The sequence below is a fragment of the Strongylocentrotus purpuratus genome, unplaced genomic scaffold (genome assembly GCF_000002235.5).
Source record: "Strongylocentrotus purpuratus isolate Spur 01 unplaced genomic scaffold, Spur_5.0 spur5_scaffold_4, whole genome shotgun sequence".
NCBI lineage: Eukaryota > Metazoa > Echinodermata > Echinoidea > Camarodonta > Strongylocentrotidae > Strongylocentrotus > Strongylocentrotus purpuratus.
In genome coordinates this window covers 18,547,000-18,619,088 of record NW_022145610.1, presented here as the reverse complement: position 1 = coordinate 18,619,088, position 72,089 = coordinate 18,547,000, and the positions used below count along the sequence as shown (strand labels likewise).

Below are 72,089 nucleotides of genomic sequence, written 5' to 3'. Positions count from 1 at the left end.
AAAAACGCGTCGAATGCGTCATATGACGCACGAAAACCAAGGTTTGTCGACAAACCTCCTTTGTGAATTCGGCCCTGTGAGTCCAGGGGGCGCCACACCGGTGCTGCGTATTCCAGAGCAGGGGGTGTTTCACGTACAAAACTTGTCATCAGTGACAAATGACATTTGTTGTTATTAGCTACTGAAATCCTTGCTTCTGATTGGTTATCAGCAGATTCGTCAGTGATAATTGTCATTTGTCATTGAAAAAAGGCTTTGTGAAACGGGTGCCTGGTCCGACGTAGTACTTGTAAACGGCTGTTCACACCGCAAAGAGATAGCGCGGTCGTTTCGGTCCGCCCAACAGCGAGCCAGGGCGAGCCAAAACGGCGTGCCACTGGAGCACCTCTTGGGGGTGGTCCACGAGAGATAGCGCGGTGTAGCGCGCGCTAGAAAAAAAGGGGTGCTACGATAGACCGCGCTATCTCATTGCGGTGTGAACAGCCTCTATGTCTTCTCGTGGGATTTGAAATTTCTTGAGTTCGCTCAATATGTGTACTCATTTCCTGCTTTTCAATGTCCCATTTCAGGTCATCTTGAACCCAGAGACCGGGGATTTTCGTTTCATTGACCACATCCGAAACTTTAGGGCCTAGAGATTTGTCAGGCGCGGATCTACGGGGGGGGGGGGGTTAGGGGGTTTAAACCCCCCCCCCCCCCTTGGGCGGGCCAAAAAAAAAAAAAAAAAAAAAAAAGGAAAAAAAAAGAAGAAAAAAAAAAAAAAGAACGCACGCTGGAGAGAAACCCTTTCAAGTGCAAATATTGTGAGAAGATATTCAACTCATCTGGTAACCTAACCAAACACATGATAACTCTGGATATAACTGTGTATTTAACTGTTACTTGATTTAAAAAGACGTTATCATGCACTGCTTTTTATGATCTCCATTGTGTTAATAGATGCCAGGAAAACATCACTTACGGGGTTCAAATAAACACCCCCCAAAAAATCGGCTCGCCGCTTCGCGGCTCGTGGACGATGCTCTGCATCGTCATTATTTTGGTCAAACCCCCCCTTAGCAAAAAGCTAGATCCGCCCCTGTTTGTCCGGTACGTGGTGCTGGTTTGGTTCTCTTGAAGCAAATCTGGAGTTGTTTACATTAAGCTGCATTTAGGTGAAAGTAGTCTTGGTCAGCCCATTGTACCAGGTCGTGATCGTTGACAGCTTCCTGCAGAACTGATGAGAAGGCTCATTAACGGTCTTTGTCTCCCCGATGCTAAGATCGTCCACGTATTTCAATGTATCATGTATGCACCTCTGTCGATTCCAGTACATGCGTCAATGATGACTGCTAGAAAAGCTAGGGGCCGATCTTTGTTCCCTGTGGAACGCCACAGGTTAGTTCATTCCAGGAGGAGATAGCGCTTTAGTACTTTACTCTCTGCTTGCCGGTTCGTTAGAAAATCGGCGATCCATGGGATGATTTCTGGACGGACTCCCATGAGCAGCTTATAGTTACAACGTCTACAACCACGGTATGGTCTACCGTGTCAAAGAACCTTGAGAAATCTGTGACCACAAGATTTCCTACAATACCCTGTTTGCCTGATTCCTTGTAGAATTTATGCATCATTTTAATCAAGCAGTGTGTGGTGGAGCCCTTGAAACTGACATACTGATGCCGTTCAACGCTTGGTCCCATGTCATGTTGGCAGGCAGCAAGTGAAAACGAATTCGTGTAATCAAATTATGGAAGTGCACGCATTACTTTGAAACAACAGAACCTTTTTCCGGATTGAGGTGTCATATAAAAGGGCAGGAAATGAACTCTCTAGAAATGTGATTTTCTCTTTGAAATTTAGATACCGCCCTAAAAATGACGTTTTAGTTTCCTCTCTTCAAATTGTTTTTAATCACTCATGCGTGAAATATGCATCATAATAACTTGCATCAAAATAATGGAAGAGAAGGATCCAAGCTTTACAAATATATGTCATTTATTAACTATAATTGTGATTAAGTTATGATAAAACATCGATAATTCTCTGTTTCGTTTTTTCTGGGACGCACTATATAGTAATAGACTAAATTTCCAGACTCTTCGATCTGGCGCTGCTCAGTGGCTGCCGGGCTCACGATCAATTGGGCAAAAAGAAGTTCCGTTTCGGTTTAATAAAATTTGGAGTGGACTATTAGGCTATTATTGCTTTGACTCTGTAGTATGTGATATTTTGTTGATGCCTGTGATATGATTGAATTGTTTGTGATGTGCTTGATATTTGTAATGTTTTGCGTGAACGCTTATTTTGTGGAACCGACGGAAAAAGGATGAACCATTTGCATGGGTACTAATGAATGAAAAGTTCCCGTTACATGTGTCGTGGGGTGGGTTGCATGGGATACCAGGGTTGGACCGTTTTAGGGAGCAGAGTGAACTCAATAGGAACTTTTAGATTGGCACGACGACATAGTGGATTGCTACGTGTGACGTCCTTATAAGGCACTGTAATGTCCTTTTAAAGCATTGTCAGTGCCTTATAAGGACGTCACGCGTAGCAGTCCACTATGTCGTCGTGCAAATTAAAAGTCCCTAATGAAAGCTCGGGGACACTGGGGCTCGTTCCTAGAAACCAACGACAAGACAGTCATAACTTTATCCGCCAACTACGGAGATATCTCTGATCTTTCGTTTCACGAAGAGCTTACTAGCTAGTATCTCGTGAGATCGATAATATCAGAGAGAAGAGGAGCCGAGACTTAGCCTTAGTCGCAATACCACCGGATTATTACAAAATTAATATTAGGGAAAATGCAATTATTTAAATGAATTAGTAATGAAAAAGATTGAAAATGATACCAAGAAATAAAAGATGCAATATACTACCAAATGCGTGTAGATTATACAAAAAAGGTACTTATAAAATATAATTATGAGTACATGACTGGTGAATCAGTTTTGTTCTTGAGATAGGTACCCCCCGGATATTTTCGTTTGATAGTTTATAAAAATACACCAATATATTATTCTTAGAAAAATACGATGTAATGAAGTTTGTGTCCAATGTTTTAGGTGTCAGTTCAATAATCAAATGACAAAACTTCAACATTCCAAACGTTAAAAAAACATGTTTTAAACTATTCATTTTACACATTTAAAGATAGAATTGATCTCGAAAGCAATGGGTCTGAAAACTAAAGAACACACTTCGAACTATGGCTTGCCTGCCGTGGCAAAATACATATCCCTTCGACGATTTTACAATGTGGAAATAAAGGCGTATAATCAGTGTATTTAAGTGGGAAAATCTTTAAATACAAAAAACGATTACTCACTGTTTAAAGGTAATACAAAGTTTTGGGAAACTTAGAAAATTGGGTGGATAGTGAATCTTTACAATTTTGATATATTTGGATGCCCCTGTGGATGTATTATAAGCACTAAAAAAATTAACCCCTAAAACACTTCTGTTTTCAAGAAAAATTGAATATATATATTTACCGGTGCTCCCGGTAAATTTTGATAAATTTCAAATAGCGCCTACGGCCGTACAATGGTAGCTGCGACCATGAAAATCTCAGAATATGTAGTTGTGATATATAATTTCCAAACGGGAATAGCTAATCGGTCGATTTTAGTCAAGAAACATTGTTTCATAGCTAAATTGGTATCTTGACCTTGAGAGGGAGCTATACAACATAAAGGGTTTATTATTTACAATTTCATAACTTTAGACTCGATTTCAACCGATACAACGATCAATGAATAATTAGGAACGCATATGCTTCCAATACGTTAATTTGAACCAAATTCATGACCCCATACCAAAACTTTATAATACCTTTAAATGAATGTGTAGAAAAATCATAGTTGAAGGATTTATTGTCCTTTTTTTGCCAGCCATAGTCTACCCAATAAATGACATGTGATGGCGCTGCCCATCGACTAAATAGTTATGACAGAGATACGAGGCGTCATTACTACTTAGTCAGGATGTTTTCGTTGATCTTGGCAAAGAGGGCTTGGTGAAACACATAGCGGACAAGTTGCTCACTAACGCTGATTTAGTCAAGAAGTTAGACTTATCAGGGATTTGTGATTATCCCTGGACTTATGACGTTTTCTAGGAACGGGCCCCTGATCCAGTTACTTCAAGTCTTTATTGAAGTTTGCATGTATAAAAACAACCCAAATTCAAAGGGCTACTGGTGCAGAAACCGCATATGAAACCAGGACATGACTTAAAGGGCCACTCTAACCAAAACGGGCTAAAAAGGGAAGAAGAAAAAAGCCATGTAGAACAAAAATTGACGGAGATTCCGAACATGAAAATGATCTTTCTTAGAAATGATCAATAATTCTGGAATCTAGCTTTAAAAAGGACGACCCAGAACGCTCAGAAAAAAAGCCCAGGTTCGGCGCTGTATGACGCAATAGCATATGGCGTCACTGCAGGAGCCTCTGAAAAGGAGGGTGATTTAGGCATTAAAATGTCTTTAAAAAAGCAAACTATGATATAAATTAGGGGTGAAAGACATTAATTGATCCGAAAAAATAATATGCACTCGATAATCCCAGTCCGTTTGTGGCAATTCCGTCATTCCTAATTATGAATTACAATGAGATTGTAATATCCTTACAAATCGGACATTCCCGCAATGACGCCAAAAGCGTCATCAAGCCACGTGACCGTATTACTTTTCTTTTTTCGAGGGGCGTAGCCCATCATACGTGAGATCTATGAAAAATGAATGATTATTTTCATTTATTGGTCAATTTAGATATTTTCTGAAAAAATCAGAGGCTGGCATATTAATAAGTAGAGGTGTATTCATGTTTTAAAAGGCTATAATTATTGGGTTAGAGTGGCCCTTTAAGGCTTCTTACACAGGTCAAGATGCAATTTTCTCTTGACCGTCTGTGATTACATGCCCGACTTCAACCAGATACTCACCACGCTGCCGAAATGCATTGACACCATGTCATCATCCTATTAAAAAATCACTTCGCCGTAGCAGAGCTACTACAACAAATTCAATTTCAAACTAACTTCTTTTAAGCTATGGTCACAAATCAGAGCAGCGACCCCAGGTCGAAATTCCATTAGGATCCGATCCTATTGGACCATCAGAAACCATTAGAGCTATTGGTGTCTAATGGTTTCAATAGGGAAAGTGAAATGATGGACCCACAGAAACCATTAGAAAATATCTCTTGGACCAACACAAACCCACAGAAAGAAATGCTGATGGACCAACAGAAAGCTTCTATTGGACCAGCATCCACCCATGTCTTCTATGGGTTTCTGTTGGTCCATTAGATATTTTCTTCTATGATCGGTTTCTGTTGGTCCATTAGATATTTTCTATGGGTTCCTGTTGGTCCATTAGAGATCTTTCTATGGGTTTCTAATGGTCCCATATTCTGAATTCCCTATTGAAACCAATAATCCAATGGCTTCTATTGGTAAATCAATAATGATAAATCAAAACCGACTTTAGCAACTGTCCACCAAAAAAAGTATATTCTAATCTCAATTGCATTAACTTCATCACATAGATCATTTGAAGTGAGTTTAAGAATATCTTTTATTTTAAATGAAGGCTTGTACTATTTTATATAATAAACATACATGAATTGTTTGTTGGTTAGTAATCATTATAATCAATATATCTATTGCTAAAACGTGAATGAAATTGTAACATGATTAAACATATAGATCTAGATCTAATCGATTGGTCATTAGTTGCCGAAAGAAACTAAAAATCACAAAATTGATGTACATTGTCACAAGTTGCTTAACAAATTATGATAAATGTAATTTTCTTTGAACACGTATAAAGTAATCATGAATATGCATGAGATAGATTTAGCTGTTGGTTTCTATTGGTTTCTATTGGTCCCATTGGGTTCTATTGGTCTCCTTGGTTTTCTATTGGTCCTATCGGTCCTATTGGTCCTATTGGTCCTATATTGGTCCTATCGGTTCTATTGGTTTCTATTGGTCTTATTGGTTTCTATTGGTCCTATTGGTTTCTATTGGTCCTATTGGTTTCTATTTCTATTGGTTTCTATGGGTGCTATTGGTTTCTATTGGTTTCTGATGGTTTGAATGGTCTCTATTGGATTCAATTCTATGGGTCCAACAGAAACCAATAGACTCCAACAGAAACCATTAGAGACCAATAGAATTTTTCTAATGGTCTCTATTGGTCTCTATGGGATTTTCGACCTGGGACCGACCGATCAGTAGCCTGCTCGGTCGCTGCTGAAATTAAGCATCGCCCAGCAATTAGGTCAGTGCCCGGGCGGCGACCGCCCAGGCACCGAGCGTATTTTGGGCGGAGAGTGAAAAATGAGCAGGCGCCGCCCAAATTTTAACTCCGCGCTAAAACTTCAGCGGCGACCGAGCGATGCCCAAAAAAAGAGCGTTGTCTGGGCCACCGAGCGGCGGCGCGCCGCCGCTCGGTGGCCGGGCAGCCGCCGGGCAGAATTGGTTAAAAACTCGCCGCTCGGCCGCCGAGCAGGCTACTTTTGGGTAATGTGACCATAGCATAACATGACGTAGAGACGTCAAACATCTAATATAAGTGAAAAAGTAATCAGGCCGATCATCTAAAAAATTCTGATCACCTGTCTACAAAGAAATCAGTCCCTCATGTTTGAAAGGAGCTGTCAGACCAGTTCACGGTTAGCACATGACCCCGGATATCCATAGATCTTCAAAACATGAAGAGGTACGTCACACTTTGTACATTTTGAAATAATCACCCTATATACAGCGATGGAGGTGCTGCAATTAATAGCATTTGTTTCCCCTTTTCAAATAATACTGGTCTGTGTATCATGGAGTGCACTGCCTGTGCATGCATGAAAAGTGATACAATTGAACTGGCTGAGTGTCGGTACTACACTTGGATGGGCAAGTTATATTGTTATATATATATATATATATATATTGGAGAAGCATCTATCGAAAGAGCTAACAAGTGGGCAGTGCATGGAGCCAGCCAGACGTTATCACAGCAGATCGGAACCGACCGACAATATGTATAACAGACTGACTCTTTCGGTGTACGGATCTAGCTGAGACCACTATCACAACATTTATTATAAAGTTTGTAAAGTTCAGTCATACACTTGAGAGACTATAATACTGTGGGGAAACTGTTCTCACCCTATTTAAGAAGACTGAATTAATTAAAATCCTCACTAGTTTTTAGCTTGTGCCATGGCATCGGAACGGGACATTTCTAAGCGCGTTGAGAGTTGTTCTTCTTTCGAATTTCAGTTGAGAGACATCAATACAGCGTATGGGAGGAACAAATTCGATGAAAATCACAACAAAGAGGTAAGCTGGTCGATACTCGTATTAGACTTTCATGCATGTGAGCATTAAAGGCCAAAATACAAAGTTTTGGTATGGGGTCATGAATCTGGTTCCCGGCCCCCCCACTCAGAGGTCGGAATGACCGCATGCGTGTTGCCAAAATGTCCGGTAAAGGGGTACTTTTCGTGCGACAAAGTCCGGCCCGAGAATTGTAAAAAAAGGGGTGTATTTGAATTTCACCCGGAGATTTCTTTAAAAAGGGGGTGTTTTTCTTTTTTTCTCTCATCTCTTTGGACTCCTGAGAAATTATTCCGAATTTAGGGGGGTACATTGAGCATTTTTCCTGATTTAGGGGGGTCTCCAAGGCAGGAAAAGCCCGCGAAAAGCCCGCGAAAGGGGGGTTCGGAAATGTTGGCAGTCCTCAGATAGGGGTGCTTTCAAAAAGAGGGTACGAGCATATGCGTACCCTAAATAACACTGAGTGGGGGGGGGGGGGGGGGCCGGGATCTGGTTCAAATGAACATATTGGAAGCATATACGATCCTACAATATTCAGTGATCGTTGTCGCGGTTGAAATCGAGCCTAAAGTCATGAAATTATAAATAATAAACTCTTTTTGTTGTATAGCTCCCTCTCAAGGTCAAGATATTAATTAAGCTATAAAACAATGTTTATTGACTAAAATCGACCGATTAGCTATTCTCGTTCGGTAACTATATACCACAACTACATACTCTGAGATTTTCATGGTCGCAGCTACCATTGTACGGCAGTAGGAGCTATTTGAAATTTATCAAAATTTACCGGATGCACCGGTAAATCTTTATCTATTCAATTTTTTTTCGAAAGCAGAAGTGTTTAAGGGGCTAAAATTTTGGTGTTAAGTTTTTTAATACATCCACAGGGGCATCCAAATATATCAAAATTGTAAAGAATCACTATCCACCCATTTTCAAAAAAAATCCCAAAACTAAATACTTTTAAATTAATGCTCACATGCCATTAACACTATCCGATCTAGCGTTTTATGCGTCGCCAGCAAGGATATGTGCTCTGGACATGAAAAGAGGAAATGAGGAAAATAAGACAAAATCATGATTATCGTTAATTATTGACACAAGAGTAATGCTTCCTTCTAACCCACTTTCCTTTTTTTCGTCAAGGGTATAATAAATCTTGCGACTGCATACAACGACGCAGTCCGAGATCTCATCACTGAAAAGGTAAAGCTATACATTCATTTTTCGGGATGCTCTCAAATCATAATAGATCGTTACGTCTGCTTAGAGCCAAAATGGCATTAAAGATGAAGTTGAGTTCTGGTCATGCGATTGCATTGTGAAAGAAACGGTGTGGAACCGACCAGAAAAGGTTGATCATCTAGCATATTAGAATTTGTGTGTATAGCAAGGTTCTGGAATCATCAAAATGATAAGAAATGTGGCCAAGTCTTGGTAAAGTTACAAACACTTGCACATGCAGAAAGATGTATATGGGACTACACGAACATGTGGCGTAAAAAGCCGGCCCCCCGATTTTTACGATGTTACATGCATATTTAGAATATGAAGGCATTTGAAGAGCCATGCTTTTCAGGGAACATCTCTTAACTGATGTTCTTCCACACTTGCATAATAAGAATGAGTAATGCTCACAAATTATTTTTCACCTCTTCCCAGAACTCAACCTTCTCTTTAAGTAATATTATTTCAGCACTATTAACGAATTTTAGCTCTCAACAGACGATATTTAGACACTATATGGAAAAAATATGACATGGTCTACATGAGCAAAGTCTTATTTGCAGAAAGAAAAATGATGAAATAATTTGACGTACGTTTAACAAAAAAGGGAAATTAACCCTTTGTTAAAATTTGGAAGCAAGAAAATCACAGTAGATCAAGCGTGTGACAGTTTTAGAAAAGGTGGTCACATGATTTTTGGTTTGTAAAGTAATAAATGAGTGAAAGTTGAGAAACAGTCGCGGTTTAGATAGAATAACAACAAGGGGCAGAGAGACGAGAGAGACGAGAGAGAGAGAGAGAGAGAAAGAGAGAATGAGAGTGCTCAGGTAGGGAAGACACGTATTAAAGGCGAAGATCAAAATAGTTTGTGCCGCTCATGGACAAAAAAAACATCAACATACATGATAAATATCCAGCTACTAGCCTACTACAAGCATGACAAGTTGCATAGTAAAAGCTATATGCTAAGCCCGCTCCATCCTTTATCTTAATTAACCTGTTTCGCTACTTATCGAAATCATTTATCATATTTTGACAAATTATTAGTTGAACCAGCCAGACTTCATGACGTGGGACTCAACGATGCTACCATATGGGGATCGCAATGGTAGTCTCCGCCTCCGGAAAGCCTTATCTGGGTTCTTATCCAGCTGCAGTGGTCAGAAAGCTCCAGAAACTCTCGATCCGGATAAGGTATACAATTATTCTTCTTCTTTTTATTTATTTGTTCATTTATTTATTTATTACTATTTTTTTTTTAATTATTATTTTTTATTTTTTTATTTATTTATTATTATTTTTTTTTTTATTTATTTATTTATTTATTATTATTATTTAGAAATTGCAGTTTCACTAAACTTGCTTTTTTTTGGGGGGGGGGGACGTGAAGAGGAGAGTCACCACCTTTGCAAGTTAAAAACCCATTGCACTATTCGTATAAGAGTAGGGGAAAACCCTGGTGTAGTGGTCCACTTGCACACCCCCAGTCAGTTATACCGGGAGGAGAGACCCGAGGGTTACAGTGATTCCAAACAATTGATATTAATAATATGGGGTAGCAATATACCCTTTCATAGGACTCATGATAATTTGTTTAACAGTTGATTCCACTCGGTTGAGTCCATTGTTCGCAGGATAATTTGTTCATCGTCTCTACAATGCTATTTGAGTAAACAACATTTGTTATTTTAATGTATGGCTACCTGGAAGAAGTTTCTATTGTGGTAAAGAATTTTCTGTTTTGTACCCAGTAGATCACGCTGATTCCAAGATTTTTTTTTTTTTTTCTGACTTGGTTTCAATGACAAAATCGAGCACGCGATCTTAATCTATTGGGTGCAAGCCAAACAATTTCTTTACAACCATAGACAATATTGTGGTACTATTTTATGTAGCATCACTTGGCAATCACATGGCAGATAACTTAATTAGTACCAGGTTTAATAATTTTAAAGAAAGCTGAATTTGAACCCCGGACAATGCTCTCTCTCTCCCCCTCTCTCTCTCTCTCTCTCTCTCTCTCTCTATATATATATATATCTCCCCCCCTCTCTCTCTCTCTCTCCCTCTCTCTCCCTCCCTCTCTCTCTCCCTTTTCTACCCTCTCTTTCTCTCTCTCTACCCTCTCTTTCTCTCTCTCTCTCCCTCTCTATCTCACCCCCTCTCTCTCTCTCTCTCTCTCGCAATACGATCGGGGAAATGTATGTGTCCTTTTTGTCTCCTCCAACCCCTCCCCCTCTTTACTAACGATAGCCTGTACAGTTTTAACGCTATTACCTTCCATATATAAACAGTACTGCAATCCTATTATTACTCGAGGATCTAGCACTTTTAATACTTAATTAAATGTTTTGACAATAGACCTCAAATTTACCTCAAATTATCACTTTTGGAACCGAGCTCTTCAACTTATGCACCGTGATTTACAAAGTTTGGTCTTTCTCATTCGTATAGTTCATAGTTCTGAATGGAGTGACGTCTGCACTGAGTGCGATGGCTTACGTATTATGTGACAAAGGAGGTATATATTTATTTATGCGTCTCACTTATTATTCGTTCTCCAATGTCTGAAATAAAGCACTAATTTTACAGGATTCCAATGAAAATCTAATAGCAAAACCACTGCTCTTGTCACTTGTAAAAAATGTATGTCTTCAAATAAAATCGGCTTCATATCAATGCAGATGGAGTCCTGTCGGAGAAAATGTGGTTGCAATTTAAATGTTATTAAACCATGCACATAATTTTGCCCACATAATTTTTTTTTCTCCCCAGAATACGTTTTTTAAACATCCCATCACCCCCTCCAAAACTCAGAATTGGTGGGGGGGGGGGGGGGGGAGCCTAAACGGATGAACTGCTTTAACTTCCGTTCTCAATTGAAGCTCCTTGTAAAAAAAAGGAAGAAAGCATATGGAGAGGGGAGGGAGAGTGAAAGAGACGTAAGGTGGGTGAGAGAGAGAGAGAGAGAGGAAAAAAGGGTGGGGTGGAGAGGGAAAGAGGGCAAACGTGAGAAGATGGGGAATGTGAGTGGTCTGATGGAGGTGGATAGCTTGAACATAATGCCATACACATCCTGTGTAGTCATGACGATTTAAATGTTTTCATGTTCACACTTGCCTTCACAAACTACTGCAGACACCATTTTGACTCCTGCTCCCATGTATGGAGCTATACCACGTGACCTTCTGTTCCAGTATGGAGCGAAGACCTTTCCAGTGTATCTTAGCAGCAAGGTAAGTATAAAATACATCCTCCCAATATTTTCACTTCTGCATTTATGTTTTAGTTCTTAAATTTTCACTGAGGTGGAAAAAAGAGAAAAGAGATCATATTTCGTGATTTTCCCAACCAAAGAAGAGTGTTTAAGTATATCCGAATTGCTGACATAAAAAATAGTAGCGTCGCACCCTAAACCCTTCAGCGGCCCCTTGTTACTTTTCAAGACTGTTAACAAAAATGCAGGACCTATTAAGATAATTGTTAAATGGATCTTTTTCCTCATTAATATTGAAGGCAGAACTAGATGGAAGAGAACCGTTTGAACTGACTGTTCCTCTTCTTGAGTCAGCGTTGGAGAAAGCAAAACAGGAGGTATGTACAATGGCTACAGCCTATGAGAACGACAGTCCATTGCCTTAAAACAGAAAAATCATTTCTTGATATCAAGAATTCATTTCTTGATATTAAGAAATAGGAATTAATGTTGAAACGGCTTGCCATAGAAACGCAGCAATACGCGAACCAAATAATATGCAAAGGTGTGACTCAGGCATAACTCAAGTATATCTTCAAGTCCGAGAAAACTGTCCCCGCGGACAATTATTATTGCACCCAGAGTTGTTTTACTCGGACAACTACCTTGGTGGAAATTTTCCCTCGCTCTAACTATTCCCGAGAGAAAAAACTACCCATTAACTTTATTCTTGTAACTATCCTAGGCAAAATGCCCCCACCGCCCCCCCCCCAAAAAAAACCTCACCGACACCACCGGCTAACTACCCCTTTACATTGAGGATGGAGGTGGTGTACCGTAATTAAATAGGTTACTGTATTTAAGGGCACTCTAACCCTTGTGATAATTTTATAAATTTCGTATGAAAGCGGAAAAAAGATAAACAACATGACGAAAGTTCGAAATAAATCGGAACAACAATGACAGAGTTATTTGTGTTTTAGATATGAGATCACTCATTCTACGCGAATCGAAAATTGGCAATTTGATAACAGGATTGTGACGTCTAATCGGTTAACTCTCCCGTTTTTCGTGTATAAAAATATAAACTTCTGTTTTTCGCCTGAGCGGGTCCTCCCTTGGGGCAGATCCAAAAATATATTATGGGTAGCATATTATCGTAAGTCTTCTAAAAGGGAAAAAGCCATCCCGGGTCATACATTTTGAAAAACTTACATTTGAGTAATTTTGTGTGTTTGAACAATCGTGAAAGTTGTCCGACAATTCGTTACAGTGACACTGCCGGTTCAGCCAATTTGAAGTGCCTTTAGTGATTACAAATTCATAACTTTCTAATTTTGCGTCCGATTTCACCAGTCTGTTTTTCTGATTTGTCTGCTTTATTTAGAATTATTTACTGTAAGGTTGGATTCCCATGAAATCCGAATCTATATTGAAAGAAAGCAGAAATGTTCATAAAAGGCTTGCTTTTTTCCCCTTCATATTTTATGTCCTTTTTTATTCAAAATACCTCTCGATTATCAGCATTATTTCCACTCTTTTTTTATCATTATTATCATTATTATTATAAATATATTTATTATTATTATTATTATAATTATTGTTATCATTACTATAATCATTATTATCATGTTTCTTCATTATGATCGTAATCGTTATCATATCATTTCAATTATTATTGTATTATCATTAATATTATTATTATTATTATTGCAATAAATATTAGGGACATAACGTCAGGGCTCTTTTCCTGGTCAATCCTGCCAATCCGAATGGAACCGTGTACACCAAACGACAAGTTTTGGAATACCTCACATTTTGTAAAAGGTAATATACGATATATAGATGCAATGCAGAAGAATAATAGAATAGAAAATGATAGGATATGTTAGGATAGGATAGGATATCTTTGGCCGGATAGGATAGAATATAATAGAATAGGATAAAATAGGATAGGGTAGAAGAGATTACCTTGTGGTATAACGAAGATGTAAAATGTATTATATTCACACTAAATTAAATCACAGAATGGTTTTTTAATGTTCGAATCTTACCCCCCCAAATAAGTACATAGTAATTTCCGTTTTATACGTTATTTAATTACTATCAGGTTTACCCGAATACGATTTGGCAAAATACTCAAGAATATTTAGTGTCAATACAGTGGATTTAATATCAAGTATATCGGCCGTCTTCTGTATTTGATTATACTTATTCAATTATAATCATTTCCATGTATGTTATACGTATTTGTTTCCATATTTTGTTATACTACATTCGTAAATATACATGCACTAACATGCAATTAAGTAAGCTTATCTACATGTTAGTACATGTATATTTACGAATGAAGTGTAAAAAAACAAATAATAACAAAATTTAGTAGATTGGTAGAAGCTTAAAATACAAACGATTACTTCAACCATTAAACGTTTCCTTTGTGAATTAAGTTATAAAATACAAAATACAATAACAATTTAAAAAGTGTAACAAAGTAGCTTAATCAAATGTTGTTATATACATTTTTTCATTTACAGGCATGATCTACATTGCGTGATTGATGAGATCTATGCTGCTAGTATCTTTGAAGAGTCTGTAGAGAGTTCCAGTATATTCACCTGGCATTCAGATGAGCTACCGGACAAGACAAAGACACATGTCATATGGGGAATGGCAAAGGTTATCAATTTTACCATCCATATTTATGGTTTGATAGTTTGTTGATATTCGACTGCTAAGAAAGCATGTGCATGCCTGTCAGTAAGCAACCTGGGGACAAACGGCTTTAAGTCCTCTCCGATGGACTTTGTACTGATGATTAGTCCTAATGCCTTTATACTCGCTAGCTTGTCGACTAGGTTTCGAACCCGGGATCTCCCGGTAACGAGACCACTACTCTACCACTGAGCCATCGCGCCACCATTAATATTATTCCTACAAATTATGGGCGAACGGAGGGAAGGGAGGCAAAATGACCTTCGCCTGTAGAGACAAAATATAGCCTTTTAAGGCTAAGTTAATTTTAGGACTAAAAGGAGCCCCCACCCTCTTCCCGAAGCAAAGGAGGACCGGCGGGATTCCTGAAAACATGAACCTGAGAAACAGCAATGTCGGAGACAATATTCACCATACCCCCTCTCTGAAAAAGCCCGGATACATGCCCCTGTAAAGAACTTACATTGTTCTTTATATAAATAAATATCACATATTTGACTACCCCTTCTAAGTGGGTAAAGTGACCGCCCTGTGACATTTTTTCTTCCAGACCCGTGGCGTTCACGGTTCATGAACTACGTATCATGAATTGATGTGGTCTACAAGAATGAAACAATGTAATGGTCATTATTCTGTACCTATTGGCCTGAATTCACAAAGGAGGTTTGGCGACAATGACGCGTTTTTTTTTTACAAACCTGGTTTGTAAAGACGCGTCGAAACGCGTCATATGACGCACGAAAACCAAGGTTTGTCGACAAACCTTCTTTGTGAATTCGGACCATTTACTTTCGAATGACCTGGTCGCTTTTTTCTTCATTATTCATCAATTATTTAGTGTATGTAGTCATTTATTTGTTCAGGTATATATTTGTGTATTCATGTATATATTTATTCATTCATGTATTTATTTATTTATTTATTTACTTATTCGTCTGCTTTTTTATTTGACAGGATTTTGGAATGCCAGGTTGTCCACTCGGAGTCGTTTATACGTTAAATCCTCGAGTTTTAGCTGGCCTAGGACTTGTAATTGAATTCTCCCAGGTTCCAATTTTCATCCAAATAGCTGTGGCAAAATTACTTGAGGACAAAGGTAAAGAAGAGTCCTATTTCCATCTTTTTAAACACATGTAATTTATACCAGTATAAGACCTTTGACGAGATTTACCTAGTTGGTGATGTATTATTGATTTAAAACAATACATATTTATATAAAAATACAATTACCAGTAATTAGCAAGAGTTCCGGATAATATGAAAGCTTAAGCGGATCTGCAAGGAAAATTTTACCAAGATAGAAAACAAAAATTGTGTAGAAAGAACTTCTTCTCAACTTCTCTCAAAGAGTCTTCTTTTAAACTAGTCAAGAATTATCTAACAGATTATTGTCTTATGATGTTTAATCAATCGCCTTTGGAGAAGCGGAATTTACCGTTGTCTGAGAATTTGAGATCTTGTCATCATATCATGAATATCGTTGTAGGAGCATGATTGTGTCAGATCATGACCATGAATAAATTCTTTCATTATAAAACTGACAGTTCAAAGTCACGTGACAATTATGATAATCATCATAATAATGATAACAATAAAGATAATAATGTTCAATAAAATGTTTTAAATCGACAGCAAATTCACCTGACTCTTTATAGTGCGCAGTTTCTTTAGCAGACTCGGTGGAATTTTAATCGGTGGATAATGGATTTTATTTAAGTATTTTTGGTAGGAGTAATTGATCATATATGATTATGAATATGTATGTTTGTATGAATGTATTTATGTATTTAAATATAAATATATATATATATATATATATATATATATATATATATATATATATATATTGTATATAGGCTATGTAAGAAAAGTACTATCAAGGTCCTTTATTTCAATTGTCTTAATTATTATTTGTATATTCCCGCGACGAAGGATTATCAAAATCAAATTATATATAATATAGTGTGTATATTTATGTATATTGTTTTTTACTTAGAATGGTTGAAGATGTACCTTCCAACTCACAATAAGATGTTGATGGAATCGGCAACTATCGTAATGGAAACTCTGAAAGAGCTTGATGTGCCATTTGTGAAACCCAGTGCAGGGTTATTCATTTGGGCTGACTTTAGAAAGGTGGGTTTAGTATGCTTAACAGTGCGTCCCAGAAACCGAGAATTATCGATGTTTTATCATAACGTAAGTTACGGTCACAAAGGTTCGTCCGAACGATGCGTTCGTACGAATCTCTCTGTTTTTCCATTGTCTTCCCGAATTTCCATTGTCTGAATATCGTTCGTACGGCGTTCGTAGCATTTCGTAATGGCATTTGTGACCGCGAATTTAATCATAATTATAATGAATAAATGACACATATTTGTGAAGCTTAGATCCTCCTCTTTAATGTGATGCAACTCATATGATGCATATTCCACGCATGAGTGATTAAAAGCAATTTGAAGAGAGGACACCAAAAAGTCATTTGGCGGACGGTATATGAATTTCAAAGAGAAAATGAAATTTCTAGAAATTTTATATTTTGCCCTTTCATTTGACACCTCAATCAGGACAAATGAGCCAGTAATGACAAAGTTCTGTTTGCTTAAAGGTAAAATTCAAAGAAAATCACAAATATGTCAACTAATGTATCACTAGTAACTGGTAAGCTAACAGATGGCCATCGTACAAGTTTTAGGTCAACTACATATCTGTTGATTTATAAAAATACAAATACAACCACCTCCATAGCAGCTTGGATATACGAGAGATTAGCCGGAGAAATAACGATGTTTTAATGACGTCACTATATGGACCAATACTGCCCAAGCAGACGGCATCCCATAAAAAATGAACATAATTGCAAAGCTATTATTTGTCAAATTATAATAAGTTTAGTGTATATAAATGTAATGGCATGTCAAACCATTTAAAAGGGGATATGACCCAATTCTGATAACTAAAATCGTTTGCTTGTAAATACGCAGGATAGGGGTTAATTAACAATCAAAGAAACCAGACTTTCAAATTGAAAACCCCCGGAATTATATTAAGGACGGCATTTATTCCCTCTTGAAACGCCGAACATACCGTGCTATGCGGGGGCTGTATTTAAGCGTTTTGTAATTTATAATAATCATTCATTCGAATGTTTCCAAGCATTGAATTTTGATAACCTTGTCGAATCAAAGTTTCAACTTTGCAATAATGAAAATAAAGTTATTTTTAAAATCAATGAATATCTACTTAATTTGGTGCTTGCATTTCCATAATTTGATTAAACGAGTTCGTTTTCACTGCCTGCCTGCCGTAGCAATATTAACTCCGTTCCGCTGACGATTAGCCATGTATAAAAAGACTCAGTAAAAACTTCATGCATGACTGATCGTCAACAATTGTTTTGGTTGGGGGGGGGGGGGCGAGCGCCCCCTGCCTGCCCCCCCCCCCCCCACTTCCGGCGCCTATGGCTAGGGTATGACTCTTTATTGAAATATAGCCGGGATCAAATGTCGGGACAACACAATAACAGGTTATCCTTCCTCATTCTTGCACGCAGATCATCAGGAGTGCAAGCAAAGAATCCGAAAAGCAGTTTGCCATTCACTGTCTTAATCACGGTCTCGCCATCGCACCAGGGGCGGCCTTCTATTACAACGAATTCGGTTGGATTAGACTCGTCCATGCCCTACCGAAATACAAACTCATCAAAGGTAATGATGAAATAGTTATTTTCATTTTTCATTATAGTGTAATAATACCTTGATATCATTCATATGGGTATGAGGCGGGGGAGTAGGGAGGGCTGAGAGATCTGCAGCACCCTGAAATCACTAATATGAAGAAAAAAATAGTCAACTCATCTTCCGGCATCGAGATATTCTTTTCAATGTGTCTTATTAAGATCTTATCAGAAATAATCCAGAATGATTTTTTTTCTTTTCAATATCGATTTCCCTGTTTCCAGGAATGAAGAGACTTAAAGCGGCTTGTGCATCATTCCACACAACATCAAAACTGTAAACTGAGGCATCAGGGAATAATCTTCAGACAGAGCAGTGGCGTAGCGTGGATCCAGGGGGCACTTGTGTGTGTCTTTGGGGGAGACACGGTTTTTTTGTTAGTGCAATCTGTTATCAACCGGTCCCATAACAATAACAGCTTGACCTGCCCTTCGACGAAATACTCAACACTTTCCTCTACGCTTATAGGCCCGAATTCACAAAGGAGGTTTGTCGACAAACCTATGTTTATGTGCGTCATATGACGCGTTTCGACGCGTTTTTAAAAACCTTGAACGCGTCGAAACGCGTCATGACGCACATAAACCTAGGTTTGTCGACAAACCTCCTTTGTGAATTCGGGCCATAGTGTCCCCTCCCACCCATCCTTCTGATTAGGAGGTAGTTACATTCATTCCAATAGTGAAGTTTCGAACCCCGAAATAGTAACATTTAGCTAGATTATGGATATTTTATATTTTATAACGGGTTAAGGATATGATATAAAATTATTATTTTGTTGTTTTTAACGGTCACTTTTTTCTATGCAGCTGAACATTACAATTTATTGTTTTCTCTTTGTTGTCGACAAGTTTGGGACTCTGTCTCGAAATAGTAACCCCATTTAGATTTTACCCTAAAGTAACTTATACCATCTTATACATCGACATTAAGGTGGTAAGCCTGACTGTAGCCGTCGGGGCTAGCCCCCCCCCCCCCAGAAAGCTTCGAAACAGACACCACAGTCGGTTCGATCGATTTCACCCCGTCTTTCCCATGCACAAAACAATTTCTCAATGGGAAATAGTACAACCCTTACGGACTCGATTTTGTCAGAAAGAAGAGGTGTGGATGTACTAACTTTCGATTATCTTTAGGAGACTGGCGGCCATTTTGGACGCTATGTTGGATGTTTCAGGTTTCCTGGGGGCCATAACCCATTGTATGTGGTATGAATAGATTCTTCGACTCCCAAAACCAACTCCCAAGGTATAGACAGCAGAACTTCATCATAAAGATGGATATATCATGATTTATGCTTTTTTTTTGGCCATACTATAGTATTGGCGGCTATATTGGAAGCCATTTTGATAACAACGTGTTTCCGGGGGTCCGATGTTCTCATTTGTTGGTATGTTGTTCCTGATGTCAAACATTACCGAAAAGCCATTGGAAAACATTTTGATGCAATTTTTACGCGGGGGTCAAACCTTTTATTGACCTAACAAATAACCATAACGCTGTAATAAGATATCAGTTTATTTGTGGATAATAATAATAATAATACTGATAATATACATGTATAAACTGCAGAAAACTATGCAAATATATTTTAATGCGCTGCAATAGTTCCTGATTATTTTGCTTAAGACTACAACATAATTTTGTTTTCAAATTTGAAAAACCACAAATCAGTCTTGCACAAGTGTTATAGACCCGCTGCAGCCACCCTATGTGGTAGTCAGGGAGTCCATACAATAACATATTACAGTAGGCTACTCTAACTTGTTAGTGATCCAAGCATGAACAATCGTTTCATACTGACCTGATCAAAAGACTATTGAATACGTCGGATATTATATATCATGTGGTATATGTTGGTTTACTTATGTTGGTAATTTTTCAATCTATGAGCAGATTTTGTAATTTGTAACTTGCATATTAAATGTTCATCAAAAAAAGTAATCCTAGATTTCTAGCAATGGGTGATGGTTTTATAAAATAACTTCAGACATATACCCCATTGAAATTTAGTTTGAATACTTGTTTATTAGAAACGCCAATAAACAACAATTCAATTTTATTCGCATGAGTTTGCTTTGTTGCACGTGCATTCACCGTATATAATCCACACCTGCTTCTATGGATGAGATGCTGTGCCCTTGAGCAAGTACATCAGGCATGAAAGTCAAATACATCTCTGTGTCATATGCGTATAGCAGTGGTATGATATTCAATGGAATTTATTTTGGATAATACATATATAGTAATGAAATTGCCTCGTGTACAGAGTAAATAACAGCGGGCCGAGCCGATGGGATACATGAAATGGATGTTAGAGCTATTTGGCATATATTTGAGGATTATGGATATACCATATTCATAATATATTCGAGATTTTAAGAGAAAGGGAGGGAGAGAGAGAGAGAGAGTGAGTGAGAGTGAGAGAGAGAGTGAGAGAGAGAGAGGGATAGAGAGGGAGAGAGAGGGAGAGAGAGAGAGAGAGAGAGAAAAAAAGGAGAGCGTGTAAAGTCATTTCGTGAAGAAAACCATGTAGGCACGAACATGTCACCCATTGGAACAAAACATATTTAAACCTTTATTGTATCATTGTATCATGAAAATGCATTTTGTTAATTTCAAATAAACCGTCAATGAAATATAATAAAATATACATCAAATTAAAAGACTAGAATTTAATTCGTCACGAGGACGAATAAGGTGGTCTGTCTTCAAGTCTTATGATAGATTATAATATTTACTATCTTGAGAAAGGGAGAAGTTATATAGACATGTAAACAATGATGATCGTCATGATGATCATGATGATGATGATCTTGATAGTAATTGTGATGACGATGATGATGATGATGATCATGATGATGTTGATGATTATCATCAACAGACCATGATGACATCAGACTGAAAAAAATGAGACAACATTTAGATAGCATATAGTCTCAGCTACAACATACTCAAAAATCAACACAAATCAAGCCGAAATAAAGGCGATATTGCTCGCAAAAGACAAGAATGTAGAATCCAGATTTGAGAAAAAGTCATCTCCTATAAGGATTACACGCGAAAAGTAATGGATCAAGTGATACTGGGGAATAATAAAGGAAATATGGTTGTTTATTACATTATTTGCGATTGTACGTGTTTTAATATTCAAAGGAGATGGTACAGTGAAAGGTCAAAAAGAAAAAAAAGTGAAGAAAAAAATTGATGGAGACGCCCGGACTCGAACCAGGGACCTCGAGGTCGGAAGTCAAGTGCGTTACCGATATACCAAAACATTTCCCATAGAGATTACACGTAAACGAAAAATGGAAATCTCAAATCCCACTTTGTAAGTGAAATATGAGCATGATCCCGGCATCTGATCGAAAAATAAAGGGCACACTTACGATAGCATATTGTCTCAGCTACAACATACTCAAAGCTCAGCGTAAACAAAGATAAAACGACGGAGATATTGCTCGTGAAAGTCAAAAATGTAGAATCCAGTTTTGAGAAAAAGTCATGTCCCATAGAGAATACACGCAAAATGTGAAAAATTGACATGCCTCCTTTAATCGCAAAAATACGCCATGATGCCATTGTCAAAATGAAATATTCTGGTGACTGTATTTGTAGAAAATATTCTCAGCTAAAACATATCAAAATTTGAAAGAAAATTGGTCAATATTTACAGAGATACAATCAATTTTCCAAAAATCTGCTAACGTCATAATATACAAATTAAAATTTTGAGTTCGGAGGCCATTATGATGACGTCATGAGTTAATTGAGGGTCAAATGAGACATGAAATCATACCTCCAACTCATAATCTATTTAAATATGAAAGAAATTGGGGGTTATCTATCAATTCTGAAGAGTTAAAATGAATTTTGTATAGGCATGTTTTTGCCCATGTATTGTGGATACAGATAGCGCAGGTCGGCGCGTGCGTTCAACTTTGACAGCCGCTAATTGTGGTATTACTGGTCGGAAACAGGTAAACAAGGTATCAAAATGCTTGGAAAAATGTAATAAATATGATAACAGAAAAAATTTGGCGATTCTATGTTGCAAAATGCCAGGACGCGCGCGCATAATTACGCGCGCGCAAATTTTGAAAATGCTTAAAATAGCCTGAAACGTATGCAAAATTAATTTGGAACGAATTTGACCATTTTAAAATTTCAATGCGCGCGTACGTGCGCGTCGAGGTGCGCGCGCAGAATTTTTTGACATTTTTCGTTGACCTTTGACCTGAAGTTGATGTATATTAAATATGGTTGATTTTTGATGACTCGTTATCGAGATATGATAATGACCTGACTTTTACAAAATGGCGCCTGGATGACGTCACGATGACCTAGTGACCTTGAAAAAGTTAATTTGACTTGAAATCATAGGGCTTGATGACTGACAGAAATTTGAAGGCAATTGACCATGTTGATTTCGAGTAAACGTGTGGACAAAAAAGTGTACGGAAGAAATAAAAATAAAGAACTAGAAATTTAATTCGTCATGGGGACGAATTAGGTGGTCTGTCTTCAAGTCTTATGATAGATTATAATATTTACTATATTGAGAAAGGGAGAAGTTATATAGACATGTAAACAATGATGATCGTCATGATGATCATGATGATGATGATCTTGATAGTAATTGTGATGACGATGATGATGATGATGATCATGATGATGTTGATGATTATCATCAACAGACCATGATGACATCAGACTGAAAAAAATGAGACAACATTTAGATAGCATATAGTCTCAGCTACAACATACTCAAAAATCAACACAAATCAAGCCGAAATAAAGGCGATATTGCTCGCAAAAGACAAGAATGTAGAATCCAGATTTGAGAAAAAGTCATCTCCTATAAGGATTACACGCGAAAAGTAATGGATCAAGTGATACTGGGGAATAATAAAGGAAATATGGTTGTTTATTACATTATTTGCGATTGTACGTGTTTTAATATTCAAAGGAGATGGTACAGTGAAAGGTCAAAAAGAAAAAAAAGTGAAGAAAAAAATTGATGGAGACGCCCGGACTCGAACCAGGGACCTCGAGGTCGGAAGTCAAGTGCGTTACCGATATACCAAAACATTTCCCATAGAGATTACACGTAAACGAAAAATGGAAATCTCAAATCCCACTTTGTAAGTGTAATATGAGCATGATCCCGGCATCTGATCGAAAAATAAAGGGCACACTTACGATAGCATATTGTCTCAGCTACAACATACTCAAAGCTCAGCGTAAACAAAGATAAAACGACGGAGATATTGCTCGCGAAAGTCAAAAATGTAGAATCCAGTTTTGAGAAAAAGTCATGTCCCATAGAGAATACACGCAAAATGTGAAAAATTGACATGCCTCCTTTAATCGCAAAAATACGCCATGATGCCATTGTCAAAATGAAATATTCTGGTGACTGTATTTGTAGAAAATATTCTCAGCTAAAACATATCAAAATTTGAAAGAAAATTGGTCAATATTTACAGAGATACAATCAATTTTCCAAAAATCTGCTAACGTCATAATATACAAATTGAAATTTTGAGTTCGGAGGCCATTATGATGACGTCATGAGTTAATTGAGGGTCAAATGAGACATGAAATCATACCTCCAACTCATAATCTATTTAAATATGAAAGAAATTGGGGGTTATCTATCAATTCTGAAGAGTTAAAATGAATTTTGTATAGGCATGTTTTTGCCCATGTATTGTGGATACAGATAGCGCAGGTCGGCGCGTGCGTTCAACTTTGACAGCCGCTAATTGTGGTATTACTGGTCGGAAACAGGTAAACAAGGTATCAAAATGCTTGGAAAAATGTAATAAATATGATAACAGAAAAAATTTGGCGATTCTATGTTGCAAAATGCCAGGACGCGCGCGCATAATTACGCGCGCGCAAATTTTGAAAATGCTTAAAATAGCCTGAAACGTATGCAAAATTAATTTGGAACGAATTTGACCATTTTAAAATTTCAATGCACGCGTACGTGCGCGTCGAGGTGCGCGCGCAGAATTTTTTGACATTTTTCGTTGACCTTTGACCTGAAGTTGATGTATATTAAATATGGTTGATTTTTGATGACTCGTTATCGAGATATGATAATGACCTGACTTTTACAAAATGGCGCCTGGATGACGTCACGATAACCTAGTGACCTTGAAAAAGTTAATTTGACTTGAAATCATAGGGCTTGATGACTGACAGAAATTTGAAGGCAATTGACCATGTTGATTTCGAGTAAACGTGTGGACAAAAAAGTGTACGGAAGAAATAAAAATAAAGAACTAGAAATTTAATTCGTCATGGGGACGATTTAGGTGGTCTGTCTTCAAGTCTTATGATAGATTATAATATTTACTATATTGAACCTTCTGAACCTTCTGAAATTGTAGTCAGCAGGGCGGTGTTCCGCATGTCGCTAACTTGTATGGCAGGTAATGCATGCTAGAGTGTGTTTCTGAAATTATCAACTGATGTAGCTATTACGGACTGCTGGTCGAGGGCATTCCATGCTCGTCCAGTTCTTGGAAAAAAGGAGTATTTGTATACGTCCTTTCTGGCAAAGGGGATTTCTATTGAGTGTTGGTGGTTTCTTCTTAACCTTGACCCTGTTGATACTTGTATGTAGTCCTCTTGCTTTAGGCCCACCTTTCCCTTGTAGATTTTGTACAGCATAACCAAACGACTCTTTTCCCTCCTGCGTTCGAGTGATTCCCATTCAAGGCAGGTCTGCATTTGTGTGACACTGCTGTCCCTTTGGTAGTTTGGCTGCCCTCCTTTGAACTGCATCCAGTTTATTAATCTGCCCTATCCTGTATGGGTCCCAGGCACAGCTTGTTACAATGAATTTTGTATAGGCATGTTTTTCCACATGTATGCTATGTATTACAAGAGCTCGCACGCACGGATACGTATCTTAACGGACGCTCATTCCGTTATTAATGGTCAAAAAAAGGTGAACATGGTATCAAAATGCTTGAAAAAATGTGCCAAATATGATGTCAGAGAAAATTTAGCGATTCTACGTTGCAAAATGCAAGTACGCGCGAAAACGCGCGCGCATGCGCGTGTGCGCGTTTTTTTGCAAAATGCTTAAAATGGCCTGAAACGTATACAAAATTAATTTGGAACGAATTTGAGCATTTTGAAATTTTAATGCGCGCGTACGTGCGCGTCGAGGTGTGCGCGCGGAATTTGTTGCCATTTTTAGTTGACCTTTGACCTGAAATTGATGTATACCAAATATTGGTTATTTTTGATGACTCGTTATCGAGATATGATAATGACCTGATTTTTACAAAATGGCACCTGGATGACGTCACGATGACGATGACCTTGAAAAAGTTTATTTGACTTGAAATCATAGAGCTTGATAACTGACAGAAATTTGAAGGAAATTGACCGTGTCGATTTCGAATGAACGTGTGGACAAAAAAGTGTACGGAAGAAATAAAAATAAAGAAAGAAAATTCTAGCGAAATCAATAGGTGATCTGTCATCGACAGACCACCTAATAAAGAATAAAGAAAGAATAAAGAAAGAAAATTCTAACGAAATCAATAGGTGATCTGTCGTTGACAGACCACCTAAAAAGTTCCCTACCAATATCAATTAAGATCAAGCTTTCAACTTTCACTCATGCTGGATGGGCACAGTCATTCAACCTTTGGGTATGATTTTTTTTAATGCAAAAATAAAGAGAGTACATGTGCATTTTTACGATATTCTTACTCAACAATAGTCCAATACCTGGACTGTACCGCGCAATCAAAAACCAGTTAAATTATACTGTTTTTAACTGGTACCCGTTGACCAGTTGCCTGCTGGTTTCAACTTGTTTTTCAGCGACCTGGGAAACCATTCCCTTTGTTAAACACCCCCTATAGGCCTCCTGATATTAGAACTGATGGACAATGAACGTAGGCGAGGGTGCGCTTCACTGGAGCATGTTTACAGTAAGCCTTGGGGGCATGCAAGAGTTCAATGAGAAGGAAAAAAATAGTTCAAGTACGGCAATTTTGATTTTGATTTTGTGATGTCAATAATACATTTGTGTGAGAATAATCGTGATAATGCAAAAGGTCTTCACGCGAATATCCAGCCGTCATCAATACACGTACACCGTTTACCATTCAAAAGAAATATAGATTTCATTCGCTGATTTCTACATCTATAAACACAGGCAAACAATTCCAAAACGCAGGGTATTATTTTGTGATTGTTGGGGGTGTTATTCCTACATTCTACAAATAAAGTTTCTACATCTATATAAGCACAAGCAAGCATGAGTACTGGCAAGTATAACAACATCTTAATTTTGGTCGTTGAAATCATAATTTTTGCACGACGATATGAATGGTGACATCGGTTCCAAAACGCAGGGTAGCATTAATTGATTTTGGGGGTTGTTGTTCGAAAAGATTCTACAAATAAAGTTTTTTTTATTTCGTAAGGCTTGTACATAACAAAAATCATTATTTTTACTCTTTGAATACTTTGTTCTGTTTCACAATATTCATATTTATACAAATATTTAAATTAGTAGGTTACACATGTTATTAGAACAGCGTTAATGCTCTTTGATTACACAGCTTTAAAATGGGAACTGTATGTCTTACTGATGTCATTTGTTCCTAAACAACCAATCCATATGACCATGTTTCCTTTCAGGCGTGGATCCAGGATTTCTTAGGGGGGGGGGGGGGGGGGGGAGGCCCAAATTTGAAATTATGCGAGCCAAATATTGGTACGTAATGGTGACCAGCAGTGACGTAATGGGGGGGGGGTGGGAGCAGGGAGGGGCGAGTTTTTCCCCTACCTCCTCCGCGAAGCGCGGAAGCTTCGACATTTCGATAAATTATTAAAGAAGACGATTCGTTGTACCGTTCCCAAAAATAATCCTCGTCTGAATTATGTCCCCCCCCCCCCCCCCTCCCGCGCGAAGCGCGGAAGCTTTTACGTTTCATTAAATCATTAGAGAAAGAAGACGACTCGTTGTGTCGTTATCGACTCTTCATCTTCGTCTAACTTCAGTTTCCCCCCTCCCGCGCGAAGCGCGGAAGCTTTTACGTTTCATTAAATCATTAGAGAAAGAAGACGATTCGTTGTACCGCTCAAGAAAATGATCCTCGTCTGAATTTATTTTCCCCCTCCCGCGCGAAGCGCCGAAGTTTTTACGTTTTATTAAAACATTTAGCGAAAGAAGACGATTCGTTGTTCCGTTATTACTGTTAATCCTCGTCTAAATTCAGTTTCCCCCTCCCGCGCGAAGTTTTACGTTTCATTAAATCATTAGAGAAAGAAGACGATTTGTTTTACCGCTCTCGAAAAAATGCTCGTGTGAATTTAGTTCCCCCCTCCCATCCGCGCGCGCGAAGCACAGAAGCTTATACGTTTCATTAAATCATCAGAGAAAGAAGACGATTCGTTGTACCGTTCTCGAATCTTAATCCTTGTCTAAATTCAGTTCCCCCCCCCCCCCCCCCCCTCCCGCGCGAAGCGCGGAAGCTTCGACGTTTCATTAAATTATTAGAGAAAGAAGATGATTCGTTGTACCGCTCTCGAAAATAATCCTCGTTTGAATTATGTTCCCCCTCCTCCCACGCGAAGCGCGGAAGCTTTTACGTTTCATTAAATCATTAGAGAAAGAAGACGATTCGTTGTGTCGTTATCGACTCTTAATCTTCGTCTAACTTCAGTTTCCCCCCTACCGCGCAAAGCGCGTAAGCTTTTACGTTTCATTAAATCATTAGAGAAAGAAGACGATTCGTTGTACCGTTCTCGATTCTTAATCCTTGTCTAAATTCAGTTCCCTCCCCTCCCACGCGAAGCGCGGAAGCTTCGATGTTTCATTAAATTATTAGAGAAAGAAGACGATTCGTTGTACCGCTCTCGAAAATAATCCTCGTCTGAATTTATTTTCCCCCTCCCGCGCGAAGCGCGGAAGCTTTTACATTTCAATAAATCATTAGCGAAAGAAGACGATTCGTTGTACCGTTATTACTTTTAATCCTCGTCTAAATTCAGTTCCCCCCTCCCTTCCCTACGCGCCTGCGGTCAGATGAACATAATTTATGTTGATACCTTGTCCGCCCCCGGAAGCTCAGGGGTTTAAGGCAATAATTTACAGTCAGATTAGCATTCAGGGGTCCGCCTTAGGGCCCTAGGTGGGGTCCAGGGAACAGAGCCCCGGAAGTTCAGGGGTTTTAGGCATTTAATTACGGTCAGATGACCATTATTTCGATACCTCATTGTGACACTGGCAGGTCACTGATTGGCGTGGGGTTCAGGGAGCGGAGCCCCGGAAGCTCAAGGGTTTTAGGCACTCAATTACGGTCAGATGAGTATCAAGGGGCCCGCCTTAGGGCTCTTGGTTCGGTCCAGGGGGCAGAGCCCCCGGAAGCTCAGGGGTTTTAGGCGTTTAATTACGGTCAGATGAGCATCTAAGGGCCCGCCTTAGGGCCCTAGGTGGAATTCAGGGGGCAGAGCCCTCGGGGTTTTAGGCATTTAATCATGGTGAGATGAGCATATTTTGATACCTCATTATAATGTGACACTGGCAGTTAACTATTTTTTCTTTCTTGCTCTCTTTCTTTCTATTTCTCTTTAATATATTTTTTTTTCAAAGTGGGGGGGGGGGGGGGGGGGCTTCGAGGATCCCGATCCCCGCTGTTCCGCGGGCCCTGACATGTAGGAATCTCAAGAAGCATTTTCTCGCCTGGCTGTAAATTTTTGAATTTGTCATTTTCCAACAAACGCATACAAAAGTATAATTTACTTAAAAGTGAGGAAAAATCTCGGAAAACTATGTCATTTCAGCATTATTGTAAATCACCGTTATGGAATTAGAAATTAAACACGTTTGAATTTCATGTTCCCAAAGCCCCCCCCCCCCCCCGATCTACACTTTGTTGGCGCGAAAATTGCAACTGATATCCCTTACCTTTCTTCATTCTCTTTTTTCTTCTTTCTCTTTCTCTTTCTCTCCTCTTTCTCTTTCCCTTCCTTTCCTTCTCTCTCTCTTTTAGGTTTGCTAGGGGGGGGGGGGGGCAAGGTCATTTTGACCCCCACCCCGCTCCACACATTGTTGGCGGGATTAACCGCAACTGATCTCCCCTTCTTTTCTCCCTTTTCTTTTCTTCTTCCTCTTTTTTGTTCCCATTTTAGCTCTCCTCTTTTCCTTTTCATTCCTTCTCTCTTTTTTTTTTAGCGGGGACGGGGGGGGGGGGGGGGTTGGGGGGAGCAAGGGCCTTTTGCCCCCTCCCCTCCCCGATCCACAACTTGTTGGCGGGAAAATTGCAACTGATATCCCCCTTCTTTTCTTTTCTTCTTCCTCTTTTTTCCTTCCCTTTATCTCCTCTTTTCCTTTTTTCTTTCCCTTTCCTTCCTTCTTTTTTATTCTTTGATTGGGGGGGGGGGGAGGGGAGGGGGGAGGCAACAGCCTGAGAGGCAAGTCCTCCCCCGATCTCCTTCTTCCCTCTTTTCTTTTCTTCTTCCTCTTTTTTTTTCTTTCTCTCCTCTTTCCCTTTCCCTTCTTTTCCTTCCCTCTCTCTCCCTTTTTTTTTTTTTTTTTTTTGGCGGGGGGGGGGGGGGGGGGGGCAAGGCCCGCTCGGCCCTCCCCCTGGATCCGCGCCTGTTTCCTTTATATCAGGAACGAACCCACCCGAATATCCAATGATTCCTCAACCCTATTTGACAATGTTTTCATCAACTTCCTTCAACAACAGTTTCACTCCGAATAATAATAAGTGATATGTCTCATTTCCCTGTATTTGCATTTACTACTACCCCTCTTCCTGTAGCACCCTCTGCCGGAACAATGACCCGTTACTTTTCAGTAAAGAGCGTAGATAGGTTTAGAGAAAGCTTAGCACATACTGACTGGTCCCAGGTGTACAACGATGTCGATGCTGATGAATAATTCAATATATTTATTTACACAATCATGGATCTGTGTAATACCCCCATACCTTTACAATATACTCGTACGAATCACAAAAAGAGTTCCGAGATCTCCATGGATTACAAATTCTCTTCTCCGCTATATACCTTACTGACCGTCAACAGTTTGTTTATATCAATGGTCCTGAATATCAAATGAAAAGCGTTACATGCGGAGTGCCACAGGGGTCTTTACTTGGCCCGTTGTTGTTTGTACTTCAATTCAACGGCTTCTAGAATCGTTCGAATATTCTTTCCTTCCTTTTATTTGCTGAATGATGACACTCGAACATTTTCCTTTCAAATGAAATTCCCCAAATCCTTCTGAATATAATAAACAACAAACTAAAAACTGTTATGAACTGGATCCATTTATTGATAAACAAGTTGTCACTTAATATAAACAAGACAAACTTCATTTTTATTCAGTAAAATAATCTACCATGACCAATAATACTAAACAACTCAATTCTCGCTCAAGTCGAAACAACTAAATTCCTAATCTTACCTTCTTTGAACTACGGAATACTTGCGTGGAGGAACAGTTCAAAATTCCTAATGAATCGTTTTCTCATAAAAGAATAATGAACAATCCAAGCAATCAAACTCATCCCCACTAGTACTCTTTTACCCATGTAAACTCCTGACGATACACGAACTCTATTCATTCAACTTTATACATTTTACACAATGCCTGTAATATGAATATTCGAGTCACGCCGCGGCACTAATATCCTTTGGCAAGAAGTTAATTTACATTTGCCACTCTCCATCCAGGTGTCATGGGTACCCGGGCGGATGCAAAAGTTAATGTGGTTAGATGAGCAAGTGTGCGCTTAAACAAAGACGCCTGGCTGGGATGCTCCCCAGGGAGTGAAGAATGCATGCATTGTGTGCGGGTAAGCCTGAATCCGATGACCGAGGTAATAATAATATATGTAAAGCGCATAGACACATCGTTGATGCATTAAGCGCTGTATTAAAGCCGAATATTATTATTATCATCATTATTATTGTATTTGATTCCATGGATCAAATTACAATAAGCACAGAAACAAAATACACGAATCAATTATTAATGGTTCTGTGGATTTTGTTTCCTTCCAGTGATGGCCAATTCACCACGACAAGATCAGGATGATACTCGACGATGTTGGCCGTCTGGGGGATGGACGCGATGGTTCATCTTGGCAGGTCTTTTCTTTGTGAGTTTTCTAGAAGTGGGATCAATCAGGACACTGTCTCTCTTCCTAGACGACCTTACGTTTCAGTTTGATGTCAGTACTTCTTACATGGGGGCAATATACGGCCTTATCACTGGAATGCCATATTTCTTAGGTAAGGCACAGGAGTTAACTTTGAAGAAAAAAACAGAGTGCCTATAACACAAATGGTCAAGCAGAACACTCAAAACTTCACTTTGTAATTACGTTTTGTCTCTCAGAAATTCTGATAAATCCTGACGTGAGAATGGTGAGAAGCGAGAAGTCGGACAACCGTCACCCCTGTCCCGCCCCGTCCCCACTCAGTGTTATGTAGGGTACGCGTATTCATGTTTCCTCCAGCTCACACGAATAGGGGGTACCGTAAGCTACATTAAGCTGCGAATTGCAATATTGAATTTCCCACCAATCATCGTGTGTTGCCTTCAATTGTCGCTGACGAATCCGCTAGCGACTGCAGACGGCCGTCACCTCATATCTGAAAACCATGGAGATTATAATATGACACATTTCATTTGCATGAATATAACGTTGCTATGTTGTAAAACATGTCGCTAATTTAGCGGATACACTTCGTTAGTAATGCTATATCATATAGTTTTAATACACAAACTTCCTTGTATTTTATCTTATCCCGTTGCTATAAACCGATACGAAGGCATCATTAAGCCCCATGAAAATGATAATCACTTTTCCTCTCTCTCTCTCTCTCTCTCTATTTCTCTCTCTCTCTCTCTTTCTCTCTCTCTCTCTTTTCCTTTATTTCGCTAGATTTTAAAAACCAGAAAGCTATTATTTGGTTAAGAAATGACCACTCCTTAAGGCAATGGCAAAGCAGGGTATGCGCGATTATGCAGATAGAACGATACTTTAAGAAGTGAGTACGATAAAACAATTTGATTTCATGTTTAAAGCACAATCATAAACATATTTTCCCTACATTTTCTGCTTTCAAACTGAAACAACAAAATGAGAGATGCCAACAATTGAAATTCCTTGCGCCAATTGTACTCTCTGGTAAACTGTTTCCTTTGTTCCTCATCATATTTCTCATGCTTAGTTGTTATGGTTTTCGCAAACCAAAGGATGTAGTAATGTCTCCATTATCTTAGTCGTGTCGGTTTATTTCATTACTGCATTAGTCAATTGTCATTTCTAAATCGTCATTACAGGATTAATCAACATACCTCTACTGCGCTGCTTTTCCGTTCGGCAGCTTACGATATTTGGTGGTATATTGGCATCAGGAGGGATTATTGCTGCTTCGTTTACCGCGACAACACCACAGATAACAACAGCTCTGATTGCATTTGGTAAGTCTCTGCACTACTTTTAGCTACTTGCGCCCTCTATACAGCCAAAATGCTAAGCGGTACCCGTTGATCCCCCATGATGCTCTTTTTCTTATGTTAATTGAGAGCTGATATGATGGGATAACAACCTGCCAGTGACCTTGCAGGGAGGTTTAATCCCTCATGGCCAAACTAGTGCAGAGGGGCTTTAAAATGGGGTGTCAAGAAGGCAACGAGATTTTGATTGGCAATATCTTTTCATTTTGTTATTATTATCCTCAGTATAAATTCATAGGTAATACTTGAGAAGCATCTCCTTAGTTTTGTGTGAATTCAACGAGGATTTAAACTAAGACTGCAAAGTTGTGCTTGGTTTTGTAAGACGTATCATTTTCCAAATGTTACAAAAACAGCGCATTAAATAGAATTGGTGCACAAAACAAACCCCTAAAAGAATGAACAAAATCCCCTAAAGCAAGCAAGACAAAAGTATTGCTGCCACATCTACATTTTACGAGAAACATTTCAAGTCATTCTAACTTGTACTTTCTGAATGAAATTGATATTTCATTTGTAAGATGTTACATGTATCCAAAATTTCTTTCAGTACGACAAGCAAAAGAAAATATTCCAAGGTGTATTTTTTAATGTGACTGATGGTCTACTTCTGCAACTTATTTATATCTCAATCATTTTGACATGAGCAAAATACTGTAAGAAAAAACCAACAATGCCCAAGCATTTGTTTAAAGGTAGTAGAAGAAATGTATTACTACCTCTTCCAATATCAATAAAGAAAAACATTGATTTCTGATGTCTATTCTCATAAGGTGTATGAATATTGCTCAACATGTCCATAGGTTTCTCCACATATTTCGATTTTTATTTCAAATGGATATAATGTCTCTATAAAGTACTAAATATACTGAATTTTCTTAACATTTATTTCGGGTAAATAACTATATTCTAAACTCTTAACTTGAAATGAAGTTAATTTGAGAGCTTGTCGCAAAATGCTCAGACGATAAGTCACTTTTTGTGCATTGCTATTCAACGTGCTACATTTTGTACTATTTGACAAATGCTGTGGTGTCTTACGAAAATAAACATAACTTTGTAGTTTTAGCTTACATCCACCTGAAATTTACAACAAATGTAAATAATATTACTATACTATTACCTATGAAATTGCATTGAGGAGGATGCAGCACTTTTAAAGACAATTGCAATCTTTTTTTTAGACACCCCGTAGTTGTACATAAAACGTGAAAAGATACATTTTAATGGGCATAATTAGTCCAAATACCCAAACAATTGAACAAAAAGAAGTGATAAGTCTGCATTTATATTGATTCGTCCATATTATTTATCAAATACGAAGAAACATTTTGATTGCTACCATTCTGATTTTGTATTTGTTATTCATCCCAAGCCAGGGTTCGGATTTTTCTTCATAGTTCTGCCAACCCACTCTTCTCTCGCCGATTATTTCCCTGATCATCGATTTGAGATCGCCTCAGGAGTCTTTTCCTCAGGTGCAAGTGTTGGAGTCATGTTGATGCCTTTGCTCTTCGATACCATAATGGGCTTATACGGATGGAGAGGTAGCCTTCTGCTGCTTGGTGCGTTGACTACCCACTTCATTATAATCGGTTTACTTTTAAAACCCACCAAAAGGCAACGTTCACGAAAAGACAAACGCGCAACTCAGGACGGTGACGAAGCTTCTGGCCACATCAACATCAATGTTAAAACAGATGACTGCGATGTAGAAACCATTCAAAGCAGAGACTCTTTGCCTGATCGTTCGGAAACAGAAGTGTACAGTTCAAGCTCTACTCATAAAATTGAAACAGTCCTTGTGTCCCATCCCGTCGAAGAAGAAGTGGGTCTAGATACTGTGGAACATGGCAACAGTAGAGACCTGTCAACAGTTAGTTCAACGGTCAATGAGTTCACTGATATTGCTAAACGTACAACCGAAACAAAGAGAAAATCGGCAGCACATTGGCAAGATGATGAAGTCAGTTCGCCCAATAGGCCTACTGATTCTAACGTAAACGTGGAAATTGAAGTCACGGATAACAGGAAATGTTCTTGCAACTTACTTTCTTCTCCTGTAAGGTTCTTCAAAGAACATCCCCTCATGATCATAGTCTGTATCCAGGTATATTTGTTTGCCCTTCCTTACGGTACCTGGCTCTTGTTTACGATCCCCAACGCTCAAGCTAAAGGCCTGTCTGACCTCAGGGCTGCCCAGCTCTCAATCGCTGGTGGAGTGGCAAACTTTTTTGGGCGCTTCTCTTTTGGGTTCATCACCTCCAGGAAGTTAGCCAGAATAGAAGTTTGGTATTTAATCGCGAACATAATATCATCGATTGCATTTTTCGTGAACTATGTGGCTGATTCTTTCTTGTTCCTGGTGATTCTTTCCCTAATGTTTGGATTTGCGATCGGTTTCAAGATTCCTGCACAATTTACCCTCGTGATGAATGCAGTTGGCCATGAGCACTACAAGACGGGGCTGGGGCTACTATATTTGACTAGTGGCTCTTCCTTTCCAGTCCTTGGATTCATTGTAGGTCTGTACAAAGTCTAATTGCTATATATTATTCCTGTATTCTCAATTTCGAATTTGCAGTAAAGAAATATATATCATACTTGGAGAATGCTACCTCCAAAATTATTTACAATGATTATGATCTGAAGTACCTCAAAAAATAAAAATCTTTAAGTGACCAGTTTTACCATTCTCATTTTCCCCAAAGACTGTAGTGTTATAAAAACGGCTTTTGAAATTTCGATTTTCAATCATAAATATCTTGATAATCAGACAGGTGATCGGCTTGTAAAAGTCATGGGGTTCCTGACTGACCTAAAGGTTTATAATTATCATTGCAGCATGAGCTAAATCCAGGATTTTGTTTCAGAATCTGAGACAAAGATACCCAATCCCTTTAAAGCTGAGCAATATTCGCATATTAACTTCTGTATACAAAATATCACCTATTAATTTTCTATGGACGTGGATTTGATGGATTTATATTAATTTCAATGTTTTTGTTTTTTATAATTGTATTGCAGGATCAATTTATGACCGTACTCAGTCGTATGACATCGCATTTTGCATCATGGGGGCTCTGGATATATGTGCCGCTATTTTGATCATCACCCCTGTAGCATGGCAACGATTCTGCAAAAGAACCATCACCTAATATAAAGCTACAGTCCCATTTACGTCTCGGAGCGTCCCGGACCATCCCGGACCCCATCCGGGGTGATCCGGGATTCGGTTCGTGTTGACACCGTGTTGGCACCGGGGTGGTCCTGGATGGTCCTGGATGGTCCTGGGCGGTCCGGGAGTCGACCCCGGATGTTTTTGACGGTAAAAAACTGCCGGGGTGGTCCGGGACGGTCCGGGACAATAGTTTGATCCGGGGTGATCCGTGTAGCCACCGTGCTGGGTCCGGGGTCATCCGTAGTGGCGCCGGGGCGGTCCGTGTTGATCCGTGGCAGTCCGGGAGTGAGTTATTGACCCCGGATCACCCCGGCGCCCCTACGGATGATCCCGGACCCAGCACGGTGGCGACACGGATCACCCTGGACCATCACGGGGCGATCCGTGTTGGCACCGGGGCGTTCCGGGATGATCCGTGTTGGCACCGGGATGGTCCGGTGTCATCCGTGTTGGCACCGTGTTGGCACCGGGGTGGTCCGGGATGGTCCGTGGCGGCTCCGTGCTGGGTCTGGAATGATCTGTACTGCTGCCGGGGCTATGCCCGGACGGTCCGGGGCGGTCCGTAGTGGTACCGTGTTGGGTCCGGGGAGACGGTCGGCGGTTGCGATTTTTTGAACAAAACATCCCGGACCATCCCGGATCACCCCAGACCATGGTCCGGGATGGTCCGGAGTGGTCCGTGCTCGTCCGTGCTGGTCCGGCTTTAAGATCCTCGTTGCTTCTTTCTAACCAAGAATTCACAAACTTTGTAGTTGTGTATAGTATTTGGCTATGATACCTAGACCTTTGTAATGGGCTTACTTCGAATTATCGGGTTATCGCGTCCGCTCGGATGGTCGCGTTACATGAGCTCTCGTGATGAGAAACGAAAGTGGAAGATCATGTGATAGCTCAGTAGGTAGAGCAGTGGTCTCGCGATCCGGTGACCCGGGTTCGAAACCAAGTCGATACGCTAGTGCCCTTTGGTAAGGCATTAATCTTCATTACTAGGTCCCCCGGAGAGGACCTAAAGCCGTCGGCCGTCGGGTTGCTTACTTACAAGCATTTATGCTTTCTTAGCAGTCAGGTAAAATAACCACCACCACATTCATTCATTCATGCCCGTTAAGGACGCCACCTGTCGTAGATTTGCCGTAGGGTTTTCACAAAGTGTCGGGTAAATTGGGCCAGACCATTTGTAGATGATAGGTGTTTCACAAACATTACCCCTGACATTTCGTGCATGAATAAAGGGGCACGCTTCTCCAAAAGGTCGGGTAACGCGACCACCCGACCCGACGGGACGATCCGATGATTCGAAGTAAGCCTTGTAGTGTGGAATTGGTAGCAGGAGCATACACTGAGCCAAAATTACTACAGTATGGCTTAGGCAATACATAAATGAAAATATTCTTGAGAATCAGATCCACGATATTGGAGGGAGGGGGGGGGGGGGTAAATACACTGATTAGCACTTGACTTATTTCAGTAAGAAGTTCACCTACTCCCCCCCCCCCCCCCCAAAAAAAAAAGGCAAAAAAAAAATAAATTATGTTCCTTCATAATATGCTTGTGAAATTATTCGACATTAAATTTTTTTGTAACGTAAAAATATTTTTTCCATTCATATTTCCATATTTTTCACAAAAAAAGTTCTATTCATACTGTAAGATTTTTTTTAATTCCTTGCATTCAAGAGATATGCATTAGTGGGAGGGCCACAAGAAACACGAAACATGCTTTAATATGCCCTTTAAAGAATATCAACCCTACTATATGATGGCCTGACCAGAGACTTTTGACGCGTCGCGTTAAATCTGCAAATTTTTGGTATGGTGTCGGCTCGGTGTAAAAATGTCAGAGGTAAATATAAAAACAGGCCGGGGTAAAAATCAGTGCCATCATAATATCTCAGCACTTTATCACACAAAGGTCGAGAGTAAGCTACGGGGCTAGTTTAATATATTCCCTTCTTCCATATCATAATGTATATTTTATAAATGACTGTGTATTGTACTTCGTCAGGTTGGCTTCGTACATGTATAATACAGTGTGGAAAATTAATTTGAAACTTATATTTTGTGATCAGGTTTACATTATCAATTTCTAACATTTTTTGATATTTTGAATTGTTCATGTTGTCATGTTTATTTGGTTTTAAGGAAGTAAATACATAGAATAATAAGATTGAATGACATAAAACAAGGTTTAAGAAGGGGCACTATTCATAATTTAGAAAAATCTAAAAACATTTTTGCTCAAATCTTATAGTAATATACAAGAATAATCTGATAGCAGTTGGTAATCATCTTAATTTTTCATTTAGGTCTTCATCATCTGCTCGATTAATTTAATATTTATTTGGTCCTATGATCTTACCTGCCCAAAATTAACATTATAACTACCCGTTTTTTGGTCATGATTTGTCCTGCTTCTTCTCCCTTCCTCACCCGTTTCCCTTTTCCTTCTTATCTGTTTTTACTTCTCCTTGTTCGTTTCGTGGTTGTACATGTATGTTGTTTTGTAATATTGTCTTGTGTTTTCTAAATCTTCGTAGGCAAAATTTGAAACATTTTTCTTTTTTTCTTTTTTTGGGGATCCACAAACTACAAGCACTGATTTTTAGTAGGATCCCCCCATTTCCTCAGATATTAAGAATTTCTTGTAATAATTTTATTATGTGCAAAGTTTATTTGTATAGTTTCCTGAAAAAATGAATTATGTATGACAAAAATGTAATGCCTTTGTTTACCTTTCTGTTGGAAATGAAATAAATATGAATATGAATAATACGAAATGAGGGTCGTTACTGATTCATCTGCACTCTTCTCGTTTTATGAATAGGGACCCCTATGAATAACGACCCCAATTGTGTATTATGAATAGCAACCCTCTTCTTCGATTAAGAAGAGCAGCCCTTATGAATAATGACCCTTTTCTCAAATTAACAATAGCGGTCCTTATAAATAGTGGTCCTTAATATGAATAGCGGTCCTTATGAATAGCGAGCGGACCCCGCTGGAAACTGTCGTATAGAGTGTATGCCAGAATGCCAGCACACCTTTTATGAACCCTGCACCAAATATACTTTAAACAATATTATCATATTACATGTTACATGATGCTATACATTTTTACAGCAAAACTATGTTTCTGATATATGTTGCTCATGAATTTATCAATTTTAGAGTTTGATCTCTCACAGCAAATAAAACCTATCAAGGGGGCAATTACAAAAAAAAAAAAGAGTTTTTCTATTCCAACTAACATAAAATTACAAAGTCTATATAATTAAACATGAGGTCACAATGCGTACGTGCCATGCAGTAAAAGTATACAATTGAGACTAATAAGGATTGACTTTGTAAAACGAAAAGCTTTGAAAATGTTATTTGCTGTTATTGTGAAATAATATAAAATGAAATGAAATGTAGGCTACGATATGGTATTTCAAAAATGATAAGGGAACTTTCGGAAGGATTAAAGATTTTATAAAAATATGGATTTTGATGTCGCAGAATGCGGCCTAAATGTGTTTGTGTTTGTGTGATTTAGGATCCCTTACTTTAGGAATTGTATTTGTCATATACTATATATTTGAAAGGTGTTGTAACGATTCAAGCTCTATTTGCTATTGCTATTTGCTTGTTATGTTTCATCACATTTGTGTGTTCATTCTTCAAACTGTATATTAGTTGCAACTTGTCTTTAATTGATAAAACATTGTTATATTCTTTTTTTCACGTGAAGTCAATTCAAATGGATTGTAAAATTGAAAATGCTTTGTTTATATTATATTCATTTTTCATGTGATGTTAACTTCAATGAATTATGAAATCGTGAACATGAGTTCAGATCGATGGCGCTCAGTTTCCCATAAACTTTCCGGTCAGTAGGTTAGCAATAATATATTTGCTTAAAGCCCCGCTCGATCCTCTCCTTCAGTGCAACCAGGCGCGAATCCACGGGGGGGGGGGGGGGGGGAGTTAGGGGTTAGGGGTGCCCAACAGGCCCGCCCCCCCCCCCTGGCAAAAAACAGGTTTAAACAAAAGATAGTAACATTTTTACCTTTTCATTTTATTTCTGCATTTTTTCAAATATAATAACTGAAGAACAAAGAACATATAAACGTAAGATATAATACAAAATATACAAACAATTATAACTTCAAAATTTCAAAATGTTTTTTTTTACATCCGTACATATAATAACGAAATGTAATATTTTTATAATTATTATCATAAATTTAAAGTATCATCCAAACTATCTGTTAAAAAGGTGCAGGAGACTGGCAGACTGCAATCATAAGCGATGCTTGACTTGACTTTGTAAACAAACTAAAAATGAAAATGCCCCCCCCCGGGGGGGGGGGGGTTAGCACTAATTCTTTATTTTTTTTGGTCCAGGATGGGGGGGGGGTGGGTGTTGAGAAAAAAAAGGAGCGTTCAGCCCCCCCCCCCCACGTTGAGCCACAAAAAATATATTCCCCGCTAAATATTTTCTCGAAGTTTTTGCCCCCCCCCCCCCCCCCCCCCTTGCCGCCAGCTGGACCCGCCCCTGAGTGCAACGTACTGCTCTTTAAGTTCTCATCGCTGGGCTGTCGACTAGAGAGAGAGAGAGAGAGAGAAAGAGAGAGAGAGAACGAAAGAAAGAAAGAGAGAGTGAGAGAGAGGGGGAGGGGAGAGGGGAGGGGAAAGAGAGAGAGAGAGAGATAGAGAGAGAGAGAGAGGGGGGGGGGGTAGGGGAGGAAGAGAGAGAGAGAGAGAGAGAGAGAGTAAGAAAGAGGAGAGAGGGGCTAAGATCTAGGAAAGGGAATAGGTAACAATAATGAGGAAGTCTCTTTCTCCCCAATATGTCGACGAGAGAGAGAGATATATATAGAGAGAGAGAGATAGAGAGAGAGAGAGAGAGAGAGAGAGAAGGGGGAGGAGAACGGTGAAAGGGCAAACAAACGTGAAAGAAGGAATAAAAAAAAGTAGGCCAATACCACTGTTGATATTAAATGAATAACATCGATTATGTTAATTCGTGGATTACATTAGATCTAGTAAATCCATTGTTAAATACAAATTGCATATGCATAAATTATGTTAAGAGTAAAATAGGGTTCGATTCATTTCAGTTATTTTTCACAGAAAAAGGAGACAAATATCATACAGGGTGTCAAAAACTCTTTCCTTATAAGTTTTAAAGTATCAATAATCAGGCGCGGATCCAGGATTTATTAGGGGTGGGGGCCCAATTGTTTTCCTTTTTGCTCCCGAAAATTTGAAAATCGCGTCGGCCGAGAATTCGCTCAGTGGGGGGGGGGGGGGGGGGGGGAGGGGGGGGGGTATAGTAAGCACATTTTTTGGGGGGCCCTCGAAAATTTGAGCGCCAGGGGGGGGGGGCATCTCCCTCAAAAAAATTAACGTGTTTTTACACGTTTTTTCTTCGTGGGGGGGGGGGGCGGCCCCCCTGGATCCGCCATAGTCCATAATAAGTGAATTGATCAAATTCGATTCTTTCACAATACAGTACGAGTATTGAGAATGTGATCATTGCATAAAAAACTATCAAAGGCCGCGCGCGGCAATACAAGCTCGTGCGCTCAACCACGCAAATAAATCTTAAACTAGTCGATTACTTCAGTCAAGGCCGTGGAGGGTAATTCAAACCCATTTTCTTGCTCTTTTGATAGTTTTTCGGGAGTTTACGAAATAAATTGGTAATGAAAGTACAAATTCTAAGTTCATGAGAGCCATTTAAAGTACGAGTGTCAGTATTTTAGTATTTGTTGACTCATGTGGTCTGTTGTGATCATGTTTGGAAATATCTCGATACTTTAGAAATGTTACGTTTAGTCCCATGTGTTAAATTATATGTCAGACGTGGTCTTTTTTTGGAGGAAAAAAAAAAGGGGGGGGGGGGGTGTCACGGGGCATGGTTCTTTGTCGTGCACGATCGTGTACGGTATAGTGAATTTGTGAATGGTGAAGCCAGGTATATAAATGTACATCAATATGTCATCGCATTTCATCCAGGGAAAAAATTAATAAAAACTTTTCAAGCTTGCTTGCATGAAAATAGATCTAGATCTAGTAACACTCTTTATTTTAATTTGTTTTGCATTGAACTCTATGCAAATTTTTTGGGGCTCTTTTTTTTCAGGGGCTCTTTTGGGTATTTTGGGGGCTAATTCGCCTCGAGCCCCGTGTATTTTTCCCTGATTTCATCTAATGTGTAAACCTTGATCTTGACCATGTTAGTGAGCACTATTTTTTTATATAGGTCTAGACTCTAGTGGCGACATGGCCTGTCCACTCCAGCAAAGTATAGAGAGTCGATGCTAATGCGTATTGACCTCTATAGCACTGCATGCTTGCTGTGAGGCAGGTATTATTAGACCCATACACAAATACACACACCACACAATATTGCATAGACTCTACACAATCATGTCGATGCAGCTGTAAGCAAAGTTTGACACTAGACTTACCATTTGAATTTTTAAATTATTCTTTGTACATCAGTAAGTTAAAAAAAATGTATTTTACTGCTATTTAGGTGTCATCAATTGTAACTAAAGTACCGATTTTGAGTGAAATCAGTTGAGTTTTGTACATTGGTGTTTGAAATGTTGAGAATCAAAAGCACAGCTTTTACTACACAGCCAGGATAGTGATGCTCCTATGTGTGAGCCAGGGGCCGTTTTTTTCTTTTAAAGGTAAAATTAACGTTGCCATATTTGTTTTTTACCTATTTTTTGACCAGGGGTGCTGTACTGCTGTGGTAAAAAACTGGTCACAGAAGTTAAAGTTTGACTTCTAATTTGACCATTATTTGTCGGTTCAATCTCCTAATTATTTTGTTGATCAACTTCTTGTGCCAGAAACTCTTTGTTTTTTAAATGTATTTTTCATGACACCCCCACCCAATATCTAATTCTCACTCCTTTCTTTCATTCTGTACCAACTACTCCTTACCCCTGCTCGTCACTGACTCCCATTTCTTCCTCTTCTCTCTCCTTTTGGAATCTGACCTGTCCCACTTCCATAAATTTCATTCCTATCCATATTAATTTCAATATCCTAGTACAAATTGACATCCCACCCTTTACATTTAAAACTGATTTAACTGATTTTATTTATTTTTACCCTCTCAATGCAGATATTCTTATCATACGGACACAAGTGCCTTTTGATGCGTGCAATGGAGAGCATTGAAGTTTTAAAGGAAGTGGCATTATTATCCAGGAATGCCAAGTCATGGGGGATGAGTGAAGGGGAACAAAAAAGTTATTTGTACCAAACACTTCTAACAATTTCTAACATTTTAGACTATGAGGAAGACAAACTGCATAGTTTCAAAGGTATAGTTGAGGAGGAGAACTCTGTATACGAATCGCCTTTTGCTGGAAGTTTAGAGTCGGGATACCCAAGCACCATTCTTCAACTCTATACCCAGCGTTTATCCCTTCAAGCAAATGCTCCATTAGGATTCCGGTCAGTTTCCTTGCAACCATCCCTTTCCAGAGAAGACGATTCAAATCAACTCGATGACAGCTCTATCTTTCTAGTACTCCTTGAAGTCGTATCATCTCTTGGCGACTTGTGTGATGGTGAAAGGAAGCATCTGTCTGACTCTGAGCATAGACAAACCTCAGGCACTAAGTCTGATCCTTTCTCCAAGAACCTCTCCTTCCTAGATGAACAGTGCCATCAACTGTTCACTCAGCAGCTGAATGCTCTACAGGGAAGGTGTAAGAAGCTAGCAAAAGAGGAGGAGAAAGTGATAGCTGCTGTCAAGACCTCCAGAGAAGTGAATGAAACATTGTTAGGAAGAGACAGAAACCGAGATGGAGATGGAGGGGTAGTTAGCTTTAAAGAATGTGCCTGGAGGATCACAGAAAGGCTTGCCGGATATGAAGGTTATTGTTGTTTCAAATTTTTCATTTACAATAGTAATACATTTTTCATTGGATGGATTTTAGTGTTAAAATTACTTCCAACTCATTCAGACGCAAATTATGAAAGCAGAACTTGATTTATTATTATGCTCAACATTTTGAAGGCCAATTAAAACACATAATATGTGCTTTAATATATACGGTACTGTTGAATTTGTTGCTAGTCATGCACATATGTAGTATGCATTCATATTGAAAAGAGCAGACATTGTAATTGGTTGTATATTAGCTCTGTGGATTGGTCCGATGGTACAATGTAGTTTGCTGTCTGAGAATTATGTTTGGTGTTAATGGTGTGTGACATGATAATTTGCTATATTTGATTTGATTGATTTTCAGATTGTTTGGACAGACTACTGAGTGGTCTATGGGACTGGACGAATGATCAGGGGATTCAAGTTTTAAAAGATAATCAACAGCTGCTCATAGAAGCAAGGTACAAACAGTTCAAATCATTATTGTTTACCGGTAGTAAGAAGACAAGAAAAGCAGTGTCAAAGTAGATCAAACTACTCATACTTTAAAAGGATGATCATGCTGCCTTAAATTGAAGTTTGATCTTTCTGGCCACATATTACCACTCCCTTTGCCTACAAATTAGTAATCAGATAACAAAATTATATTTCATTTATAGAAAGAAGACAATTTTGTTCAGGCTTTTCTTTTCTTCCCCTAAGCACACCGATAAGAAATGGTCAGCACTATTGTATCGCTTGTGTTTAAACATTCAGATTGATTAATCAGATCCTCAATACAGCTTTTATTCTTTAGTAATGAATTACAAATTGTCTTTCCATGGCATTAATAGATTCATACATCAACACTTAAGAAATCTCCACTACCCAGATTCAATTTTAAGTCGTAAGTTAAGTAAAGTTTTTTCTTCTACTACTGAATGTGGCATACCACATAAAACCCAAGAATTATCAATTTTCTTGGATACTTCACTTAAGCCATATACATGTTAACCAATCGACCAGTTCATGGTTAGCACATTACTGCAATGACCCCGAATATCTACAGATCTTCAAAACATGAAAAGGTCCCACTTTGTACATTTTGAAATAATCACTCCCACAGCCATGGAGGTGCTATATAAATAGCCTATGTTTCCCCTTTTCAAAGAATACTTCCACCTGTGTATCATGGATGCGCTGCTTGTGTATGAATGAATAATGATTACATAACTTTCATGAGCACGTATCCAGTATTTTGTCTCCGTGTATTTCAAAATTTCAAAAATGTTCTGCAATGACCTTTATCTGGTCATGCTCAGACTGCAACCGTGAACTGGCTTATATAAGCCGGAGGTAACTTGTGTTGGGGTCTACCATCTATCGAAAGCGAAGGTTATACCATAATCAATTGTATTTGATAAGTTTATTGTCTGGTTTCCTGACTTTGCAGATGGGTGAAGAAACTCATGGCATTGGCCTTGGAGTTCAAAAGGCAAAGGAGCAAAACTGCCACTACGAGAGATGAAACTGAGAGGCATAAAAGAGTTCTGAAGGTGAGTGTTGCAATTTATTCAAATCAAATCAAATATAATGTATAAAATCACATTATAACAAGACTACCGGTAATAGGATGGTTTAATTTCAGACAAGTCGTGTTGAATAATTAAACAGAATGCAGCTGGTAAAATGGGAGGTGAAATGAAAGATGTCTATGTTTTCCTTATTACATTTCCTTTGTACTCCTGGGCAGTGTTTCACAAAACCATCATAAGTACAAGTTCGCCGACATTCGATTGAGATGCGTTTATTGAAAATTAACAAGCATGTCAATGGAATGTTGGTGAACTTGTACTTATGACGGTTTCGTGAAAACTATGCCCTGAAGTCATACTCGTGAATTACAGGGGTCATGGAGTAGTTCTAAAAGTGGACCAGTGGAGGCTGGTGGGGAGGGGGGGGGGGGGGGGGTGGGGGTCTGAGCATATCATACCATATTACTTTTCAACTACACAAGCATTATGATACATGTCTACTCAGAAGGATAAACAACTTGGGGATGCAGAATCCCCCTTCCAGGTTCTATGATCACTACGATCACTGGATAATGATAATTAATTTTTAAAGGAAATCAAGACACAGCAGTAGCATCATACTTCAGAGTTGTGTGATGTGATGGTTATTTTACCTGACTGCTAAGAAAGCGTAAATGCATGTAAGTAAGCAACCAGACGGCCGACGGCTTTAGGTCCTCTCTGAGGGACCTGGTAGTGAGGATTAATGCCTTACCAAAGGGCACTAGCGCATCGTCTTGGTTTCGAACCTGGGTCACCAGATTACGAGACCACTGCTCGGTAATTGTCACTTTTTGTATTATTTATCCCTTTAAGAACAATGCCACCAGCTAGTTGAAAATTTGAACATGTTTGCACTTAGATAGACATCAGCACATTGGAATGCAATGTTCTTCTTTTATCCTACAGCTTTCATCAGACTGTTTTGCTGCCCTTCCTCTGCCTCTACAAAGCACACTGTTTCAGTGGATATGGGACCAGCCAAACGGACCCACCCTCTTCAAGGACAGTGCGGTTATCCATGTAGAACAAGAACTAACACATGTATTCAACCGACTGGTCTCGGGGTCAACAGATACTCAACTTACAGAGGTAAGAGAAAAATTCTCCTTAAAGGGACTCCGGTAACTTTGTCTCAGATTCTGAAACAAAATTCTGGATTTAGCTAATGCTGCAATGATAATTAGAAACCTTTAGGTCAGTCAGGAACCCCATGATTTTTACAAGCCGATCGCCTGTCTGATTATCAAGATATTTTTGATTGGAATTACAAATTTTAAAACTGTTTGCCAAACGGTTTTCATAACACCACAGTCTATTGGGGAAAACGAGTATGGTAAAACCGATCACTCAAAGATTTGTACTTTTTTGAGGCACTTCTTGATCATTTTGAATTTTTTTAGGGCTTCAATATTACACCATATCACAGACAGTGATAACACGTACGTAGGGCCCTGTAGCTCAAATTTAACATTGTTAAACGATCCCTTTAATGAGTTGGGGTGGTAGGTTTTCCATAATGAATTCTAAAGACCTTGATTTTCTTTTGAAAGATGAATTTGTGCAGGATTTTAGGAAAGTTCTATAAAAATCAAGTCTGAGAGAATGTGTCCTGTAGGTACTCGTCTGCATTATGATTTAGGATTATAATAATTCTCTTCATATGAGTTGGGGTGGCAGGTTTTCCATATTGAATTCTATAGGCCTACATTCATTTTGGGGTTTTAGGTTTTGAAAATCAAGTCTGAGAGAATTCGTCCTGAAGATACTCTGCATTATGATTTAGGATCATAATAATTCTTTCATTAGTTGGGGTGGCAGGTTTTCCATTTTGAATTCTAAAGACCTTAATTATTTTTGGAAGATGAATTCTTATAGGATGTATCTCACTGAGTGGCAAATACTTACAAACATTGCAAATTTTGGCAGTTGTCGACTATTGGCGACTGTATGCAAATGTTAGCGACCGTTTTGGCGAAGATTAGCAAGATTTGCCAATCCTTTGCCACTATTTGTGAATGTTTGGGACCTTTTACGACCCTGGCGAAACCCCAAAATCGCCAGCATTCGCCGCTCATTTTTATCTCAAAACATGTAGTATTGTTAACAGTAAATGAGCATTGATTGGGTAAATCAGACGATCCCTCATTGTTCTCTGTGAATATTTTCTCATCCAATATGATGCAGAGAGCCAGAGAGATCTGTAGCATTGCTCTTCATTGTCCAAGCTCCACTCTGCAGAAGGCTATACAAGAGGCTATCAGCAATGCAGACGCAGGCAGGTTGATTTGTAAGGTAAACACTAAACAAAGTAGGATTAAATTAGATGAATGGAATAGAATCTAATGTATTCAACATGTTTTAACTCATATCCTGCCATTATTATTATTATTATTATTATTATTTATTCGACCATAAAAACACATTCAGCATGTACAGTGTATATAGGTGTATACAGAGTGAAATAGGAAGAATACAAAGTAAGATAAAGAAGGAATAGCATGTGGGTCAGGGTGCACAAAAGCGAAATTCTTCCCTGTTGCCCGGGGGCATGTGCACCCTTACATGCCATTCCGAGACATAATAGAATATATTGCAAGGTTCACATTATATAAGTATACAAAATAATTACAAACAATCATTCAGAAAATCATGATTAAATTAAATTTCGATAAATGCATTAAGAGGATATGAAGCTGCAATGAATAGAGTGCTTTAAGATTTGTATGCAGAAAAAACTTAAAACTTAAAATAACCAGAACACAATTAACATAAATCGTCATTATTCAATTGATCCAACGGTGTCTCATTCAAAGAAATTCTAATTAAAAAGAAAAAAGAAGAGATGTGTAATTGTTCAAGGTAAATCTGACCAGCAATTTCTTGTATATAACAAAAATATACATATGAATAGAGCGTAAATATTGTTTTGGGCTATACAGTCAAGGAAATTATAAAACGTCATGTACCACAATAATGTACAATTTTTGCAGAAATTAAAGGTGCAATAAGCATTAGGATTGATAACATTCTGAATCCAGTGTTTCAATAAGTTCTTGGATATTGATAAACAATGATTATTAAAGAAAAGAAACCGTTATAGTGCTTTGTACATGCAAGCCTGCTATCGATTGGCTGCTTAATTCACGCGACCAAGCCACAGCTAAACTGCTTTATGCATGCATGCTCGCATTTGTAATAGTAGTTCATGCTCATTGTACTGTGCTGAGTGCTTCGCTCACGCTATTGATCGCTCCATCATATTATCTCAAAATAAAATTGGCACAGGGGGGATTTATGGCTTGGCACAATGGGGATTAGCCCAGTGGCACTGGGCTGTATTCATTATGGCAGGATAAGAGTTGATGCACAATTGTTGCAAGGATTGTTGTTACAAACACTATTAATAATCATCTTTATCAGTAATATGACTAGGATTGACAAGTATAAATGGCTGGAAGTTACACATTTCATAGTTTGTACATTTTATATATATTGACTGAATGTCTATAAAAGTTAGGGATTGAATATCTACCATTACTGATTAGAAGCATTTGTCAAATAGCCATTACCACCTATGCAAGTACATTGATGCACATTTTGTTCTTCTATTGATCAGGTTCTGCAGTGTTTGCCATTCTTGGTACATCTTCAACTTGATGGAGCCACATGTTTCCTCACTGAGCTTAGCAGCTTTGTCAGCACTCTTGGTGTTAGACAGCTCTCATCTTCTGAAGAACTGAACCTCTTCAAGTTTGCAGAAGGTATCATTCAGGTAGGCCCACATGATGTGTATAAGCAGGTTGTCTTTGAAAATGCAAATATACAGAGAAGTATATGAAAGGCAATTTAGAAAAGTTGGTGCAAAGTGTGCCCCATCTGATACAATATTCAGACATTCATGAATTTTTGTTGCTGATTTTGCTTTTGTCTCTTTTCTAGTCATTCAGGTAGGCCCACATTTACTGTATAAGCAAGTTGTCTTGTAAAATGCAAATACACAGAGAAGTATAAATAAAAGGCGATGTAGGAAAATTGGTTCAAAATGTGCCCCATCTGATATATTATACAGACATTCATGAATGATCTTATGTTGCTGTTTTTGCTTTTGTCTTTTTTTTTAGAGCTACCATCCACCAACCCATCCAGGAAACCCCATCACCTGCCCACCCCTCGTCAGCCCTCTCCACCTGGCCGACTCGTGCATCTGGCCCTTCCTTGGTCCTGCACCACTGGACCACACCCATAGACCTGGTCCTGGAACTCCCTCCTTGTATCTAGCTTCCGGGTCTACCTCTCCCAGAATTTCCGTTCCCAGACGTATAACATTGAAGTTCTTGGATCTTGTGCTTAAAAACAGCTTGTCCTCGATAGATGGACAGGTGAGAATGACAGTGATGAACGTTTGATGAACATATTATTATCTAAACCAACGTAGGTTTGATTGTGTATGGATGATTTGAATAACTGGAAAAAAAAGTTTTATACATGTAGTACATTTTGGACATATCAGATTCTATGATGTTCTACAAAAATTATATACACATCCATCTATCTCAGGCTGACGAATTATTGCTATTTGTGAAGATCATGTGTTTGCAACAAATGAAAGACTATGTTTCATACACGGCAGGCAGTTTTCTTTTTTAAACTGTAAAAACCTCCTCCCCATCATGAACAGTGCGCTTTCATAATGAAAACATACTCCTACTGGTATCCAGCTTTTATCCTGTCTAGCTCTCTCTCTCTCTAAGTGCCATATCGATTGACTTTGGCGATCATACTGTTCCACAAGCCTCGGTTCCTAGCCTTTTCTATTAGCACCACTCCCAGTTCTTTCACTCCTCTCTCTTCCAACGATTTTTGCAGACTCTCCATCCAAAGTATCCTCCTTCTTCCCCTACTCCTCCTTCCCACATTTTCCCCTGTCAAAGCAAGATTCCCTAGGCCTTCTTTACGTGTCTAGCAGTATTTTTTGTTTCATTTGTTCTTGACAGGAGCCAGATGTGCTTGATATCAGCGTGTGCCTCTCGACCATGCTCAGCCTGTGCCAGATATTACAGGACTGTACTGTCCCAGATGATGCAGATGTTACGTATAACTTCCTCATCAAAGAGATGACCTCTGACCTGCTCGAGAGGGTTTCCGCCCATGTCCGACAAGTTCACACAGGTGTGTAGCTCTCTTTCTTTGTCAAAGAACCTTGTGAAGAAGGATTCACTATCATGAATATGACGGACAAAGAAAGCGGACAAAATATACAGTTCCTCATTCTACCCTCAACAATTGCTATGGTAGACAAAGGAACATGCCTTCACTGCTATTATGTAAAAATGTGTAGAACAGGTGTCACATGCATATTCACCTGTCCTACACATTTTTACATAATAGCAGTGAAGGGATGTTCCTTTGTCTACCATAGCAATTGTTGAGGGTAGAATGAGGAACTGTATATTTTGTCTGCTTTCTTTGTCCGTCATGTTCATAGTGATTAGACATGGCTGGGTCAATGACCTCTATGGAAAGTTTGAAAAAAAATACAAACATGTTAAAATGGGACAAGTGCAGTGGTCTTCACATTTCTATGTCTTATGACAGCATTAAATCGGTAGGTACAGTACACAACTAAATTATTTGTACCCTTAGGAAGTTTTATAATTTTTTAAGTAAGTGGAAAATTGATTTGTCACAATTTTAGTTTCTTGAGAATGTGATATATTACAGCTGACATCTAAAGGTATCTAATGAAGGTCCTAATTCGACCAGTCCACCTTTTATTTTTGAGCTACAAGAAAATAAATATATATTTTATGCAATTTAGCCCTTTGGCTTCCATCATCATTGTACAGCCGGGGTAATAATAAATGTGCCACGGAATAGAATTTCTAGATAGACGGCGCTATAGAAATGCCTATTATTGTTATTATTATTACATGTACATGTGTGCGATTTCGATTGAACTCAATTTCAATACCATTGCAGATAACCTGTCAGTATGTCTGGAGTGGCTGGTTGAAGAGACATCTGATCTGGACTGGACTGTGAGACTCGCCCTTCATGCACTGTTCTCTGATGCTGCTCCTTCCTGTAGCAAGGTTTGTTTAACCTGTTGACTACTGAATTTGATAGGTCCCATAGGCTTAACACAGGGACCACCGGGTTCCCGTAAGCAATGGGTTAAAGCCCCACTGCACTACTTATAGCTACTCGCCCCCTCTTTATAGCAAAAATCGGTGCCCGTTGGTCCCCCATGATCCTCTTTTTCTTATATTAATTGAGAGCTGATTTGATGAGATAACCACCTGTCAGTGACCTTGCAGGGTGGTCTAATCCCCCTGGCCGAACTAGTACAGATGGGCTTTAAATGCTGCATATCGTCAGGTGCCATTCCGATCCAGTTGACCTGAATTTTTTTTTAAATCGCATTATTGGTTGGGCAAGTATATCAGAATTTTCTTACAGGTTTTCTTTTGAGACGATAGGGAAAGTGCTAGAATGCCCACTATTGAATGCAAGCATGTATATAACTTGGTACAGTCAAACCTGTCTATAGCAACTCACTGCCCAAGGGAGACACAAAAAGTGGTCTTTGTAGACAGGTTCCTTTAGTGCATGTTTCCATGAGAAACCATTTTCAACGGAAACAAAAATTGTGGTCGTTGTAGACAGGTGGTCACTAAAGGGACATGTACATGTACTGTAGTGAATAATGATTTTACAAAGAACTGTATTTTATCCTATTTTTGTGTTTTATGATGCATCCTAAATCTTGTGGAAGATTTTTACTTGTGTTGTTTTCAAGTACTGTGCATGTAATTATGTAGATTAACCTTTTTTGAAACTCTAAACCACATTCTTCTTCTTCTTCTTGATTAGTTGACCTGTGTGCTTCGGCCAATAGGCCTTGTCCGTTATTGTTCTAATTATTGATTGAATTATTTGACCGACAGTCCGCTCGTAGAGTATAAAACATGCTTACTTACATTATATTTTATCACCTGACAAAGTGTTGCAGCGGCGTACGAAACGTCGTGATCTTTAGATCCCTTGTTGACCATACATTGTGAGACAAACGAATAGCACTAGCGATATTATTTTGACACATTCTTTTTCTTTCCCTGTTTTTGTTTTTCTTCCAGGAAGTCATCTCATGTATAGACCAAATCACTGGCTGCATACAGCCCTCTCCAACCATCGAGTCTGTGCCATTGTATGGCGAATGGAGTTGCTCTCTGATGGCCTTCTTCCAAGGTGCTAGGATATCATCTCGGTTATCAAAGCAGTTTGTCAAGGTGAGAGGCATCTTTTCTGTCATTGTATACAACGGTTGTATTCCAACAGGGTTGTAAGATAGTGTCAAAGCTGGTGAAGCATAAGATGTAGTATCCATATTTCTTATAATGGGACTCTTAAAGGGAGTGTAGCCTGATGAGACTACGTGTCTTTCCCGTGGCCTGACTCAAGGCCAATCAGGTATAATAGGACTACGGACGATGCGACCGCAGTATTCACGAGCGTGCAACAGACGCGAAACCGAAGCGTGAGGAGAACTTTGGTCTGTTTCGCAAACGCTAGCGCGCTGACAGTTAATCAAGTCCATTTGTTTAATACGTGCAGTTGTCCAAAAGAAGTCGTAAATGGCGTTAACAAGTATTTGCCAAGCTACACTCCCTTTGATATGACATAATAGGACAGAGCAGCATTAGTTCCATTGTAAAGAGAGCTGAAAAGAGGGTAGATGCGTTTGTAATGTGGGTGTGTCGGTGAATGGGTAGGGTTCCATGGACATACAGAAGAACAAATCGATGGGTGCTGAACAAGCTGGGTACAGAGATGTCGCTCCGAAAGAGTATTGCCAATGTCGATCACAGAAGTAAAATTCAAAAAAAAAATTTAAGGGCAACGTTAAAGACACTTTCATTATAATAATATATCTAATTTACATCATTTAAATAAGTTTGCATTATACCTGTACATGCAGAAACTTGCCTTACCTTTACAATTTTGCATAGTTCATAGCAAAATTTTGTTTTTTAAATTTCTATTTCTCCACATCTGTGAAGAGTTTATCAGGAACATTCCTTCCCGCGACGTCTTCTTTGAGGTCAGATTTCTACCGAGCAGTTTGTCTTGGCCTGGCCCGAGTCCTTCCTCATAGTAGCACTCCTGAATGGCTGACCATTCTGAACACCCTTGATCTGCTGAGGTCGGAGGGATTGCTTCATGTTTCCTACACCTCCCACTTCATGACCAGCTTACCTGCATGTGATATCACAGGTGAGTTTTTTTTCTTTGTTTTTGTTTAATTCTCATTTATTTAATTCTCAATTAAAAATTTACATTCATACAAAAGATACAAAATAATTCATGAACAAATTTAGAAAATGAAATTGGGAACTACATAAATAAAGCCCTTAGGCCTTGTACAAGCATAGTTCCCAAAGCATTCATAGCATAATGTAAAGCAAAGATTAACAAAAACAAAAAACAAAAAAAATAATAAAAAAGAAACAAAAAACACAAATATAAATATATATAATTGGAATAGGAAAGGAATATTAATTTCAGATTTATGTTATGGTAAATGGTAGCTACATGTAGCAAGTACTTCAGAAATGCCCCTTCAAAGACTAGCTCCTTTGAAGAGGCAAAGATACAGACTAAAAGAAGAGACACACAGTGAGAGACCAAAACAGAGAGAGTGAGACAAAATAACAGGGGGGGGGGGGAATGGATGTAGAGTAGAGAGATATAGATCATGGAGAGAGAGAGAGAGAGAGAGAGAGAGGGGGCGGGCGGGCAGACAGATGATTTATCATCATTGATAAATTTATAATGGTTCCCAGATCTTTAATCTTCTTTCCCCTTTGTTATTGCTGTTATACAGTACTGGTGTGTTTTCATATTATGTAGTGCATTTTCTACACTTGAATGACGATGAGTCTTGTTTGAAACCCAGTTTGATTTTCTTCTCTTCATGCCCTGAAAAGCTATTGACGGCGTAGTGATGTCCAAACGGGAATCCATATCTTGGACACTAAGGCCACTATGGCCAAAGCAATAGTCTTTTAATAGGAGGAACTACTCGCTATGTTATGTATGCCTGTTCTTGCGGCTTGTTGCTGATAGATGATTTTTCTGGCAAACGTATTCTTGCCCTGCTTTATTGACGGAGCTCAATGAATGCTTCTATGGGAATACATTAGGTAGACAGTTAGACACTCTGCTCATTCTCTGAACTGTTACCAGGCCCTAATCCATATGATGCTTAATAATGATAATAATAATCCATTTTATATAGCGCATAACACATTACAAAGTGTGTCCCTATGCACTTTATACAAAGAAAAGCAAAGAGAAAAATAGGGTACTGAGTTCCTTTTAATCGCATACAACAATTGAAATAAATAAGTTTTCAGGGTAGACTTAAAGTTATCTATTGTGTCAATGTTTCTATTCGAGTGAGTCTATTTTACTTACTGCTTACTTGCTTTAATACTTCTGTGTTTTTTTTCCCCCCATTTTCAGTGTGTCAGCGCCCTCTGCAGTTGAGTCAGGTCTTCACTACGGTGATCCAGCTGTTGGGTGAAGCGGGCTTTTCTGATAGGCTGAAAGATGACCAATGGCAACATATCACCAAGAGCTATGCACAGCTTATGAAGGCAAGTAACAGCTCAATAAGCTTGTCTGATATGATTTGTGTTATACACAATTGACAGGAGTTACATGTATAATGCTTTGCATTTCTATATTCATTCAAGTGGTCAGAATTTACCAAGTTATATACTGTTCCTGGTTTTGAAATTAATTGTCAATTTATAACTAAAAAAAATAGACATACATTTTAATACCTCATGTCATATATTGCAGGTTACTACATGAATCAGTTCAGAAATTCCAATCAGTTGCCTAGCTTGGTCAAAATAATTGCGGAACTTTGAATTGATAGATAAAATCATTTAAATGTGCATTTTCTTATTAATATTTGAAATATTGAAGTGTGAGTATGTGCGTATGTGAGATTGACCTCTTAACCAAGGTTTTTCACGCCAAAGTCATTTCGTGCTTCAGATTTGAAGTCCATATCTTCTCTCGCGTACATTTTGTATGTGCACTTGTTCATGTCTGTAATAATATTATTGTAATGATCCCAATGCTATTTCATTTTACAGAAAATCCTATCCAATGCCACAGAGAGCATATCATCAAGTCCATCAAGCTCCGCCCATGCTGCTCCTCAAGTCTTCCTGATTGGCCAGCTCTTCTGTCAATCATGCGAGGTCTCCAGGCGTGTCCCTGGGTTGGCCACGGAGCAGCTCTTCGTCTGGTGTCTGGAGCTTGTCACGAGGGTGGAGGAACTCCTTGGTTGGCATAGTGATAATAATGTTGATGTCGTCCGTGATGTGGCACACCAAGAGATGAAGACGCTGAGTAGAGCTATTGAATGGCTTCCAAGCAGTGGACAGAGGTCGACACTTCTACAGAAAGTCAGTGCAATTTCATCCAGGTGTTAAATGCTATTAAACGATGTTGGAGGTACTCCTTAGTTACCATAGTGATGATGATGATGATGGTGTTGAAGTCATCCCTGATGTGGCACTCCAAGAAACTAAGACGCTGAGTAGAGCCATTGAATGGCTTCCGAGTAGCGGACAGAGGTCGACACTTCTACAGAAAGTTGGTGCAATGTCATCCAAGTGTTAAATGCTATTAAATGATGTTGGAGGAACTCCTTGGTTGCCATAGTGACGATGATGGTGCTGTTGTCGTTCGTGATGTGGCACACCAAGAGATGAAGATGTTGAGCAGAGCCATCGAATGGCTGCCGAGCAGTGGACAGAGGTCGACACTTCTACAGAAAGTCAGTGCAATGTCATCCAGGTGTTAAATGCTATTAAATGATGTTGGAGGAATTTCCTTAGTTGCAATAGTGATGATGATGATGATGATGATGATGGTGTTGATGTCATCCGTGATGTGGCACACCAAGAAATGAAGACACTGGGCAGAGCCATTGAATGGCTTCCAAGTAGTGGACAGAGGTCGACACTTCTACAGGAAGTTTGTGCAATGACATCCAGATGTTAACTGCCATTAAATGACCTTACCATGACAATGATGATATTGGTGTCTTCATCTGAGATGCAGCATACCAAGAAACTAAGACACCGGGCAGAGCTGTTCAATGGCATTCAAGGAGTAGACAGACAGACAGAAATTTAGTGCATTGTCTTCCAGATGTTATGCAGCAAACCTGAAACTATTTTGTTATTGTGAGCCGCTGTTTGAAGAATGAGGTACATTCATTTCTTGAACCCACTGCTAAGTATGATACAAAATGGTTATATTTATGTGAAATTTAGTGTATTGCATGGCCTTTAAGCCAAGAGAAAAAGGAGACCAATTTTATTTTTTTTGTTTATGGACATTTAAAAAATAAAAAACAGTCAAGACCACATATTATATCTGTCCTTTCTTTTATTTGGATTCACTGTTTCAATAATTTTGTTTCAGTAGAAATCAAAGATTTCCATGCTATTTTGTGCCAAACCATTCTTAATTACATTTAGACATTAAAGATAAGTTCTAAAAGTGCTTTATAGTTCAGAAACATGTACCGTCTTCACAAGAAAATCAAAAAGTGCCAAATGTTCATTTGTGTCAGAATTTCAATGTTTTGTAAATTTGTACTACAGTCATTGTACACTAAAGATGGGGATGTATGGAGTAGAAACAAGGATAATGATTGGATATAAAGATGACATAAAGTAATTGAAGGAGGATGAGTAAAAGTGTAGATGAGAGAGAGGGGAGCAGGTGATAAAGAAAAGGTAGAGGTGAGAAATTGAGATATGTGGAAGAGGTAGGAATGGTAAATAATATATAAGAGAGAAGTAGAAAGAGAGAGAGAGAGAGAGAGAGAGAGAGAGATGGGGAGGGGGTGGATTGAGAAGTGACTGAAAATCAAGAGATATTGAGGCAAAAGTGAAAGAAAAGGATATTGATAAGAGATGGGGAAGAGAAAATTTAATATTTTGAAGAGAGAGAGAGGAGTGATAAGCATTGGTTCGAGATGGAATGGGGGAAAATGTAGAAAGTGATAAGGGTGATAGAGATACAGGCATGACAACAAAAAATGAGGAGGATAAAGCATGAAGAGAATGAAAATATTAAACTTAAGTTTAGTTACAGTATGTTGATAATCATCCATCGAAAATTGCCAAATTTGGCACATCTGTCATCGCCATTCATGAATGTCACGACGAACAAAGACACCTATACACACCCTTGCATACATGTTCCAGCTATGAACCCGATTCTTGCTTCAACAGAAATCACAACTTGAGCAACAGAGCCTTGCAATAACCACTGCAGAAACAAACACTTGTAATGTGCTCGTCCCATCTCCCTAATTCTATTGTTTTGGAGCCCTGACCTATCAAATGGGGTTTCAAAGTAACAATGTAATTTCCTAGTCCTGAAGACTTTTCAAGGTGCTGCTGAAGTCAAACATATCAGAGCTGATAACAAATTGTGCCAATGTGGGGTATACCTCTCTGTAAAGAATACTTCATTCCTTCTTTGGAATCCTCCTACTGAAATGTAACTTAAATTTTTAAGAATTTTAGGCATTTAAAAACATTCAAGCATTTTCTCTATGTTCATAAAGGGGTCTTATCTTCCAACAGGCAAATACCATTATATATCTGACATAAATCAACAGAAAAACACAAAATGGACAATAAAAAATTACCATAATCCACTTGCACTATTTATTTTGCCAATTCATCAACAAAATCTATACAAAATAATAATAACATATAATGACAATTTTAAAGGAGGTTACTGGAACCAGCCCAGTTTCAAAATACATGCCTCCTATAAATTAACTGCTTTGGGGGACTATAGTTCAACTTGTACAAATAAATCTTCAAGTACGTGATTAAAACCTTAAAATGGGGTCCTCTGTTCACGAAAAAGTACTGTGCCATTTTGATGAAAAAATGTTCTCCATGAAGGACATATCAGAAAGCTCAAATAACACACATTTTTTAACTTTTGTTTGTTTCCAGATCAGAAAGTTGTGCACTATTAACAATGGCATAATTATTTCTCATAACAAATGGGATTTAATTTAGCAAATCCATTCTAACAGGACTAGAATGGAGTTCTTATCATTCTCCATTCCACCTTCATAATTTGAGGGAAATTACAGGTTCAGCCTCATCCAGAATGTGAAAAGTTGAAATAACACTGCTCCTTAAAGGCAAAGAAAGACACTTATTCATGGCAAATGCCCTGGCTACTAAAGTTATAGTAATTGCATATTGTATATTGCATATCAATGAAACTATTAAAGGTAGTTCTGAAAACTGAATTATGAATCGCTCATCATATTACAATAATGAGTTGTGTGGACCAGCCAAACATGTACTGATACAGAATGCATCCAATTCAGTGAAAAGCAAAGCTCTCATGAGTACATACAATACAGCTTGTTACATGCAAGCTACATGGAAGCTGGATGGTTAAGACTACTTACTCAAATTTTCTTTGATCATTACTAAGCTTCATATATAACGTATCTTAACCCACAATTGTTTGCAGATATAACTTATTTGTACATGGCATCTAGTTTTCTTCTATGAAGAGATGCTGTGATTTCCACATATATCAGATGCATGTATAGAAAGTTTTCCATTGGTGTCAAGAAAAAACAAAATATATACATGTATGCACTCATCATGTGCTGCTATTGTTGTATCTCTGTGGTAAAAGTAAAGCAGTCACATATTCTCAAAGGGCCATCCATAGTGGTGAAAGACTCGATAGATAAATTCATCGGCTGTGCTGCTAGCGATGAATTCCTGTGATATAGCATTTGCATGTTTAGAAAGCCATCCATAGTTGTGAAAGACTTTTATAGGTGAATTCAGCGGATGTGCTGCTAGTGTTGTATAATAGCTTCATCCCAAGGCCCATGGATATTACTGCAAAAGAAAAAAAGATAAAATACTACCTGATATATTACGAATTAACAATGTTGGGATATGGTTTCAAAGAAAGGGTTTATGGAACACGATTTGATTTGAATTTCTTCTGCATTCATGTAACTACACAGTTTTTCAATAACAATGAATCATAAATAAGCAAATATATAGATATAATTATTATTGTTATTTTCAAAATATGAAACGATAAACTGTCATAACTACTAAATTCAATAAAAAATTATAAAATCATTTGCGGAAGAAGGACTGTCATTGTAAGCAGATTGCTTGATAGTACGACAGCCCCAGACAAAACTCATGAAATAGATTAACACATTTATCAAGCAGAAATGATAGGTAATTGAAAATACAAATTTTGATTATGGCAATATTAACGATGGTGGTGGTGGTGGTGGTGGTGGTGGTGGTGGTGGTGGTGGTGGTGGTGGTGGTGGTGGTGGTGGTGGTGGTGGTGGTGGTGGTGGTGGTGGTGGTGGTGGTGATGATGATGTAATGCAGCAATAATTTAAGTACTGAATTACTAGTCAAAATGGAGGTTTCTTTTACTTCACTGCTAACTTTACTTACAATAAGCCTTCATGAAATTACAAAAATATTAATTATTGTGATCAACTATTTTGTGGCATGAAACTATTGCGAGTCTGCATCACTCGCGAGATTGCCAAAAAAAGATTTCATGCACAAAAAAGTTGAACAGTAAATGAATGTATCATAAAACTGAAAATTTGCAACACGCACAAGGTTCTTGGCTCATAAATGATCATGGTTGACATTTCACTAAGGTATGTACATGTATATCCAATTGAGCACTACACAGTATTTGACTGTACTTACTTCTTGTATGGTTGTAATCTTATGAGCCATAGAGGGCAGATGTAGGTTATAAAGAGGTGAGCTAATCCAAACGCAATGGCAGGAACAACTGTCACAGAGTACAGAGCGATGAAAGCAACACCAGCACTGACCCATGTCATAATGGAGTGGGTCCATGGAACCTCTTTCTACAGAGAAAACCAAACAAGAAACCTGATAAATGCAATCAATTTGGGTTTTCTTTAAAATCATGCTGTGCAGTACCTAATTCAAGCTTTATATTACAGTTTATTACAGTAAATACTTATTATCGCAATTGAATAACAGCTTGCATTTTGTTCAGATTATCTTTGAAATAGTAGTGAAACTACTGTTAGAGCATTTTATTAGTAGTAAAATGTTGAATTCCTTATGTGTAAGGAAACAAAGTTCTAAACTTGTTTTTTAACAACAGTCTAAATAAAATAAAATAATAAAAACATTAATTTAGCTTAATTCTAAACTTAATTATGGGTTGTTGTCTGGTTCATTACTAATTTTACTTCAGACTTAAATTAATGCAGAATAAGTGATGTTAACTTTAACTCAGAACACTTCTACTACCGGTAAATGGATGGAGCAATATAAGTGTGTTTTATTATTATTATTACTATCATCATTACTATTATTATCATAATTATTGTTATCATTATCACTATCATTATTATTATCATCTTTATAATTATTATATTATTATTTGTATTACTACTACTACTTCTAGTATTAATATTATTATTTTCATCATATGTTAATTTTCACCACTATTTCTTGATATATCATCTGTTTGGAGCCAGAAGGGCTTTAACTCATCAGAGTTAATGCTCTTTTGTCTCTAAATACGAGATGATGTATGATCTTCACCTTTAATCTCTTCCTGAGTGTGGGCCACAGGGCAAAGAGTTGCATGGCAAGAATGACTGTAGCAAAGGCATGGAGTGTCGTGGGTAGTCTTGATGCAAGGCACACCGAGGCAAATATTGATGCGTTCAGGGAGAGATGCTGAGATGCACTGGTAAATGAATGCCAAGAAAAATTACGTGATAAAAATAATTCCTAAGATAAATATGACCTTCATGGCACACCAAGATGCACTTATGCATTTGTTCTCCAGATAAATAAATTCAAGATTAGCTTTTAAATGCTTTAAAATGTGTGGGCATTGAAATGATTGAATGTAACATGAAGACTGCTAATCCCAGAAGTGGAACTCTACACATGGCGTTAACAACTAAAACTGCAATCATTTTGTAAAGCAACTGCCCACTGACCTATAGCATAGTGCTTATTGGCCAGAATGGCTAATAAGTCAAATAAAGAATTTAATAGGTTGGTAGACCATACACTGCATAAATCAAACTACAAACAAATTTCTATAATAATGTACAGTATTTTTGCTATAATATTGCACAATATATTATCCTTCACAAATAAATCTCAAATAAATATGGAACCTTTCATACTCACAATTATTGCTCTAAAATTATTAATTCAAAATGTGAAAAATACATTGTTTTGAAATAAAAATTAATTATTTTACAAAGATCATGTCTGATACTCACACAACTTTAGTAGTACCATAGTCATAGAAGATCAGGTTACCCAGTAACATAAATACCTGGAAAGAAAATTGGATGGAAGTTGTAAATAATTCATTATTACAAGCATTTCTTTCTAATTTCTCAGATAAAGATACATTTGACATGTTGAATCTTCACTGCTCAATGTTATTCGATGTTGTTTGTAATTAAAGGAAGTCAAGTTTTCAGATAATCACTGTATCAAATTTTATAACAATATTTCAGGATTGTTTCTGTGTGTCAAATGACCTTTGAGTTGACTGACGACCCTAAATTCAATCACTATATCTTTTTTGCATACTTCAATCAAAATCAGACTTACACATTTAAGACTATAGCAATAAATATTATACAAATAAGACACAGCAGTGAGGGCATTAGTAAGAATTACCCACACGAGGTCCCTTTGGAACAGTCTAACACGCCTGAGGAGATAGCCGAGGGTGTTTGAACTGTTCCGAAGGTACAAATATTTTTAATTTGTGAAGTAAAAACGGGTGGTGAGTAGAATGATAACAGATGAATGATGGCGGAGTTACCACCGTACTTTTACTTACGATGCGGTGAAATGTATGAAATGGAGAAGGAAAGACAAGACACCGACTAAACACTAAACTAACCTTATATTATCTCTACTTGTACTTCAGCTCAGCTCAGCATAGCTGAAGATGCTCAGCTAACAATAAAACATGCTAACTCCCGGGTCTTGAGGTGAGCCGGGAGTCCATGAATCGGGAAGCTAGTGATCCTGGAGTAAGTGTGTGTGTGTCAAACAGCTCAGCAGATTCCAGAATGAGGTGACGGCCTGTGTCCGGGACTCTTATAGGCCCGTCTTTGAGAGGTTGGCGACGGACGGACGCGTAAGCGCATCCGAGACACGTATGAACTTACACGTCCGCGAAATAGGGTACAATAATTTGGCTAGTACAAAAGGCAATTTTACAACATTCCTCCCGGTTAATTAGATTGTAGCATATATCTAAGATATTGCAAAATCTCAAAAACTCTCCTATTAGAGCATAACAAACCGGGGGAAACTGAGTTACAGAATATATAAAGAGTTACAGAATATATAAAGAGTTACAGAATATATAAAAAAGTTACAGTCCGTTAATACAATCCATGAATTTGCAAGTACACTAGACTCAAGGTAACCGTACAGTGACCGAGTCTAATGCACATTCCAGAACAAATGAGTATTTGGAAAATCCTGTATTTATACAACGGTGAATCCTGTATTTATACAACGGATAATCCTGTAAAAATATTCCAAGGACACCTGGATTGCTTCAACAGAAATGAAATACCATATGGACTAGAAGCCTATCCATTGCTAAGTTCCACCTCAGGTCAACCCCGGTCCAGCTAAAACTCAAGCTGGGGAACCGATGCTGGAACAATACTTATCGATAGCCTTAGCGATTAAAAAAACAATATAATTCCTTTCCTTGAATTACATTCTGCGGAAGAGCACGGTTTTCTGTGCATGACCAGATCGAGAATAATCAATCGGGGAGCATTTTCCATATCTAACAGATTTGTTATACTGTTTGCATGGAGCACACGCCCTAATATCCCTCGACATGCCATACCCGAAATACCCGGACCTGATTATACTCCCGGTAGGGGTAACACCAGCATGACCAGTCGAAGGGACATCATATTCAACCGGATCACTTCCCGTTGTAATAAACAAGGAATCACTTTATTTGGCCATCTTCTTGGTCTCTCTCTTCCAAATCAGGTCACCTTTAACAAAACATAACTCTTAGTTATTCCATAAGAATTTATTTCCAAGATCTTCTTCTGATATGACTCAAATTATAATCATAATCTCCTGGATTATCTAACTTAACTTTTTATAAACATGACCTGACCTGGGTTCTGAGACCGAATCCGACTTCTTGACTAACAGAACTACATAATCTACTACTACTATAGGCAATGTCAGAACAGGGGCAGATGTCATGTAAGATCGTTCACCTCGTCGAAAGCCTGATGTTGTTCAGGTTCCCAACGAGGAGCATGCTTTCCAGTGAGTCCATAAAGAGGTGCCACCGTACAAGCATATTTCTTGAAAAAGATCCTACGATCGTTAACCAAGCCCAGGAATCGCTCAACCTCCATTGTATTAGTAGGTACGGGCCAATCCCTAACATGATGAAGACCAATGGCATCTCCTTCCCTACCCAGGAACTAGACTCTTCTCTGGAAGACCGAACATTTCTTCGGTTTAAGCTTTAGCTTGAAAACCTTGAAACGCTCAAGAACTTTCCTAAAGTTCTATGTGATCCGAGAAGGAAATTCCTAGTACCCCAACATCACCCAGAAAGACAAGTGCAATGCCCCAAGTTAGTCCCCTGAGAACCAACTTCATTACCTATGAAGAGGTGACAGGAGCATTACACAAAAACCCATACAAACAAGAAATTGAGAGAGAGAGAGGTACAAACCCCATACAAACTAGAAATTGAAAGAGAGGTACCTTGACGATGACAGCTTTCTCCTTGACCAGCAACCCCAAGAGCAACTGAAAATCAAAGTGCTACATAATTTGTACACTATCACTTCCGCTGGCCAATCCTGTGCGATAGGCACAACCACATCCGCTGATTCATCAAATGGAGGTGATAATGGTGGGAGAAACCAGGGACATTCAGGCACATCGACATCCGTTGATTCATCAACAGGAGGAGGTGGCCATGGTGGGAGAAGCCAGGGACATTCAGGCACATTGACACCCGTTGATTCATCAACAGGAGGAGGGGGCCATGGCAGGAGAAGCCAACAACATTCAGGTACATCAACATCAATTGATTCGTCAACAGGAGGAGGCCAAGGCGGGAGAAGCCAAGAACATTCAGGTACATCAACATCAATTGATTCGTCAACAGGAGGAGGCCAAGGCGGGAGAAGCCAAGAACATTCAGGACACTCGGGTTGCAGATCAGAATCCTGACTACCCCCTTTGTCTAGAAGAGTTGACTTACTCATACCTAATTGAGACGACCCAGGTTTCGGATTAACCTCCTCATCCAATGGGTCTTCTCCGGAAAGAAGTTCAGACTCAAGACTTGCGGACTGACCGACATTCAATTCAGGTAAATCCAAATCCAGTTCAGGTAAGTCTACTATTGTTGACTGACCGAAATCTAGTTCAGGTAAGTCTACTCTTGTTGACTGACCGAAATTCAGTTCAGGTAATTCTAATCCAGTCAACTGACCTAAATCCAGTTGAGGTAAGTCTAATCTTGACTGACCTAAAAGCACTTCAGGCAGGTCCACTCTCACGGACTGACCTAAATCAGGCGCAAGCAAATCCATTCTCGACGGTCCCAAATCTGGTTCAGGTAAGTCAAATCCGGACTGATTGAAACGAGGTTCAGGTAAGTCCAATCCCAACGGACCTAAATTTGGTCCAGGCAAATCCAATCCGGACTGACCGAAATCAGGTTCAGGTAAGTCCCATCCCGGCGGACCTAAATTTGGTCCAGGCAAATCTAATCCGGACTGACCGAAATCAGGTTCAGGAAAGTCAGACTCGACTCGAGAACAGTTCTGCACAACAACGAGTCCCTGGACAGTGGATTGAAGGTTCTTCATTTGAGATCCAATTGAAGAATATGAACTCTTCACCTGAGTCTCCATCGAAGAAACAGAACCATGGATCTGATCCACCTTCTTCTCCAGATTCGAAACTTCAATCCTGTCCAATCGGGAGGGTTGTGGTTGTTGTTGTGGAGGATCAGGTGTAGCTGTACGGCTAATCCTTGGCTCCTCCGCAGATACCTCTACAGACGTTTGTCTGACATCCTTCCGCGATTTGTCATGAATTGCCTTATGGGTATGCTGAAACCATCTCACTAAGTCGATGGCTTCCTCCAAAGATCTAGGGCAATAATAAATAGCATAGTGCCCAGCCTCTCTATCAAAGCATCCTTGGCAAAATCTTTGGACGACCTGCTTTTCAACATGGTGGTCCGGTAAATCTGCAAAGGCATGAGCAGCCAATGTCAAAAGGCGGTTCGCCCAATCTACATGGTATTCCTCAGGTTGCTGCCTCGCGTAATTAAATTGCAATTGTGCAACTTCGTCCCTTGATGCAAACCGCTTCTCCAGTTTCCGGACTAAGTCCGCAAACCCAAGATGAGGTTCATGCTTAACGAGCAATGAGACATACTCGCTTGCACTTCCACCCAAGCACCAGCAAAGTTGATTCCTTCGTTGGCTCAAAGTCCATCCAAACGCCTCAGCGTCAAGGTTGAACTTAGCGATGAACGCTTGCCAACTCCCGCGGCCATCGAAAACCATGGACTTGGGCAAGGAAAAAGACTTGTGGCCCCTCTCACGGTTACCATCCCCACGAAATAAGTGGGAACTATGGGTATCCTGAGATCGGTGCACATCTGGTGGAGAAGGAAAACCATCACGTTGATAGGCAGTATGCCGATAATCTTGGTATCTGGTATACTGCGGCGAACTCTGTCGAGCTGGAAGCCTCTCCATAGGAGGAGGAGCTTCCGCTGCAACACGCTGCTGACCTTGATTCCGAAGAGTGGTCTGGAGAGCCTCTATTACTGCCTTATATTTCGCTTCCACCAATCGCTCAACATCTTGTTCGGATGGAGCTTTGGAAACGACTGCCTCAGTTCCACCAGCTTGGGAAGCCATTGGCTTCTCTTGACTCCATAAATCTAATACAGACATTCGAATTCAAAATTCAATTACTCTAAATGCAACTACTCTGTATTCAACTATATACTTTGAATTCAACCAACTTTGAATTAACCCAAACTTGAATTCAACCAACTCTGAATTAAACCAACTTTGAATTAAACCAACTTTGAATTGAACCAACTCTGAATTGAACTAACTTTGAATTGAACTAACTTTGAATTGAACCAACTTTGAATTGAACCAACTTTGAATTCAACTAACAACTTTAAATTCAACTACTCGGAATCCAACTAATCAGAGTCCAACTAATCGGAGTCCAGCCAATCGGAATCCAGTTTCTAGGAATCAAGTTACTTTGAACTCAGTTACTCTGAATTCAGTTTCCTTGAATTCAGTTTCCTTGAATTCAGTTTTCTTGAATAAATATTTCTTGAATTCAATTTTCTTGAATTCAGTTTTCTTGAGTTCAGTTTCCTTGAGTTTAGTGGCCTTGAGTTTAGTTTCCTTGAGTTTAGTTTCCTTGAGTTTAGTTTCCTTGAGTTTAGTTTCCTTGAATTCATTTACTTTGAATTCAGTTACTTATTTTTAAATCAGTTACTTTAAAGTCTGTTACTTTTAATTGTGAGAAATCTAGCTAACAAAGCTCTATTTTTGCAATGCAAGAGTCCGAGTCGGAATCCAAAATGAAATCCGAAAAGTCCTTCAATTATAAACTCCCAACCCTTGAGCCAAGAGATTGACCTAAGTTCAAATCACTCGCGCTCTAACTACTGTAGACCGAGTCGAGAAAACCTGCTCAAAAGTCTTGGTGAACACGACTCGGGTACTACAAGGCTAGAGAATTAGCAATGCAAAAATATAAAAAGAAATCTGGCTAATCCTTAAATAATAATTCCCAACCGTAATTGAGCTAAGAGATTTGAATAAATTCAAATCACTCAAGCGCCAACTACTGTAGACCGAGTCGAGAAAACCTGCTCACAAAGTGCAGACGACCAAGACTATGGTAATACACAGTTAGAGAATTATCAATTCAAAAATATAAAATGAAATCTGACTAATCTTTTAATATAATAATCCCCAACCGTAATTGAGCTAAGAGATTTGAATAATTCAAATTACTCAAGCTCGAAACTACTGTAGTGTAGACCTAGTCGAGAAAACCTGCTCCAAAGTGCTGGTAAACCCCACTATGGTACTACAAGGTTAGGAAATTAACAACTCCTTGTTAAGAAATTCAAAAAGAGTGATCAAATTCCAGATCTTTATAAAATCCCAAATTGGAACCAAGCTTATTTCAATAAATTAAATTAATACTCCCTACGATGACACGTACACATATGCAGCAAAACTACACACATGCACATTTATTAGTTAATTAATTTAGTCCAAGTCTTAACTACCTTAATTATTTTTAATTTCAATAAAAAATAATTAGTTACTTATTCTTAAGTATACTCTGTCCCCTTCCCTACTTTTCTACAGCGAAAAGTAGAAGACTCGAAAGAGACAGGAAAATGCAAGTAAGTGCAATCACTTGCATTAATTTAATTTAATTTATCTAGTTAAAATTTATTCTTAACTACTCTGTCCCCTTCTCAACTTTTCTTTCAACGAAAAGGAGAGGAACCGAAAGAGACAGAAAAATGCAAGTAAGTGCAATCACTTGCATTAATTTAATTTAATTTATCTAGTTAAAATTTATTCTTAACTACTCTGTCCCCTTCTCTACTTTTCTTTCAACGAAAAGGAGAGGACTCGAAAGAGACAGAAATTCTTAACTACTCTGTCCCCTTCTCAACTTTTCTTTCAACGAAAAGGAGAGGACTCGAAAGAGACAGAAATGCAAGTGCAATTTGATACTGACACGAAAGTGACAGCATCCAACAAACTAGAACAATATATGTGAAATGCCAGACAAAAATAACCGGCGTAGAATAAATCTATGCCGAGTTATAAGAATGGAAAATAAAGCAAGGCACACGCAACAGTAAAATAAATCCAAAACACACCAAACGCCTGGTAATACCAGGCTAGCGCGAACACTCGAAAGAGCTCACACGAAAACGTAAACACAATGCACACGCTACACACGGCGAACCAAAAATGTATTCAGAACAAGATGGCTGCCCATGCTTCAAAAATGTGACACGTGCGACGGAAAATTCCGTAAAATCACGAATCACTGCACAGCAATGAAATATACAATAGAACGGAAAAATATAGCCAAGCGCAGGCTCGAATGAAAGTCGCAGCGCCAATGAAGTAAAAACGGGTGGTGAGTAGAATGATAACAGATGAATGATGGCGGAGTTACCACCGTACTTTTACTTACGATGCGGTGAAATGTATGAAATGGAGAAGGAAAGACAAGACTGAACACTAAACTAACCTTATATTATCTCTACTTGTACTTCAGCGAAGCTCAGCATAGCTGCAGGTTCGCAGCTACATGCTAACTCCCAGGTCTTGAGGTGAACCGGGAGTCCATGATTCGGGAAACTAAGCGATCCTGGAGTAAGTGTGTGTGTCAACAGCTCATCAGAATCCAGAATGAGGTGACGGCCTGTGTCCGGGACTCTTATAGGCCCGTCTTTGAGAGGGTGGCGACGGACGGACGCGTAAGCGCATCCGAGACACGTATGAACTTACACGTCCGCGAAATAGGGTACAATAATTTGGCTTACAAAAGGCAATTTTACAACATTTGTTTTATAAAATGATGTTTTATAACATGATTTTACCAATGACCGGTCATTAATAAAATTATGTGTTATACAAAATAAATGCCTGATCATAAGTACGCTCTCAACCAATCATTTGATTAGGATCCGCTTCATCATCTTATTAAGTCTTATATATCAACAGATAAATGTCAAGGATAGGCCTCATGTTGGAAGAGACAGAAAACATGCAAAACCCCAAAAGTTTTACTCACTGTCATTGCATAGATAGTATCTGTACTGATAGAATCTGTCAGGGTCTTCAGTATCGGTGACATCCCAAATGAGAATGTGAGGAAGATACAGCTTGAGCGCAGGTCATCCAGAGCTGAAGGTGGGGGGGGGGGGGGGGGGGAGAGGAATAAGTGACAAAACATAATTAAAAGTAAAGACCAGTTTTGGAAACACCCCCCCCCCCCTCTCAAAAAATTGAATGGAAGCTCTTATTACCAATCATGTGAAAGAGTATGTTTTGACTAATATGTGATGATACAAATTTTGTCGGGAAACCGCCTACAAATTGATATATTTGGTAAATTATCATGTCTATCCGGCCTGTATAGATATCGCATAGATCTTTCTGTGTACAGTTACTTTACCAAGACTGGGCCAAATTTATTATGACTTTGATGACTCCAGAACCTTTCTGATCCATTCCACACCTTTTCTTTCACAATGCAATCGCATGACCAAAACTCAACTTTATCTTTAAGCAGTAAGTACAAATTTTTAAAACTTCTGATAATCCCTCCATTTCTCTCTCTCTCTCTCTTTCTCTCTCTCTCTTTCTCTCTCTCTCTCATATCCCCCTATTCCCCATTTCCTATTTGATTGTCTCTTTCACCATCTCCCTACGCCTCTGTCTTCTTCAAAAATATATCAGAAGCCTGCAGATTTTCAAATATAAATAAAACATTCTGAACATAACCAACAAAAAGTTTCCTCATTATAGAAGATACATGTAGATAACACTTACCAGACCTTTGAACTTTGACCTTGTCGTCTGACCTCTCCAGCCATCGAAACACAGGATATCCACACAGGGTCAGCCACCCGCTGACGCATAGCAAGGATGAAGGAGACAGTCGGCCAGTGAACATAAAGATGTACGCCACTACAAACATGCACACACTGAAATGAGAAATACATAGCTATTTTCATTAATTCATCAATCTATCATTGATATGTAATTCTATGAAATGTATCCAATACAACATCAGCCTTTTATTGAAATAATTTCATCCAGAAATGAACGATCTTTGACCAATCACTGCTAGAGTTGCCACACAGCAGCATTGGTCAGTTGTCATGTCAAGAGAGAAAATACATGGATAAAAGACTGAATCACCATTAATAAAACAAAGCAGTTCTTTATGCTTAGTTTAAAAAAAGGTAAAATTTACCATGAAGATGTGATAAAGGGCAATGGCAGCAGGTCTTTGGGCCATAATTTTTCATTAAAAATAATTACTGATCTTAAAATTATGAGAAAATTCTTTCCCAGTGTATACAAGGCAAGTTTTGGTAATAGTTAACAAATGCCAACCGTTGCTTTGTTTCCCAAATAAGAAATGAGGTCTAGGAAGTGGAGAATGTCCATACATTGTGTGCAGGTAAGCCTGAATCCGATGACCGGGGTAATAATATATATCTGTCAAGCGCTTTGAGAGGGCCTGCAGTCCTGAAAAGCGCTATATAAGAACGAGCTGTTATTATTATTATTATTATTAATAAACAAAGGCAGACTTCAACTTACCTGCTCAGCTGCTGTGTAACCACTCCGGTTTCATACACAACATTCCAATACTCATAAGTCCTTGTGTGCACTGTTGGAAGAAAATGGGAATATCATAAAGTGAGAGTAAATTTCTTACTTTATTACACATGAAACATGAAGTTCAATTGATACGGTATAATAATCTTTTATTGCACTTTATTCTGATATTCTCTTCTTCTTTATATTAATCCTGATATTTCCCCCCAAATTCCCAAAATTACACATTACCAAAATATGTATATTTATCAAATACTATTTATTTTGTGAGATTACCCTGGAAGGTTTTTTAAAAATAAATATTCTAGGCTGTTGTGAAATTTTTTAATTAATAACCCATTTTAGATTTATAACTGAAATAAATAATAAAGTTAGAGAAACTACTTTATGATCATAGTATGTGATTTAGTACCACAATTAAATCACTTTCATTGACAAGTCAAAGAAAAATGTCGTTGACTGAACAAGTTTACAGAGAGAGAGAGAGAGAGAGAGAGGTGAGAAATAGAGAGAGAAATACATATTAATATGATTGTTTTTATTCACTGGAAAACAGTAAAACAAACCTATAAAACGGATCTTCATCATCTTGTGAACAAACTAGTTCAAGCTACTTTGGTAGTCTACTTACAATTCTTCTTCAGTTCGTCTAAGAACGAGTCATCTACATAGTTGTCTGGGACTCCCTGCTCCCTGTACAGGATCTTGGCCCATTTCTTGGTAACCATGGTGACATCTGATACCAACGATTCACGTTACAAACAGTCCTTTAACATTAACCTGGTTTCAAAAGAAAACATCGGATCAACAATCAAATCAACATGTGAAAACTTGCTTATTGTACTTTTGTAGCTGGTAAGACTCTGAGGTCCATCCCGGTTAGACTTTATGCATTGTTGCACTGTCTGTAGGAGCTAGTGATGAGAACCCACTACAATAGTACTTTGTCTATGCATCTTTTAATGTGTCTTATTCATCATCTTGTTTTTTTTTATACATCAATTTTTAGCTTAAATTGTCTACTTGGATGTTAATATGGTACTATAAATATGGCTTTCATCGAAAGGGTGCGGTGCGGTGCGGCGCGGTGTGGTGTGCTCAACGCACCCATTCGAT

The 72,089-nt window shown here is 38.6% G+C and overlaps 4 protein-coding genes across 4 annotated transcripts; 3 read left to right on the top strand and 1 right to left on the bottom strand.

The window, feature by feature from the left end:
• Positions 1–6,984: 6,984 nt before the first annotated feature.
• LOC115919023 (1-aminocyclopropane-1-carboxylate synthase-like protein 1) lies at positions 6,985–18,481 on the top strand. The gene is made up of 12 exons (XM_030997207.1): positions 6,985–7,329; positions 8,473–8,532; positions 9,601–9,747; positions 11,008–11,074; positions 11,692–11,789; positions 12,070–12,147; positions 13,476–13,576; positions 14,287–14,428; positions 15,419–15,560; positions 16,461–16,600; positions 18,018–18,171; positions 18,426–18,481. The coding sequence occupies exons 1-12, from the start codon at positions 7,210–7,212 to the stop codon at positions 18,479–18,481; spliced, it is 1,305 nt and encodes a 434-aa protein (XP_030853067.1). The 5' UTR covers positions 6,985–7,209.
• Positions 18,482–43,203: 24,722 nt separating this feature from the next.
• Positions 43,204–51,471, top strand: LOC100890888. The gene is made up of 10 exons (XM_030997205.1): positions 43,204–43,233; positions 43,578–43,791; positions 44,170–44,266; positions 45,238–45,340; positions 46,268–46,450; positions 47,546–47,653; positions 48,978–49,133; positions 49,483–49,740; positions 50,356–50,530; positions 51,341–51,471. The coding sequence occupies exons 1-10, from the start codon at positions 43,204–43,206 to the stop codon at positions 51,469–51,471; spliced, it is 1,455 nt and encodes a 484-aa protein (XP_030853065.1).
• Positions 51,472–52,501: 1,030 nt separating this feature from the next.
• LOC115919055 lies at positions 52,502–56,816 on the top strand. Its single transcript, XM_030998245.1, has 4 exons — positions 52,502–52,650; positions 53,422–53,635; positions 54,887–55,020; positions 55,531–56,816. The coding sequence occupies exons 1-4, from the start codon at positions 52,594–52,596 to the stop codon at positions 55,870–55,872; spliced, it is 747 nt and encodes a 248-aa protein (XP_030854105.1). The 5' UTR covers positions 52,502–52,593; the 3' UTR covers positions 55,873–56,816.
• Positions 56,817–58,108: 1,292 nt separating this feature from the next.
• LOC115919042 (phosphatidylinositol N-acetylglucosaminyltransferase subunit C-like) lies at positions 58,109–71,767 on the bottom strand. Its single transcript, XM_030997786.1, has 8 exons — positions 71,605–71,767; positions 70,956–71,025; positions 70,176–70,330; positions 69,415–69,527; positions 61,782–61,837; positions 61,084–61,231; positions 60,205–60,371; positions 58,109–59,349 (listed from the first exon to the last, which is right to left on the bottom strand). The coding sequence occupies exons 1-8, from the start codon at positions 71,699–71,701 to the stop codon at positions 59,307–59,309; spliced, it is 849 nt and encodes a 282-aa protein (XP_030853646.1). The 5' UTR covers positions 71,702–71,767; the 3' UTR covers positions 58,109–59,306.
• Positions 71,768–72,089: the final 322 nt, after the last annotated feature.

Coding starts and splice junctions, on each gene's coding strand:
- LOC115919023 (XM_030997207.1), top strand. CDS start 7,210: ATGGCATCGGAACGGGACATTTCTAAGCGCGTTGAGAGTTGTTCTTCT. Junction 7,330..8,472: donor ATGAAAATCACAACAAAGAG/GTAAGCTGGTCG, acceptor TTTTTCGTCAAG/GGTATAATAAATCTTGCGAC. Junction 11,790..12,069: donor CAGTGTATCTTAGCAGCAAG/GTAAGTATAAAA, acceptor TTAATATTGAAG/GCAGAACTAGATGGAAGAGA.
- LOC100890888 (XM_030997205.1), top strand. CDS start 43,204: ATGAGGAAGACAAACTGCATAGTTTCAAAG. Junction 43,234..43,577: donor CAAACTGCATAGTTTCAAAG/GTATAGTTGAGG, acceptor CTAGATGAACAG/TGCCATCAACTGTTCACTCA. Junction 46,451..47,545: donor CAGATACTCAACTTACAGAG/GTAAGAGAAAAA, acceptor AATATGATGCAG/AGAGCCAGAGAGATCTGTAG.
- LOC115919055 (XM_030998245.1), top strand. CDS start 52,594: ATGGCCTTCTTCCAAGGTGCTAGGATATCATCTCGGTTATCAAAGCAG. Junction 52,651..53,421: donor TATCAAAGCAGTTTGTCAAG/GTGAGAGGCATC, acceptor ACATCTGTGAAG/AGTTTATCAGGAACATTCCT. Junction 53,636..54,886: donor ACCTGCATGTGATATCACAG/GTGAGTTTTTTT, acceptor CCCCATTTTCAG/TGTGTCAGCGCCCTCTGCAG.
- LOC115919042 (XM_030997786.1), bottom strand. CDS start 71,701: ATGGTTACCAAGAAATGGGCCAAGATCCTGTACAGGGAGCAGGGAGTC. Junction 61,232..61,781: donor TATGGTACTACTAAAGTTGT/GTGAGTATCAGA, acceptor TTCATTTACCAG/TGCATCTCAGCATCTCTCCC. Junction 59,350..60,204: donor AGATTACAACCATACAAGAA/GTAAGTACAGTC, acceptor TTTCTTTTGCAG/TAATATCCATGGGCCTTGGG.